This window comes from Aquarana catesbeiana, linkage group LG13, assembly GCF_042186555.1.
Source record: "Aquarana catesbeiana isolate 2022-GZ linkage group LG13, ASM4218655v1, whole genome shotgun sequence".
In the NCBI taxonomy this organism is placed as follows: domain Eukaryota; kingdom Metazoa; phylum Chordata; class Amphibia; order Anura; family Ranidae; genus Aquarana; species Aquarana catesbeiana.
This window is the reverse complement of record NC_133336.1, coordinates 181,050,689-181,122,777: the sequence shown is the minus strand read 5'-3', so window position 1 is coordinate 181,122,777 and position 72,089 is coordinate 181,050,689. Positions and strand designations below refer to the sequence as shown.

At 43.7% G+C, this 72,089-nt stretch overlaps 1 protein-coding gene across 1 annotated transcript; it reads right to left on the bottom strand.

Annotated features, from left to right (window-relative positions):
* Positions 1-20,090: 20,090 nt before the first annotated feature.
* ETV3 (ETS variant transcription factor 3) lies at positions 20,091-66,545 on the bottom strand. Its single transcript, XM_073609725.1, has 5 exons — positions 66,388-66,545; positions 42,013-42,076; positions 39,108-39,345; positions 25,533-25,648; positions 20,091-22,632 (listed from the first exon to the last, which is right to left on the bottom strand). The coding sequence occupies exons 2-5, from the start codon at positions 42,056-42,058 to the stop codon at positions 21,452-21,454; spliced, it is 1,581 nt and encodes a 526-aa protein (XP_073465826.1). The 5' UTR covers positions 42,059-42,076; positions 66,388-66,545; the 3' UTR covers positions 20,091-21,451.
* Between the last annotated feature and the right edge of the window lie 5,544 nt (positions 66,546-72,089).

Below are 72,089 nucleotides of genomic sequence, written 5' to 3'. Positions count from 1 at the left end.
ACAGTGCAGCCGGTGAGATCATCGGCACCTTTTTATGAATCATCTCCACAACAGCCAGGACACAGGTGGACTAGATGGGGAGGCGGGAGAGCCTCCTGATGGCACCAGGAACCTCTTAGGGCAGAGGATTGTCAGTGGCATGCCAGACAGCCAGGCACAGCGCAGGCAGTGGTGACTGATTTTACCCGAATTATGTCCGTAGCCTCTAACCATTTCCTCTACCATGTCCTCAGCCTCTAACCATCTCCTTTACCTTGTCCGCAGCCTCTAACCAGCTCCTGTATCATGTCTGCAGTCTTCTGGAGTGGAGGCAGGAGCGGAAATGCCACTGGGATGTGTGTGTGGACTGTGGAGAGGAGAATATAGGATGAAACCAGAGCTGCCAAGCTGGATCCCGGAAAGACTGACTGAGCCCTGCACAGTGACATCACCGCCAGGCTAGGTTGAGGGGGGGGGAGGGCATACAGTTGGGTAAGGAAGGGCACTGATATAAAGGTTCCCCCTTCTATCAGTAACCCCCCCTTACCTTAGTGCAGGGGTAGGCAACCTTAAAGAGGTGGATATATGAACAACATGGGAGAAGTCAAAGATCACCAGGCAGTGTCGCCTCCTCACACCTTATTTAAACCTCTAATTGCCGTACTACTGTGTCACAATTGCATAGCAATCATGGGTTTAAATCAGGGGGTGAGGAGGCAACATCGCCTCCTCATCACCTGTCAAACGCACTCAGATCACTTTTCAGGGGAGCGGCAGTGCCTGTTGCACTTGTGAATGAGCCCTTAGTTGCATTCAGCAGCGGCACCCTTAGTGCTCGTCCACATGTAAAGTTAGGCTCGGTTCACACTAGGGGCGGCACGACTTGCAGGTCGCCTCACCGAGGCGACCTGCACATGACTGCCACAGCGACTTGCAAAACGACTTCTGTATAGAAGTCTATGCAAGTCACCCCCAAAGTAGTACAGGAACCTTTTTCTAAGTCGGAGCGATGGATTAGAACAGTTCCATTGTACAGAACGGGAGGCGACTTGTCAGGCGACTAGGTCGCCTGACAAGTCGCCCCCGTGTGAACCGGGTCTCAGAGAGGCGGTAACACCCAATCAAGTCACGATTTTACTGCCCCTCAATCCCTACCCCCTTTAGCTGCTGAGACAGCAGTCAAAGGTGTACAGATGCCACAGCAGGAATTAAGCCCCATGTTGGTTTTGGTGCTACCACCTGCCAATTGCATGCTTCTGGGGAGTCCAGGGGATTAAAGCTGGTGGTGAGAAAACAACACTGCCTGCTTTAACCCCTTGTTTCCTGTACTGCACAAGGTTGCAGGGCAATTGCAGAGCGGCCTCATTCACTTGAATGGGTCATGCTTGGCAGGTGCTACATTCCCCAATCATGACAGGGTGTATAACTCTTGCTGCGGCTGTGACATGTGTACACTCCTGGGCACTGCAGCTGAAGGTGTGCGGTTGGGGCAGGGGTGAAAAAAACACATCTTAACTATGGGGTTTTACCACCTCCCAAACTGCAAATCTAAATGAACTCTAATGCCGTGTACACACGGTCGGACTTTTCAGCTACAAAAGTCCGACAGCCCGTCCGACAGACTTTCAACGGACTTTTGGCGGACTTTCAACAGACTTTCTAACGACCGTACTTGCCTACACACGATCACACCAAAGTCCGACGGATTCGTACGTGATGATGCACACCGGACTAAAATAAGGAAGTTGATAGCCAGTAGCCAATAGCTGCCCTAGCGTCGGTTTTTGTATGTCGGACTAGCATACAGACGAGCGGATTTCTGGGTCCGGCGGAGTTACGACGTAAAGATTTGAAGCATGTTCCAAATCTAAATTCCGTCAAATTTGTGACTGGAAAAGTCCGCTGAAGGTCCGGTGAAGCCCACACGCGATCGGATTGTCCTTCGGATTTGGTCCATCGGACAAGTCCGGTCGAAAAGTCCGACCGTGTGTACGCGGCATTACTGTTCTGAGCCTCCTATAAGGCTACTTTCACACTAATGTGCTGTGGTTTACCTGCGCTGTGCGTGCAGAGCAGTGCATCTGCAACTTTCCTGGGTTAGCTGTGGTTTGCCATAGACTTCTATTATATCCTGCAGGTGTGGTGCACTTTCTGAAAGCGCATCAAAACTCCTGCGTTCAGAAAATGCACCAAACCCGCAAGAAATCTGCAGATATACTGCACTGAACCCACAGTGTGGATAAACTGCAGCACTTCATTGTGAAAGCAGCCCTATACTATTATTCCCAGTGCATTGCTTCACACTGACCTGAAGATCTCTACTTTCTTGCTGCTGGTACAACTTTGGAGACCGCTAGCCGGGATATGAGGTGGAGTGTAGTTGGTATCACTCCGCATGGGATAGGAGCACTACAGAGGAGGCATCGACTTATGCGACTCCTGCTCACTACTACCAGCTCCAACTTTACAAGTAGTCCCTCTGCATTGTATTCGGTTTGATGCTCTGTGCTTGCTGGGTCAGCAAGGCTAGACTGCGTTCTACTGGTTGCTGACCCCCCCCCCGCCTGCCTGCCCGCCTGCCTGCCCGCCTGCCTGCCTTAGTGTATTCACTCTGCGGAAGGTGGTCTGTTGCAGACACTTTTTACTGGCACAGGTGGTGAGGAGAAGCCTTCAGCCTTCACATGGGGACACCTGTCCCAGTGAAAACAGTTTGACGTCTAAAAATATTGGTAATAGTTCCAGCCGCTCCAGGCCTAAATGGTCGCTCACATAGGGACGCCTGTTTAACTGAAAATTGCTGCAAGCTCCTTTAACGAATTGTTATTTGAACAATGCATTAGCATTAGGCTGGGTTCACACCAGTACGACGAACGCTCCGACATTGGGAGCTCATGTCGCATGACGTGTGAAAATCAATGTTTCCCTATGAGAGCAGTCTTAACTGGTCCGACACAAGTTGGTCTGACTTTGAAAATGGTTCCTGCACTACTTTAGTCCGACTTTGGTCCTACTTCAGCCCATTAAATATCACTGAAGTAGGGATCCTCATCCTAACCATCCGACTTGTGACATCCAACATGGTAATTACAGCAGCAGTAAAAGGAATTTATGTCACACTGGGATTGTTTTGATTGGTCAAAGGACAAGTTGTACTATCACAAAGTCGGTTCAAAATAGTATCCTGTTCATTCAAGTAGGATGGATGTAGGACCGATGTCCCAGAGCAAAGTAGGATGACAGTCGTATGACTGTCGTGTAGCATCAGTGTGAACCCGGCCTAACTGTCTCTTTGGTAACTGCTGGGTCAGTTCTTAATGATGTGTTTGTGCTCCAGCAGGGGATATTCACCCTCCACTTGCCTTGTTTACCATTCCACAAAATTCAGAACAGAAATTGAGGGGACTTCTATTCTATTGATCCTGGTGGCTACATGGGTTTTTCTCTCAACTGTGGTGGTGGCTAGTTGTCTATGGGACTGAAATTGAAGGGAATTCTTCCCATCAGGATGCAGGTAACAAAGCTGCTGGGTTATATTATCCTGACCTTAAAAGGGGTTGTAAATCCTTGTGGTTTTTCACCTTAATGCATCTTATGCATTAACGAGAAAAACCTCCTGTGCCGCAGCAGCCCCCCAGAGCCCTCCTTTTACTTACCTGAACATGGTCCTTCCAGCGATGGGGACGAGCACACCAGCTCCAGCCGGTGTCTCGGGTCCTGATTGGATAGATTGATAACAGCGCAGCCATTAGCTCCCGCTGCTGTCAATCAAATCCAATGTTTCGGGAGCCGGGGCCGAGGCCTGCAGTCTGTATCAATAGAAGCAGCAGCAGGACACGGGAGTGTGCCTGCACAGGCGTCCCGAGGGAGTGTGGCTTTCCAACAGGGCACTCGAGAAGAGGAGCCAGGAGTGCCGCTGAGGTACCCCAGAAGAGGATCGGGGCCACTCTGTGCAAAACCAACTGCACAGAGGACGTAAGTATGACTTGTTTTGTTTTTGTTTTTTTGTAAACACAAAGTCGGACCAAAGTAGTACAGGGACTTAGAAATCATGGGGTACGACCTGGGACTGCAAAGTCGCATAACTAGTGTGAAAGGGGCCTTAGCTATCCTTTAATGGAAATATAGAAATTTTTTAACTTTTCCTATAATGTAAACACATTGCTAAAAGCAGTAACTTTATATTTATAGATTAAATACTATCTGCACCATTTTACATACTTCTTGACGCATCAGTAAAAAATGTGGCTCTATCCGATTTCATTATTTTTGTCAGGAAAAAAAAAAATTGGTGCGGTTCATAAATTTGGGACAGCTCAGTAAACTTCACTTCGGGAGGCATAGTATTTTTGAGCTCTGTGCATGCATGGCTGTCTTAAAGCCATGAATTGTTCAAGGAATTGTGACAGATGCAGAAAATCCTGCTTTTGTCAGGTAGGCTGTTTGTTACCTGCCTGAAATAGAGCTAGATTTAGATGCAGAGAACAGAGCTGGCTCCTGCTCCCATGCAAGGGGCATGGTCCAGGCCTTCAGTAGTGTGATTGTTCGCCTGGAGGTTTTGCAATAGCTTTCTTTCGCCTCCTCGCCACCATATTTACGTGTAAGGGTATTTCCCTATGGGGTACGCAGAGTAGGATGCAAAATATACTTTAAGCATGTTCAGGAGTATGCAGCAAGGTGGGTGTAGAGCAGTGGTTCTCCTGTCCTCAGAACCCACTAAGGCTCGGTTCACACATGGGCGGCACGACTTGCAGGTCGCCTCAGCGAGGCGACCTGCAAACGACTGCCGGGGCGACTTGCGAGACGACTTCTGCATAGAAGTCTATGCAAGTCGCCCCAAGTCGCCCCCAAAGTAATACAGGAACCTTTTTCTAAGTCGGAGCGACTTGCGTCGCTCCAATTAGAACGGTTCCATAGCACAGAACGGGAGGCGACTTGTCAGGCGACTAGGTCGCCTGACAAGTCGCCCCAGTGTGAACCGAGCCTAACAGGCCAGGTTTGCAAGATAACTGAAATACATCACAGGTGATATCATTTGCTGCTCAGTGATTGCCGTATTCTAGTCTGCATCTGCCCAAGGTAATACTTAAAATCTGGCTTGTGAGTGGGTCCTGAGGACAGGCGTTGAGAACTACTAGTTTAGACCATCTTGTAGCAACTCCCGCTGGCAAAAGGGCAGGAGGAAAATACCAGAGTACCATATAAGGGCTCCAGGCAGAAATGGCCATAAAGTGAGACCTGTGATGTCACACATGCTAATCCAACTGAGATTAAGCTCTAAGTAGTGATTTTAAGCACCAAAGTTTACACTGTAGTGAATACTATTCAAATATCAGCCAGGTCTTTTACAGAAATCATAGTAGCAACTATATGTTCAGTCTGGCAATTGCTGGATTACAGGGGGGGGGGGGGGGGTGTGGTCCATTTTTTTTTAAGAAGGGCCTCCTTAACCGCTTGCCAAACGCCGCACACTGATTTACGTCAGCTGAATGGCACAGGCAGGCAAAAGGGCATATCTTCTACGTCCCTTTGAATTTTTTGCAGAGCGTGCGTGCAGGTCCCACAAAATGTTCACCGACAGCCCGCGATTGTGGCAAGGAGAGGCAGAACGGGGAGAAGCCTATGTAAACAAGGCATTTCCCTGTTCTGCCTTGTGACATGACAGGGATCTACTGTTCCCTGTCATCAGGAGCAGTGATCGCTATCATGTTGTAGTGAGCCCATCCCCCCCCACAGTTAGAACACATCCAGGGAACACTTAACCCCTTGATCGCCCCCTAGTGTTTAAACCCTTCCCTGCCAGTGTCATTTATACAGTAATCAGTGGCTATTTGTAGCTCTGATCGCTGTATAAATGGTCCCAAAATAGTGTCAAAAGTGTCCGATCTGTCCGTCGTAATGTCGCAGATCGCCGACATTACTAGAAGAAAAAAAAAAATGAATAATAAAAATGCCATAAATCTATCCCTCTATGTTGTAGATGCTACAACGTTTGCGCAAACCAATCAATATACACTTATTGCAATTTTTTTTTACCAAAAATATGTAGAATACTTATCAGCCTAAACTGTGGAAGAAATGTTTATTTTTTTATATATTTTTGGGGGATATTTTTTATAGCCAAAAGTAAAAAAAAATGTTTTCTTCAAAATTGTTGGTTTTTTGTTTATAGCGCAAAAAAATAAAAACCACAGATGTGATCAAATACCAAACGAAAACTATTTGTGGGGGAGGAAAAAAAAAAAAAAAAAAAAAAAAGTAAATTTTGTTTGGGTACAACATCGCACAACTGTGCAATTGTCAGCTAAAGCAACACAGAGCCGAATTGCAAAAAATGCTCTGGTCAGGAAGTGGGTAAATCCTTCCGGGGCTGAAGAGGTTAAAAAGGTAACGAACTAAGAACCATTTTGGGACCATGAAATGTGTTTTGAACGTTACCATTTCCTATATATAAAAACGTATCAAAATAGGCAGGATAGGGGAAAAACCTTTGGTGGAAAGTGTTGGCTTATGGCTTTCAAGAGGAACAGTCAACACATTAAGGGGATAATCCATTTTTCCCCACTACCTGAAATGGTAGGGCTAGTATCCGCTTTGACTGCAGGCAGTGCAAGTCCTGCAGCAGCCTTGGCCTTTATATATCATATTTATCAGAGGAGGAAATATGGGGGGGCATTTTTTCATAGCTCTGCCTTTAAAATGCTACTTTCACACAGAAGACAAAGATCTCCAGGACTGCAGAAAGAGTGTCCATAGGAATGTGTGATCATAGAGCCCCACATGTTCAAAACAGGGTCAGGGAGTAACATTTGGATCATTAAAGGCTAATGCACCCCTTGATAAGTCACCACAATATAAGTGCATTATCCACCTGAATAAAGGCGGGGCACAGAAAGCTACCATCCAAAGATGCGACTGCTGCAAAGAAGGGAGATCCTAGCAGAACTCATGACACCAGTCCAATGTGGAGTCACCAGGATCAAATTGCATTACTTCCTGCAACTGCTCCAGCAGACTGAGTCGGGTGCGGGGATAGACAGCTTAGGCTCTACCAAGATGGCTACCAGCATGAAGCTCCCCCATGATTGGCACTGCCATGTGACCGCAGACGTTTAGCGGCAGCCGCATTCACCTAGTCAGTGAGCATGACCAGCATCTGAGGCCAGAACTTAAAGAAGAAGTACGGCACAGCGAGTCACTTCCACCCCCTCCACAGCCCAGCGCTACAGCTCCTACTCAGGGAGCTGTGAGAACCGAGCAAACGGCGGTGTTTGATCGCTCCGTTCTCAGTGTTGTAGCCGGCAGGGGACAGATGCAGCATTCACCTAGGCAAGTATAATTCTTTAACCACATGCCGACCAGTGCATGATGATGTACATCGGCACGGCTGGGCAAATGGGCGTACAGGTACGTCCCCCTTTAATTGCATTGTGGGCGCGTGCGCGCAGGTCCCGCAAACTCGGTCTACAGGGGGGCCCGCGATTGTGTCACAGAGTGGAAGAATGGGGAGATGCCTCTGTAAGCAAGGCATTTCCCCATTCTGCCTAGTGACATGACAGATCACTGCTCCCTGTGATTGGGAGCAGTGATCACTGTCATGTCAGTGGTAGGTAGCCCCCCCCCCCCCCCCCCCCCAGGACACACTTAACGGCCCCCTAGTGTTTAACCCCTTCCCTGCCAGTGTCATTTACACAGTAATCAGGGCATTTTTATACCACTGATCGCTGTATAAGTGACAATGGTCCCAAAATGGTGTCAAAAGTGTCTGATGTGTCCACCATATTGCCGAAATCACGATAAAAATTGCAGATCACTGCCATTACGAAAAAAAAAAAAAAAAAAAAAAACAGGAGGTGATCAAATACCACCAAAAGAAAGCTCCATTTGTGGGGAAAAAGTCAATTTTGTTTTGGTGCAACGTCGCACGACCACGCAATTGTCAGTTAAAGCGACGCAGTGCCGTAGTGCAAAAAGTGCTCTGGTCAGAAAGGGGGTAAACCCTTCCGGGGATGAAGTGGTTAAAAAAAAAAAAAAAAAATTAAAAAAACCACCACCTAAATTCCCATATTTTGCTTTTAAATGATGTCCACTAGTCAACACAGCCACTTTATACTTCGGGGGAACTGGCAGGGAACCCCCATACTGCCCATGTCACCATCTGACGCAGGTGGGCGGAGGAGTGAAAACTTCTGGAGGGAAGGTGGCGCCCCAAGTAGGGGTGATTAAACCATGAGAAACACCAAACAGGTAGACAAGTAGAGTTAAGTGAAGCCCACCGCACACCCACCAATGAGAGGTGGGGGCGGGGGTGTCAATTCCAGACAAAGCCATCGCAGCCAACCCCGCATATAACTAGAGGTCTGCATGTGCTCGATGACTGAGCTGGGGCGATTACTAAGATCTATATTAAAAAAGATTTAAACAAAAAAGTTAACTCTACTAAAAGAAAAAAGCACTAAGAATCCCAACATTGAGCTAGGTGGTCTTTACTCCTAGACACTAGGCAAAAAATATTAGGCTGCCTGTGGCAGATGAGGGAAGTGGCTATCAGCAAGGTTTGCCTCTAGGTGGTGCTTTGTTTTTCTAGCCTAGTGTCCCCTTTCTGGAGGTGGTGCTATAACCCTTTGGTTAAGATTTCTTGCAAAGTTGTCCTTTAATGAATGATTGAGAAATCTATTTATTATTATACAGGATTTATATAGCGCCGACAGTTTACGCAGCGCTTTACAACATTAGGGCAGACAATACAAGTACAATACAATTCAATACAGGAGGAATCAGAGGGCCCTGCTCGTTAGAGCTTACAATCTAGGAGGGAGGGTCAAGTTATACAAAAGGGTAATAGCTGTGGGGGATGAGCTAATGGAGAAAACAGTGCAGTTATTAGATGGAGGCAGGATAGGCTTCTCTGAAGAGGAAAGTTTTCAGGGATCGCCTAAAAGTGGATAAATTTGGAGACAGTCTGACAGATTGGGGTAGGGAATTCCAGAGGATGGGCGAGGCTTGGGAGAAGTCCCGGAGGCGGATATGGGAGGAGGTGATGAGGGAGCTAGAGAGCAGGAGGTCTTGGGAGGAATGGAGATGGCGATTAGGTTGGTATTTTGAGACTAGGTTAGTGATGTAGCTGGGGGCAGAGTTGTGGATGGCTTTGTAACTTGTTAGTATTTTGAATTTAATTCGTTGGGCGAGTGGCAGCCAATGGAGGGGATTGGCAGAGAGGGGTAGCAGACACTGAGCGGTTTGTAAGGTGGATAAGTCTGGCAGCAGCATTCATGATGGACTGCAGGGGGGATAGTCTGTTTAAAGGTAAGCCAATGAGGAGTAAGTTGCAGTATTCAAGGCGAGAGATAACCAGGGAGTGAATCAGGAGCTTTGTGGTTTCATTGGTTAGAAAGGGACGTAGTTTAGAGATGTTGCGGAGGTTGAGGCGGCAAGCTTTGGAAAGTGATTGGATGTGGGGCTGAAAGGAGAGTTCAGAGTCCAGGATAACACCTAGCACCCTGACATGTGGGGACGGGTGGATGGTTGTGCCATTGCTCTTGACAGAGAAGTCAAGGGAAGTGGCACGTGGGGGAGGAAATATTACAAGCTCAGTTTTGGACAAGTTGAGTTTGAGGAAGTGGTGTGACATCCATACAGATATGTCGGTTAGTAAGTTAGTGATGCGTGAGGAGACTGATGGAGTGAGTTGAGGGGTGGAGAGATAGATTTGCGTGTCATCAGCATAGAAATGATATTGAAAGCCATGAGAGGCTATCAGCTGACCCAGGGAAAAGGTGTAGATTGAAAATAAAAGAGGTCCAAGAACAGAACCTTGGGGGACCCCGACAGAGAAGGGAAGAGGAGTGGAGGAAGTAGAATTGTAAGTGACACTGAAGGTGCGTTGGGATAGGTAGGATGAGAGCCACTGAAGAGCGCAGTCACGGAGACCGAGGGAGTAAAGTTTTTTGAGGAGGAGGGGGTGGTCAACCGTGTCAAAGGCAGCTGAAAGATCCAGAAGTAGGAGTACAGAATAGTGTCCATTGGTTTTTGCAGTTAGTAGGTCATTTGTGAGTTTTAAAAGAGCAGTTTCTGTGGAGTGTTGAGGGCGGAATCCAGATTGAAGGGGATCAAGAAGGTTGTTTTTAATGAGGTGGTCACTCAGTTGGTTGTAAACCAGGCGTTCAAGGAGTTTAGAGGAAAAGGGGAGCAAGGAGATAGGGTGTAGGTTAAGATTGGTAGGGTCCAAGGACGGCTTTTTGAGTATGGGGGTGACCAGTGCATGTTTTAGAGCGTCGGGGAAGATGCCAGAGGTGAGGGAGAGATTGAAGATGTGGGTTAGAGAGTGTAGGATGGGGTCAGAGGGTGACCGTAGCATTTGAGAGGGAATAGGGTCCAGGGGACAGGTGGTTAGGTGGGCGATAGAAAGGAGTTTAGCAACTTCATCTGTAGTAGCAGATAATATTTATTCCAGAGTATCATTTTGAGTTGAAAGAAATGTGCTTAAACCTACTGCAAATAAATCAGGAGTCATCCGTGTTACTGCATTAGTTTACTTTAAGGGCCAGTTCGGATGTGTTCCAGGTGCTTTTCTGTATGCGCGTTCCAGTACGTTTTTGATGCAGTCCAGTGCTTAACCCCCCCCCTCTTTTTTCTTAACCTTAAATAAGGACAAGTGTGTTGCAGTGTGTTTTTGGTGCATTCCAGTGCGTTTTTGATGCGTTTTACAGCGTTCCAGTACAGTAAACAATGCAGCATGTGCTACTTTTTTTTCTGGAACACCCTGGAACTGCTAGCACTGGTATGAACTATGCCATTTGCCATTAAAAACCATATAACCTACTTTCCATGCTTTTTGATGCAAGAAAAAAAAAAAAAAAAAAAAAAAACGCACTGGACTGCATGTGGTGTGAAGTGGACCTTAGGCATTTTATTCCTAAAGCCCTGACCTCAAAATATTGAATACCTTGAGGATGAAATGGACACTGATCGTGGGACAGATCTCAGCCCAATTCCCACAGGCTATATATTTATGGCCATGGTGCCAGGGTTGCCACCCCATATAGGTGTAATGTCAGGTAGCCACAGGTATTTTTGGCCATATCGTGTACCCTCTGGTACATTTCTTTTGAGATGCTGGTTTTGGATCTCCGACTTGCACAAGCCATTCCGACGTTAGACTTATACCTATGTATACAAGCCCACAGAACTGCCTGTGAAGGAAAAAAAAAAAAAAAAAAAAAAAAAAAAAAAAACAAACACACACAACACATTTTTAATTAAAAGGGAATTTTTTATTTACTTTTTAAATCATAAAATTTGAGGTAAAATACTTAACTTTCAAATTTTATACAAAATACAGAGCTATCACATACCCCTGGGAAAATATGTATATTATACATATATTTCTATATAACATTACATCATATATATAATATATATGCCAAAAAAAGTTGTGTTTTTTGAAGACTTTATAGAAATTGGAACGTCTAAAGGCACTGCACAGATCAGCTAGTATACAGTTATGTACACAAGACGCCCACCTCAATCTGGCGAGGGAGGCAGAAAAACAATATTAGTCATCTCCCCTGTAGCAACACTGAACACCCCGAAACATAAAATAAGGGGGAGGGGGAAAAAAAAAAAAAAAACATTTACCACTAAAATAGTTCTAGAAATAAAATTAAAACAAAGTTATACAATGCAATGCTGGAATTACAATAGCAACAATCAGCTAAGTGTTTGGAGGCAATACACAGATGTAGATGAATGATATATGTAATGCTGCCAGCCTGCCACAAGGGGGGCTCTACCTTGTCAAGCAGCTGCTCTAGGGGGGCTTCCATGTTAAATTAGTTTAACTTATTCCAGTTTTTCATAGAGATCCTTGTGTGGGCTAGACAGGAGTGAGACCAGGATTTCATCAAACAATGCTTAACGTAACACGCCATGAGAGAACCACTGTCAGGTTTTTATTGATGTCCCTGTTCAGAAGATACTCCAATTGTTCTGATCACCAATGTTACTGGGAATGAAACTGAAGGTAAATCCAAACTTTTGAGTTGCCATCAGAACTAGAGGAGAAATTTTCCAAAGGGGGATGCTTTTTTCCCTGTGACAACTTTTTAAGAGGGCATAGGCCTCACATTGGAAAGATAGAGTCTCACTTCCTGTACAGTCTACAGACCAGGAGAGTAAAGAACATAAAAAGCCCCTAACTCCCATCTAGAAATGAAAATAAAAGTTTTGGCTTTAAATAGAACAAAAACATAAAAGGCCTTTCAGTTGGCATTACATTGTTTTCCCATCAATTTACCTAAAAAATGTACTTGTTTGATTGATCAAGACCAGAAAGTGATTGAAACGGTAGGTGGCAGAATGAAGACATTTCCATTGTAAGTGGTGTTTTCTTAGATCTAGAGTGGATGACAAGTTTCCAAACGTGTCAAATCTATGGCCAGCTTTAAAAGTTACAATAGACCAAAAACTGTGCCACAACAACTGTCAGCAAAGAAGAATTATCCAACTGGCGGCCATGTGCTAAGGCCACTTCAGATAGCCTTTAGAACCTCATTTTCTAACCTAATTTTCATAATATTCATGGACACCAATTTTTATTTTAGGTTTCAAGAAATTAAAACAAGTTTTAAACAGTATTTGGTCAACAGCCGTCGTACATTATCCCCCCCCCCCAAAAAAGAAAAGTAAAAAAAAGATAAAAAAAAAAAAAAATTATAGAGCTTGCTCCCGATTACATCTAAAACTATGCTTCATTTTATTTTTTAAAAAACAAAAAAATCCCCAAAACAATGAGCATTACGAGGCTTGACCCACTGGATGCCACAAGAGATATCGTTCAATGTAAAATATATTAATCAAAATTATTTCATTAAATTTTTTTTTGCAAGAGACACAACAGTCCCTTGCAACTAAAATTTATCTGCAGAATAGAAAACAAAGCAAACATTTCATAGACTAACCCACCAAAAAAAAAAAAAAAAAAAAAAAAAAAAAGCAGTTAGGCCCAAAAGCTAACTAAGTCTGTTAAAGGAAAGAGGATTCATAAAAATATTAATACTTGTACACAATGCCTCCATTGAATTTAGCTGAGAGTACATTTAGTGTTAAATCATTCCATACATACAAATAAACAGGTCGTGTTACCATGCATTACATTACCATTCCTTAAAATATTTGGCACTTGTCTGGAGATGAAACAAATTCACCGTCCGCTTTAGTATAAGGGGTAGAGGGACATTTCCCCACCAGCATTTTAAACTGTTGCAATAGCAACTTTTTAACACTAGGAGGGGCTCTTTGTTCGGTACAAGGTTACTTTTGGGCATGGAGTTTTACCAGCACCTACTGTAATACAATCTGGCCCATTACTGGCTGGTCCAGTGTGTAAGGCCCTGAGATAAAAAAAAAAAAAAAAAAAAAAAAAAATTTCTTAAAAACAATACAACACAATAGGATGAAGTGCAAGTCCCACCTTCTGTAGACAGGCGGTTCCCCCACCTTCTGTACACAGAGGGTTGCTGCTTTTAAACCCCTCCTAAATTAAAAAAAAAAAAAAAAAAAAAAAGTAAATATATATAACTTAATGTTAATATCAAGTTGAACTAAAATTAAAAACACACATTATACAATAGCAAGCAACACCTGTCAAAAAAGCAGCATCTACCTATACCTGGCACTTGGGAAAAAGAGAATGGATATTGAGCGTTCTGTAAAATACTCCATCCACCACTAGGAGGTCAATGGTTTCGGCAAAAAAAAAAAAAAAAAAAAAAAAAAAAATTTTGGCTTAGGAGCAGCTTTCATGCAAAAAAGGGTCTACATTTTAACTGTTACCAAAAGAAAAAAATCAGTGAAAAAACAAAAACACACCCCAAAGTGACATCATTGAGGGTTTGTTTCAAAAGGTTAACACAGCAGTAATTTTAATACTTGAGCAGAAAAAAAAAAAAAAACAAAGTTTGTCCAAATAAACTTGCTGAGCCACACATAACAGGAGCAGTTTTGTTGGTACTTTTGCCACCAAGCATACCACAGGAAGGAAACAGTAGACATAATACAGGGTGACCATTTTAGAAGTCCATTGTTATTTTAAATTCTAGGAACTTGAGAAAGGAGATGTAAAATACCCCCCTGGGCCATTAGATAAAGCAGGTATTCCAGCAAGAAAAACACAGCATTCTAAAATAACCAATTACCTTCTTAAAAAAGAGCCTATACTATATCCAGGGTATGAGAACAGAAAGTACAAAAGATTTGAAGTATCAGTTTTAAAACTACTACAAGCCACTTTCACAAGATTAAAAAAAAAAAAAAAAAAATTATATATATGTCTGTCATATATATTTCCTAAATGGGCAGAATATTAACACCGATATCAATGATCCACTGAATCCATCCATGGAAACAATCCACGGAATGCATCCATGATCCAAGGCAGGGGTCTGCAAACTTTCTAAACAAAAGGGCCAGTTTACCATCCTTCAGACTTTAGGGGGGCACGGGCTGTGGCCATCAGGAGTAGAAAATGTCCCAGCATTAGTGAGTAAACAACACCTCATCTTTGACGTCAGCGAGAGGAATTGTGCCCCATGTGTCACTGGGAGGACATACCTAACCATACCTAAACCTTTTTTGTTTTCCTTTGGATCACCTGTGGGTAGAGGGTTCTGTATATGAAGGATGATTAAACTTGATGGGCCTGTGTCTCTTCTTCAACCTAACTAGGTTCTTGTAAAAATTATATATTGCTATGCAACAACTGCTCATAAGAGATTTTTAGTACAAATTAGGATTGCCAAAAGGTTATGCAAACATGGTCCATACACCACAAAATAGAACATGGATGAATGTGTCCATGAAGGAGCGGTGGGGAGCACCGCTGTATACGTAAGAGGAGAAGGTTCTTGCCTGATGTCAACGTATTTGGATCAAGTGGAAGGAATAGCCAATGACCAGACAAAGTACACAGTTCAGATTGCCAAGGCACCATTCACAGACTAGCATAACTAACTTGAACCATCTTGACTATCCATAGCAGCAGAAGCTTAACACACTTGGGCACTACCGTGCTTTCCAGACAGAAACCAAATAGATAAAAAAAAAAGGGTACACAGGGCTAGTACATATGTTTAAACTTCCTAGATGTGTTTTTCCTGAACGTTCAAAGCAAAAACCTCATCACTAACGAGGCTTCTTTTTTTCAGTTGTTTCAAGGTTTTTACTTGGTCACGACTTCTTCCAGGTTTCACATAAAACAGCACAAAAAAAGAAAAAAAAAAAAAAGAAAAAATTCACAGGGTTAACAGGTTGCAGGAACAGACTCAAAGCTGAACTTATGACTCATAAAGATCAAAGTCACATCCACAGGAAAACTCTTCAGTTTGCAAGAAACGAACACTCACTGTAAATGCAGAGTGCGCTGTAAGGCGTTTACAGCCTGGACAACGGGTTAGACCGCATTCTTGGATATGATAGTAGGAAACTGAAATCACACTGGGGAATTAAAGATGCTAAAGATACTGACAGCCCCAGAGGGAAGGTGTCCCATTCCTTTTTGTGTTCACTGATCTGTAAAACGACGAAGTGCTGAAAAACGTTTTAGATGAATTTCACACCCAGACTCCGCAAAGGTAATGGAGCTTTTATAGAAAATTTCAATATTTCCAGTTTTAGCAGGAGAACCCTAATGGAGCTGGGCCAGTAGCTACAAGTGTTTTCACTACAGCTCCCATCAGCTGGTGAAGCCCAGCGCTGCACAGCTTCTTTATAGAAGACCTGCTCCTACACTCTGAAACATGTCTTAAAGTGCAATAACCCCCCCCCAAATTGTCGCTTACCAATCATTGGATGTGAGGACTATTATTTTTGCTGGGCTCAGGAGAGAGCATGCACGAGTGCCCCCATACCAATCGGCTTGCTCTGGGGGAATTTGGCAGGTGGGGGAAGCCAGGAGAGCTGGCAGGGGACCGGAGAAGGAGGACCAGGGGGTTCTCTGTGCAAAACCATTACATAGAGCAGGTAAGTATAACCGGGTTTTTTTTTTTTTTTTTTTTTTTTTTTTTAAACTGAGCCTTTAAACTTCAAATAAATTTTTATCTCAGACCACTATGCACACAGCTAGGTGCTATATTTACTTTATGCCTTCTAACACTACAGAACTAGCAATCCAGCACACAACCCGAATCTAAAAAAAAAAAAAATAAAAAGGATTCAGATAAATGTATATGCTGTTAGTTTTTCAGTACGGTGGAAGGGCTTAGTAGCGGGGAAAGTGCTCAACTAATATATATATATATATATATATATATATATATATATATATATATATATATATATATATATATATATATATATATATATATATATATATATATATATATATATATATATATATATATATATATATATATATATAAAAAATTCATTCAAACTGGGAGGAATGGGAGGGATGTATTATTTATTAAGCCCCCTTTAGTCTAAAATGACAACTAATGGAAGATTAAAATATCCTGCATTAATGCATAGAGAGAATTGCTTTGCATGGAGGATTTTTTTTGTTTTCTAAACATTGTTATATACACGTTATTTCAGGTTTTAGAAGCTCCATATTTTAACTTGTGTACTTTAATGTACAGCTCTATTTGTCCTTTAAAATTATGGATTTGTTAGTGCAGCCTTTTAACTGGGTTCCTTCAGGTTTCTTCAAGTAAAATGCCTAAAAATTAGGTAAATTTTTATATACAAGCCAGCAGGAGTTATGTAAAACTCTTAGTTTAGTTCCTTTACATTTTTGGAATGGGATGGAGAGATTGTGTTGAATTTTAAAGGGTGCCGCAACTGAAAAAATGTTGAGAAACTCAGACCTGCACTTCATTCAGGGACTCCTGAAAAGCTTCCCTCTAGCAAGGTATACTCACTCTGGAGAAACTGCGCGATAGTTTGAGCTGGTAACACCTTCCCCTTGTAACAGTGTTTGGGCATGGCTGTTCCGTACCTGGAAGCAGAGAGGAAACACAGCTCAGGAAGAAAGGGTTGGTAAAGTGCATCAAAAGACACACTTAAGCAGTTCCGCCGCCGCTCCCCTGCTGACTTATTAGGACACTTACCTGTCCTGGAATCCAGCCGATGTTGCCATGGGCTCTCTGGTGCTGCTGCTGCCATTCGTAGTAAGGGAACCCGGCAGTGGAGCCCTTTGGCTTTCCCAGCCATTCCCTACTGCGCATGTGTGAAGCGCACTGGACTTTCTGAATGGCCCAGCGGCAGGGGAAGGAGGAGGGGGGCAGAACTTGAGTGATTGACGCGGCAAGATCTCTCAGAAGTGGGGATGGGTGCCCGTCAAGCGGTACCTGCTCCCCCCCCAAAAAGGTGCCAAATGTGGCACCAGGGGGAGAGGCCGATAAGCAGAGCTTCCACTTTTGGGTGGAACTCGGTGTTAAAGAGTGTCTATGTCCAAGGACAAGCAAGATCATTAACGGAACCTGAACGTACTTCCTATGAAATGGATACATTATTAATACAAGTCTTGCTACAAAAAGGACAGATCATGACTTGAAGCATCTCACTCACCACAAAACTGCTGAGATTAGTTCTTATGGAGAGATTTCACCCTAGGTGAGGGCAAGCGTCCTTTCCATAGAGAATAAACATGATCTCAATAAATATGGTGGGTAATATCAAAATCACACTTGGTTTCTCGGACACTCAATGATTAAAGCCTCATGTACACTGCTGCTGCTAAACGGACGTTCAGAGGCAGTTCAACAATTTTTTTTATTTAGAAACGCTTCTAAACACAAAATGCGGCAAAACGGACGTTGGGTTACTGTCTGTCAAGTTAAACTGTTCCATGTACATGAAGCTTTAGGGCCTTTTTACGCTGGAACGGTTTGCAGGCGCTATTGCGCTAATAATAGCGCCTGCAAACCGACCCGAAAGTGCCGCTGCTGTCTCTCCAGTGTGAAAGCCCTCGGGGCTTTCACACTGGAGCAGTGCGCTAGCAGGACGGGGAAAAAAGTCCTGCTAGCAGCATCTTAGGAGCGGTGAAGGAGCGGAGTGTATACTGCTCCTTCACCGCTCCTGCCCATTGAAATCAATGGGACTGCAAGACTATACCGCCGGCAAAGCACCTCTGCAGAGGCGCTTTGGGGTGGTTAACCCTTTCTCGCCCGCTAGCGGGGCGGTTTTACCCCCTGCTAGCGGCCTACGGTAAAGCGCCGCTTACGATAGCGACCACTTTAAAGCCGAGGCCGCCCCCGCGTGAAAGGGCCCTTAGGAGCAATTGGACATTTTTTTCAACTGCTCCTGAACTCTCCTCTATGTTATCTTATCAGTACATGTACACAGGGTTGCTTATAGTCGTTTCTAGGCAGCTGAGTTTAGAAACTTTTTGGAACACAAAAAGATGGGTTCAGAAGCTGAGCAGAGGTTTTTCAAGTGCCAATTGCGGCTAAAGGCGGCAACTGGCGCTTAGCCGCATTTCGTTTACAGGCGTTTTTCGCCATTTTGAAAAACGATTCTAAACGCAAACGTGACATGTAAACGCAGCAAAACGGACATTTTAAATGTGGGTTACTATCGGTCAAGTTAAATTGTTCAGGAGAGGTTGTAAAAAGTTCTCCCGTGTACACGAAGCCTAACAGCTAACACCTACCTCAAAGTCCATGACATTCTAACTGGATTTTAGTGCCTAGAAAAGCCATAGGGGGGGGGGGGGTTAAATGTCAGGGAGGTCAAACTGAAGAGATCACACCTTGATGAGTGAAGAAAGTATAAGGATTATCAGCATTTCCAGCTTTGTTTCCAGAATAACTGAGAAGATAGAAAACCTTAAGGGCCAGTTCATACCACATTTCATGTGTTCCAGATGTGTTTTTGCATGCACGTTTTAGTTTTTCTCCTTTTTCTTCATCTGAGGACATGTGCGTTTTTGATGCGTGTGCAGCACGATCTACTCGTTAAACACTGTGTATGCATTTTTTGATGCAGAATAAAAAACACACTGGGCTGCATCTGGTGTAATTCAGTCCCAATACAGGCGAAAAAAATTTCAATTGGCATTTTAAAGATTTTCAGAAACTTCAAAAGTAAGGTTTCTGCGTCAAAGTTTCCCCTACCTACTGACATTAGGAGTATCTCCCAGTACTGGGAGGGAAGCTTCAACAGATCTTAAAAAGTGAACACCACAGAAAATCTGTTACCGTCTAGTTTCCAACAAGGAAAAAAAAAAAAAAAACCCACACTTTCATACCAGCATGTCAGAGGTTGGCTCCAAAGTTTGAGCTCTGGTTTTTACTAGCTGAAGACTGACAGGGTGCATCCTCTCCTGCTGGGCACTGTGGACTTACTCATAGGCCACTACTTTACTACAGCTCTGCAGGAACCCAGTAGCAATGAATTAGTGGCAGAACAGCACACAGCGAGGGATGCGGCCATCTGACACAGCCAGAACTGTCAGAAGCACAAGAATCTTCAGCAGATGTAGCACTTCAAGTGAGCAAAGAATAAGTCAACTCCAGATGGACTGCCCAACTAGAACTTCAGGCAAGCCGGACAACATACATGTACATCGCTGACTGGCTTCGGGAAGCCCACTGCCGACCAGAGCTGTGATTGGACACAGAATGAGTACGGCAGCTGATTTTGGCTAGTCAGTTAAACGGATGTGTCCAATCACCAACACAGAAATGTGTGCTGTGAACTGCGATCTGCTAGTTTCTTCTCCCTGAAAAGCAGGAAGAAAAAACAGCACATTATACACATGGTTAGGCACACAGTTAACCCCTTAATTGCACCTAGATGTTGGCCCCTTCCCAGAAGGTGTCATTAGTACAGTGTACATTATCACTGATCATTGTATTAGTGTCACTAGCGACCTCAGTGTCAGTTAGTGACCCTCCCAGCCAGTGCCTGTGGCGCCAGATTGCCTGCCCCACTATCAGTCACACTATAAGTTGTTGATCACTGCCATTACAGAATAGCCTCTATAGATGAAACCATAAACATTCACACAAACCAATCTATATATATATATACACACTTATCGTTGTTTCTTTTTTAATTCTTACCAAAGACATGTAACAGAATATATTTTGACCTAAATTTATGAAGAAATTAGATTTTTTTGATTGGATGCTTTTTATTACACAAAGGTGAAAAAATACAATATTGTGTCTTTTTTCATTTATATAATAAAAAAAAAAACCTGGCAGTGAACAAATCCTACCAAAAGAAAGCTCTACTTTGTGTGTGGGGGGGGGGAAACAAAAAACAAAACAAAGGGATACAATTTAATTTATGTACAGCTTGCATGACTGAGCAATTACCAGTTAAAGCAGCGCCGAACAGCAAAAAAATGCCCTGGACACGAAGGGGTGGTGGTGTAAAACCTTTGGAGGTTTAATCACTTGGCAAAATAGGTCTACAATGGGATCCTTGATGAGGTATACAACTAGATATGTTACCTAATCACTGGCTTAGAAAATTGTAATATTTAAAGCTTTGGTTTTTGGCTGGGATTTATTATCAGGAATGTTCCAAGCATCAAAGAGGAAACACAAGCAGACTTCTGCTAAAAGGAGGCAGCAGACAAAGTGACTATGACCAGCAACTTAAGAGTCTTTGTTTAACATCCCTCAACTTCCTGAGTTTTCTCAAGTCTGCTTCCTGTAGGTCACCAAACCACAAGTTACACATCCTGAAGTTTTTGTCATGAATCACAACTCAAGAGCCTTTAAAACTATGACAGACACAAACATCAATAAAATGCTAGGCAAGCACAACACAACTTCACCCCCATTCCAATTGGCCCAGCTGAACAAGAGGTAGTACAATCATTTGAGAAGTTAGCAAAGTACTGCTGTTTTAAACTTTGTGAGGCATTAAAGAAAAAACATCACAGTGCTGACATCACAGGGGAACATAGACTGAATATATGTTAAATACCACCCTGTTCTGGAGCCCCTACAAGCTATGTTGTAGTGTCAGGTTTAGACCAAATGCACCGCCTCAAAAACCCGAAAAAAAAAAAAAAAAAAAAAGTACGTTAAAAACCAAGGGAGTGTTTGAAACCATACATCCTGTATTCAAAACTGAAAGAAAAATTATTATATATATGAGTGCAAAATAACTTCACTCTGAATTGGATACTCCTAAGTTATAATCATTGAAAAGAGTACTCACCACAACAAACCAAATGTAAAAGTATTTTTCCTTTTCCCATCTAGCAAACAGACATGGGTTGTTGAATTTTAAACCTACCCCCTCCCACCTTGAGTGAGAAATCTTTCCACTTAAAAACTCAAAAAATAATAAAAAAAAAAAAAAAAAAAAATATTATACATAAGCATCACCTGCAATGTCAGCGAAGTCCAGGAATTAATACAACCAAACCTTTAACCTCAACCTTTCTGCAGCAATGCTACATTGAGATTACAAAATAAAAAAATAGATATATTTATATAAAATACATGTTCCAGTACTAGGAGTCAGTGGCAGCGACCGCCTTTGTTTCAGTTGGAAGGTCAGTAACACGCAAGCCACTGATGATGCAGCTGACTTTTCGGCACTCTCGTTCCTCAACGCCCTCTGCTTGTCGCTCTCCGTTCCAAAGGCGTTTAAGGCGAAATTTGGGGGGCAAAGAGTCCTCCCTCTTTTCTACCACAACAGTATTAGTAGAAGTGTCCTTAGCTGCCTTGTCTCCAGCCTCAGCTGGTTGTTCTGTACCCTCCTTGGGGTAGTTAACTTGAGGTGAAACTGTGGGGAAATTTAGCCAGGAAGGGGTAGCAGGTTTGATAAAAGTATGCCTGTCCTTCTCAGCATCTGGTATTGAAGGTTTCTCTTCTTCATCGCTCTCAAAATCTTCTTTGTCTGAAAATTCAGCTTCCGCCTCAGAGATAGCCTCCTCCTCCTCCTCCGACACTGGCTCCACCTTCACGGGCGGTAAGGGAATTTGTGGAGGAAGAGGCCTCATAGCCTCTGGAGTTTGGGGTTGCTCCCTATTCTTCCGTCCCATTGGAGGAGGCTGCAGCTTGATAGGGAATGCTTGTTGCTCCTCAGGAGGATAAGGGCGCTGGGGTGGTGGCATCATGAAGCTGGGCATTCTTGGTATAGTCCGTGGACTAAGGTGGTAGTTAAATACAGAGCAAGCCTGAGCCTGCAGGTAGTGTTTCATCTCTTCAGGATTGAAGTTAAAGCAGCTGCCACTCTGAAACGCTGGGCTCAGTCCAGGGGAGGGACTGTAAGAAAAGACTGTTGGAGTCAAAGACAAGGCTGGGGAGATGGGCATATTAAGTAAGCCTCCACGTCCTGCAAGAGGAGAGATAGCAAAAGGACTGTGGGAATCTGCATACATTCCAGGCATTGGGAATACTGGAAGCATAAGTTCAGATTTATGCTTCTGAAGGCCGTGGGTGCCAGGGCCAATTGTGTTTCGCGAGGACATTAGGTCTGCGCTGCGGCGCCATTCTGAGTGTAAGTCTTCAGGTTCTGAAGGCATCTGTTTGCGTTCACCAATATCATTCAAGGATTCACGGCTGGACTGTGCTGTGGAGCTCCCAGAGAAACGACTGACGTGGGCATCTTCATTAGGGGAGTCCAGAGGAGAAAAGTGGAAGTGGGAGGAGGCTGAAGGAACTGGCGGAGCACTCTGAGGAACACCACCTGCAAAATAAGAAGGATCATCAGTCAAGGAGGAAAAAAAAAAAAAAAAAAAAAAAAAAAAAAATTATAATAACATTTTTAATATTAATGTATATTAATTGTCTGGCTCTCATGGCAACTCTGGCTTAAACACAGATTTAGAACAAGCATGCAGACCACACATGTTCTGATTGCATTCCAGCTTAACCAGCTGCATGCTTGTTCCAGGTGTGAAGCTCAAAGTATTATGGCCCGTACACACGATCCGAATATCGTACGACAGTTTTCGCTTAATAGTCGCAAGTAGAAATTGAATAGCTAAATAAAGTCACGAAAATTCTCGTACGACAGACAAAAAAAATAAAATCGGAAGTGATGTTATGTGTTGTAATGTCTTTGTATTGAAATTTTCGGAAAACAACTATACTGACCAACTGAAAATCGTATGATCGGATGAACGGTTGTAAAAGTAGTGTACACACGATCCGAAAATCGTACGATCCTTCCACAGACGTCCGTTTTCGAACGATATTTGGATCGTGTGTACGGGCCATTAATGGCTGATATTCGGGAATCTAGAATTTTAAAAATTAGAGCAACAGTAACAGCCTCCGTATTTCAAAAGTGACAGTACTCCTAAAAGTTATTTACAATTTTCAATACCCTTCCTAAAAAGAAAGCAATGCACACATGTCCCGATGGTGCACTGCTGAACTCCTTTAGGTTGAAGAATGAAACTTTCCCAAAAGGTCACTTCAGGTAGTGCAAATGATGGTGTCCCCCGTTGTGCTCTGTGGTTTCCTTTGCCAGCCCATATGGACACAATGAAGGGATACAGCAAGGACCACCACCATCATTAAACACTCTGGAAGCATCACATGAAACTCCTTTAACTTAAAGAAGTAACACCATGCTGGCAGTGAGACAGGCAAACATTAGGGGCTCATTTACACCTGGATCAGTCTGAAAAGCGAGTGGTGCAGGTGCCTAATTACATTTGAGGGAGCGATAGGTTTTAATTTTCCAGAAAATGGTGACAGTCACTTTAAACTATATCTGCTATACACAAAATACGTTTTACGTTAGTCACAAAACTTCTGCTACAGAATGATGTCCTAGATAATCTGGTATAAAGTGTTGAAGGTTGTTATATACCCCTTATTTGGATACAATTGAGGTTTTGATGTTCGTTATTTTACGTAGAACATTACCCTTAATTTTTTTTTTTTTCATATGTGATCACATACTCAGTTTTCAGCAGCATAAGGTGGGGGTGGAGACTATAGGGGGGTATTTCATCAGGCAGCAGAGTAAGAACAATTGATCTTCCTTGTAAAGAGCTGTACAGGGGAGCATGTCAGCACAGGTCCCAGCTGTTGGAGGACGAGTCTCTGAATATGCTAGAGCAGAGGTCCCCAAACTTTCAGTGCCAAATTGTCCTTCAGACTTTTGTGGGGCCGGACTGTGACCATTGGGCATAGAAAACGGCCTGCCTCAATGGGATTTAACAATGCCTCAGGCTTGACCGTCAGTGGGGGCAAGTAAATGACATAGTGCCTGTGGTTAGAAGGAGGATTAGTGTCCCATGATTGGTATTGTTGGGAGGAAAAGTGCTCCATTGCTGGTGTCAGTGGGAGGAATAGTGCCCCATCTTTGGGGGCCAAAAAAAAAAAAAAAGGACTAGTCCCCCATTGATGGTACCAGGGGAAGGAATGGCAGCTTTGGAGACAAGTGTGCTAGAGAATTGACACTCCAAAAAGCACCAGTCCCCCAACATAGAGCCCTTCCTCCTAGCACATTACAGCCCTCTCCTCTCCGAGTTTTCTCACACCATATCCAAGATAGCGGGCCAGTAGCAGCCTCTGGTTTTCTTGGAGGACTACACTGTAGTCCTCCAAGGCAGCTTTTACAGGTAGAGAATACACCTTAAATGCGCAGATAGGTTTATGGGAAGATGGTTGTTGTGAGTGGTCTGGTGATTTTTTTTTTTTTAAAGTTGTCTTAGGTGGCATTATCCTATATAGTGTGACTTATTTACTGGGTACAGCACAGAGCTACAATTCAGACAGTGCTGCGATACTGAACTCACAACCAGGGTGAAAGTCGGATCCTATAAATTTTAGGAACAGTCAATGAGGATTTCCTCTGTGCCACCTTCTCCAGTTGGTTTTCAAACATAACAGCATCACAGCCTCACCCGGACTCCTCAGATTTTATGGCACATTTTACTCCAAAAACTGCTTTATCACCCAAAAAAAAAAAAAAAAAAAAAAAAAAAAAAAAAAAAAGAAAGAAAGAAAGAAAGAAAGAAAGAAACCAAGAAAACAAACTTTACCCAGAATAAAACATCTCCTTCTGAGAACAAAATTCATATACTCAGAAATGAGGTAGGGAAATTCCTCCAGACCTAAACACTTTTACAGAAAAAGAGAAGTACATTGCTCAACTATGTAGATTATGTAGGACACAGACTCCTTCCTAGGTAAAATAATAAGGAAGGAGGTAATCTTGTAAAAGGGCAGCACGGCAATAACCAAGTCCTAAGTGTAGTGTGGAACCTCGGTAGATTTTCATAAAGTGTTGCTTACCAACAGCCTTCATTTTATTTCTCTACGTTAGTACTGCTACCCACATGAAAGTGCTTTTATGCATCACAATCTACGTATTTAACTCCCTTTCTACATCTTACTGCATTCCCACAGCTTTATCTGTGTACTTTCTAATAATCGGTTCATAGGATTCTCATTGTACTCCATCTGACAACACTCTGTATATATTCTATAAGCAGATAACATTTAATATGGATAACCATAGAGAAATCAAAAAATAAAAATATGAAACAGCAAGGAGATAAAATGGAGAAATTGCATTAAAAAAGTTCTTTGAAATGTCACATTGATAACAAAAATATGCAGGTTTACCATTTGGTCTGATGTTGATGAAAGGATAATTGGGCATGACCAGTTTGTTGAAGTTAAATTTATAGGTGAACCTCTTCCCCTTTGTTTTATGCAGGATCCTTTTATTGTAATAATATCTGAAAATGATGAACAACATGTAAGCAAACAGAAAAAAATAAATATAGATCAAACATTTCCAGAGTGGTGTAAAGTTATCCAGTGGTATGAGGAGAATGCCGTAAACACTGAACATGGCTGTTGACGCCAGCCGTGGCTGAAACCATCACAGGTGCCCAACTATGAAAGAGAAAAATATGATTTTTGGTATAATTTCCTCACCTTTACCAAAACGATCGCTGACCAACTGATATTGGTTAAGCGCCAAAATAAGCCCAAGTTAATTTACCTGGAACCTCTCTGTAATCTAGACAGGCTAAAAGAGTGGGCAGTGCTTATTACCAGACCTGGCCTAGCAAGGAGAGGATATAACCATCCCCTCACAGAAAATGGAGGTGTTCATGTATAGCACAACCAAGGCTCCTAAAACAACGTTGGAAAGCTTGTGCCCAGGAACAGACGGGCATACATTGTATCCTGCATTTTACATTAAAGAAAACTCCCACTTTTACTAAAAAGGTCAACAGAACATAAAAATGCACACATTGATACTTTATTATTAAAAATTTACCTTTAGGCCCCTTTCACACGAGGCGGACTCCGCTTCTGTTCGCCGGCTCAGCGGGAGATCAGTCCGTTGATCTCCGCCGAGCCGGCGGATGACAGGTCCCTCTCTGCTCACTGAGCGGGGAGGGGCTTGTCAGGCGCCGCTGCCGCCTATGGAGGGATCGGATGAAAACGGACAGCATGTCCGTTTTCATCAGATCTCACCCGATCCGATAGCGACGGACCAGGCCATCTGTCTGCGGACATGTCTCCGCTGACATCCGTCGCTCCATAGGCTAACATGGAGTGCCCGTTAAGGTCTGCCGTCAAAACTGACAAGCGGACCTGAACGATCGTCCGATCGTGTGAAAGGCCTTAGATTTCAAATCAGTAGTCACCATTTTCTAAAACTGCCACCAAAATAAAAATGGTTTTGCCATCTCATCAGGGGGGTGTTTGAGTACAGAACTCCTTCAGAAAGCCAACCTTCCACTTGTGTTAGCACACCTCCTCAACCATTGTAAATGACTTGTAGTCTTCAGAGAGCTATGAGGGTGCTAGTGAACGCCTATAGTCAATTGATATTTATACTCCCAGTTAACTGCATGCCTATACGAGGTATAGAGTCTACAGGAGCTGGACATTGCACCGTGATCTGCTGATTATGGGTGCAATGCTCTGCAGGCTTCATAGAAAATAAAAAAATGCATTTATTTATTTAAAAAGGAACTTATTCTTTAAAGCAAAACATGCGATGACTGCAATCAACGTTCAAGGGGTGACTGTTCTGACAGGGTCTATCACAGATTGCCAAGCTGCCAGTTTGTGTGGATTTGTACTTTACAGCGCCTTGAAAACTTTCCACATTTTGTCATGTTACAACCAAAAACGTAAACGCATTTAGTGGGAATTTATGTGAGACCAACACAAAGTGGAACAGAATTGTGAAGTAGAAGGAAAATGAGAAAAATATATATTTGTTCACAAATATGTGAAAAGGGTGGCGTGCATTTGTATTCAGCCCCTGAGTCAATAATTTGCAAAACAGCTTATACTCTGTCAGATTGAATGGAGAGTCTGAACAGCAATTTAAGTCTTGCATCAGATTCTCAATTGGATTTAAGTCTGGACTTTGACTGGGCCAATCTAAACCATTCCATTGTAGGTCTGGCTGTATGTTTAGGGTCGTTGTCCTGCTGGAAGGGGAACCTCCATCCCAGTCTCAAGTCTGTTGCAGACTAACAGGTTTTCTAAGATTGCCCTGTATTTGGCTTCATCCATCTTCCCATCAACTCTGACCAGCTTCCCTGTGCCTGCTGAAGAAAATCATCCCCACAACATGATGCTGCCACCACCATGTTTCACGGTGGGGATGGTGTTTTCAGGGTGATGTGCAGTGTTAAATTCCAGCCACACAGCGTTTTGCTCTTAGGCTAAAAAGGTTTTTGGTCTCACCTTCTTTCACATGTTAGCTGTGTACCCCACATGGCTCCTCGCAAACTGCAAAATGGGACTTCCTATGGCTTTCTTTCAACAATAGTTGCTTTCTTGCCACTCTTCCATAAAGGCCAGATTTGTGGAGTGCACGACTAATAGTTGTCCTGTGGACAGATTCTCCCTCCAGAGTTACCATGGGCCTCTTGGCTGCTTCTCAGATTACTGCTCTCCTTGCCCGGCCTGTCAGTTTAGGTGGACAGCCAGGTTTTGGTAGGTTTGCAGTTGTTCCATACGCTTTCCGTTGATTGAACAGTGCTCCGTGATATGTTCAAAGCTTGTCCCCCCCCACAGAATAGCTGCATTTATACTGAGATTAAATTGCACACAGGTGGACTCTATTTACTAATTAGGCGACTTCTGAAAACAATTGGTTCCACTAGATTTTCATTAGGGGTAACAGAGTAAAGGGGGCTGAATACTATAATATATATATATATATATATATATATATATATATATATATATATATATATATATATATATATATATATATATATATATATATATATATATATATATATATATATATATACACACATATACATACATATACACACACACACATACACACACATATATACTTCCACTTCACAATTATGTGTCACTTTGTGTTGGTTTATTACATAAAATCTCAACAAAATATTATTAACGTTTTTGGTTGCAACATGACAAAATGTGGAAAATTTCAAGGGGTATGAATACTTTAAGCGCTGTACATTGTAGGGAGAACAGTTCAATACACACACACTTTCTCAAGCAGTCAATATATTCAAATACAAGGCTAACAAGTCAGCGGGGAGGTGCTCTTGACTCCTAGCACACTGAACTCTGATGTAACTTAATGCATTATCTACACTGTAAAGACAAAGTCCACACGCCCATTGTACACAAGACAGATACCAAGGCTAGCCAGCTTGTACTGTAAGGAAGAGGGAGAGATAGAGGAAGTGTCTTGTCCTCGTGGCTGGGACACGGATGCTGCTATCAGCTGTAAACATTTGTGATGAGAGGCCAAAGGCTGCTTAGAAAGCACTCGTGCAGCTTCATACACACAGCTAAATCCGGTCTATTGCTTTTCACGCTATAGACACAGAAAACAGCCTGCAGGAAAAACAAAGTCTGTTACATAGTACATTTCCCATAATACTTCGATAGAGCAGTATGGGAGCTGTTAATACCAGCGTGATTTGAAAGACGCAAGTGTCAAGACTTCATCCTTATTCATGGTTCACTACTGACCAAACAAAGGGATGTGGAACAAGCATGCAGCCAGTAAATGTCAGGGTACCCAACCCACATGCTTGTGCTGGATTGGCAACCCCCTATGTAAGGGCACTTTCACATGGAGCGGTGTCTGCACCGATCAGTGGGGGATCCATGAGCAGATCACCTAATGAAATCGGAGCTGAAATGGGATGAATGTCAGTTTTTAACATTTGTACCCCTTAAGCGGGTTCAGCAGACATGTGATAGCTCTATGGGCAGTGTAATGTAAAAGGACCCAATGTAAAATGCTACCGCTGATCCCCCACATAGAGGTTTGCAAAAACTAGACTTTTTGTGTAGGACCTGGGTGGGAACTCAAAGGCATGCGGGTGTAAACAGAGAAGTCTCTTTACATCTGCCTGTCTACAGAGTTGCATGGAGCTTCTGATCAGGTTCAACTGACAGGCAGACGTGATCGCAAGCCCATGTGAAAGGGCCCAAAGTATGTATGACAGTAATAGGGCGTGCACCAAAAAAAAAAAAAAAAACACCCCTGCAGGTTTAAATCATAATCATGTCAGCCTATAGAATGAAACCCTCCAGCAGCACCCTGTCACCTGACAGGGATCCTATCTTCACATGCACAGGTTGCGAAGCAGATTTTACTACCACTTTAACGTATGATTGGGAAAAAGTACTCAGAGGTGAAATTAAAAGTTTTGGTTTATCCCAAACATCTGTACAGAACAAAATGTCACGATTCTGCAAGTTTTAATGCCAAAATATCAGTAACAGTACCGCATTCAAGAAGCCTTAAAAAGTGCATGTGAAAACCCTAAAGTTATTGGTTACATTATTCCACCCTTGACAGGAGATTCCTTTTAGTATTTTCTTTTATTACAGGCTTCCTTTTCCTTGGATTTGTACCGGTTGATCCTGACACTATGAGCATTTCCCCCATACCTCTGGGAGCATCAATTTTGCTGGTTCCTCCCTCTGACCTTGAATCGTTGCAGTCACATGAGGTCTGAGGTACCAGTAAGAACTGTAGGAGGACCCAAGAAATCAAATACTCACAGAAGTCTTGGTTCCCGGTGGGGGAGTTCTCTGCAAACTTGAGTGGCATGGGCAAGAAGAAAGGTTTTCAAGGTATGCGAATGAATGAAAGCATTTTACAATGTGACAGGGTTTCTAAGTGAGAGACTATTCAGGAGCAGCAGTAATACTGTAGGCCACATGCTTCTGCTGCTGTCTTCAGAGTACAAATGCACGCACACACACACAGTCCTTACATACAGTCAACCCACTGAAGGACAAATCCCATGACCACAGAGTGATAGCATGGGACATGTAGTTCAGTACAAGCTGGCCAGGTCACAATTTAAAGTGGTGCTCCAACAGCTATATTGTCATGGGCGACAACGCTCATTGTACTTTATGAAGGAGCAGTGTTGTTACCTTAGGGCAACAAGCATAACATTTACTAAAGGAAAACAAAAATGTTTAGGGCCTATATACAGTGTCTCACAAGAGTGAGTACACCCCTCACATTTTTGTAAAAATTTTATTCTATCTTTTCATGTGACAACACTGAAGAAATGACACTTTGCTACAATATAAAGTAGTGAGTGTACAGCTTGTATAACAGTGTAAATTTGCTGTCCCCTCAAAATAACTCAACACACAGCCATTAATATATAAACTGCTGGCAACAAAAGTGAGTACACCCCTAAGTGAAATGGTCCAAATTAGCCATTTTCCCTCCCCGGTGTCATGTGACTTGTTAGTGTTACAAGGTCTCCGGTGTGAATGGGGAGCAGGTGTGTTAAATTTGGTGTTATTGCTCTCACTCTCTCATACTGGTCACTGGAAGTTCAACATGGCACATTATGGCAAAGAACTCTGAGGATCTGAAAAAAAAGAATTGTTGCTCTACATAAAGATGGCCTAGGCTATAAGAAGATTGCCAGGACCCTGAAACTGAGCTGCAGCACGGTGGCCAAGACTATACAGCGGTTTAAAAGGACAGGTTGCACTCAGAACAGGCCTCGCCATGATCGACCAAAGAAGTTGAGTGCACGTGCTCAGCGTCATATCCAGAGGTTGTCTTTGGGAAATAGGTGTATGAGTGCTGCCAGCATTGCTGCAGAGGTAGAAGGCGTGGGGGGTCAGCCTGTCAGTGCTCAGACCTTACGCTGCACACTGCATCAAATTGGTCTGCATGGTTGTCATCCCAGAAGGAAGCCTCTTCTAAAGATGATGTAAAAGAAAGCCCGCAAACAGTTTGCTGAAGACAAGCAGACCAAGGACATTGATTACTGGAACCATGTCCTGTGGTCTGATAAGACCAAGATAAACTTATTTGGTTCAGATGGTGTCAAGCGTGTGTGATGGCAACCAGGTGAGGAGTACAAAGACAAGCGTGTCTTGCCTACAGTCAAGCATGGTGGTGGGAGTGTCATGGTCTGGGGCTGCATGAGTGCTGCCGGTACTGGGGAGCTACAGTTCATTGAGGGAACCATGAATGCCAACATGTACTGTGACATACTGAAGCAGAGCATGATCCCCTTCCTTCGGAGACTGGGCCGCAGGGCAGTATTCCAACATGATAACAACCCCAAACACACCTTCAAGATGACCACTGCCTTGCTAAAGAAGCTGAGGGTAAAAGTGATGGACTGACCAAGCAAGTCTCCAGAGCTAAACCCTATTGAGCATCTGTGGAGCATCCTCAAATGTAAGGTGGAGGAGCGCAAGGTCTCTAATAGCCACCAGCTCCGTGATGTCGTCATGGAGGAGTGGAAGAGGACTCCAGTGGCAACCTGTGAAGCTCTGGTGAACACCATGCCCAAGACAGTTAAGGCAGTGCTAGAAAATTGTGGCCACACAAAATAGACAGACACTTTGGTTATTTTCACTTAGGGGTGTACTCACTTTTGTTGCCAGCAGTTTAGACATTAGTGGCTGTGTGTTGAATTATTTTGAGGGGACAGCAAATTTACACTGTTATACAAGCTACACACTCACTATTTATATTGTAGCAAAGTGTCATTTCTTTAGTGTCACATGAAATGATAAAATAAATTTACAAAAATGTGAGGAGTGTACAGTACTCACTTTTGTGAGATACTATACATCACTGCAGCGTATTACTACACACTGCGTTAATGGCAACATTTTCATCTGTTTAACCCCCAGAAGCAAAAAAAAAAAAAAAAAAAAAAAAAAAAAAAAAGAAGCGTTAATGGACTCTAGGCTCAAAGGCTGTTACCAAGTACTTACAAGGCTTTGTACATTTTAGGTTTTACTCCCTTTAATCTGTTATAGTGCTTAAATATTATATGCAGATGTGTTTCATGTGTACGTTTGTTCCCCGCAGGGGACACATTAAATATTTTTCCCTTTGTCTAAAAAAGTAATTTGACCAGGAGTGTCCAAACTTATACTTACGACTGAATATAATATGATACCCAAGGCAGCCTGCAGCAAAATTCCTCTACTTTCTGGCTCCAACCAGTTTTAAAACGAATGGAAAAAAAACAAAAAAAACAACAAAAAAAAAAAAAAAACACACACACACACACACACCTTCCTACGTCTTTTCCAATACGGACATGATACATGCAAAGTCAGTGGGAGGAAATGTATCAGAATTGGAAGAAAAAAAAAAACAAACAAAAAATAAATGCATGTGCTTCTCTGCTTTGGAGTCACGACTGCTGTACAACATCCAAGTACAAGGATGTTTGCTGCCCATGCAAGGGATTGCACAGGTGGCTGTGGGGGAGGCATAGGGAGGAAGCATAGGTAACAAATAGGATTGGATGGGGAAAACACTTGTATTTAACCCTATTTTATCTGTAAAAAAAAAAAAAAAAAAAAAAAAAAAAATCAGTGATTAATTCCATTGACTACCTTTCTAAAATGCAGATCATAAGGCAGGCCACAGATTATGTGATTTTTTGATTCTCCCATCAACAAAGTCAAGCGCAGGCAGCTGTTCCTGCAGGGAGAACACAACGATTACTGCTAGAGGCCATAGCCGCTGGCAATAATTGAATGCTAAAAATCAGACACGCAGGCTGTACCCAGACAACCGATGGATCGACTTGGGTACAATCAGCCTGTCTAGATGGTTAGAATATCAGCTAGACCCTGCTGAACTGGCTGAGATTCAAGCAAACTATGGCCGGCTTAAACCCCAATGAGTTGCAGATAAAGTAAAAAAGGTACCCACGGACGGGTCGAAGCACCAAACGGCTTGACAGAAAGTGGATGTTTTCTGGTGGAAGTTTATCCACCAAACAGTAACAACATCCTATGAGATGAAGTCATTGTTCAGATAGTGAGGCAGCTGCTGGTACAGCGGTGATCTGGATACAATAGCCGGCAGTGGAGACTGTTCCATCCCTGATGTTTTGCATGAATGGCGAGATACACTGATTTTTTTCTTTCCCGGCACACAGCCTTTGGACTATCACAAAATCCTCTTGTGGTGTTCACTGTCAGATATCCATGTACTTATATAAATACTGCTTCCTATGCTTGGCCACTCCTCCGCATAAATGAACAAAGGTCAAAAACAGATCTACCCTGTATTAAACTGGAGCTTTTATCAAAAGAACACCATCACCCACATGGTTACTTTTACAAAGCTGGTCACCTGTGGGAAAAAAATACAAAAAATAAAAATCTAACACAACTTTCTGGCAGCCCAAGTATTGAAAAGCTGCTGCGTATCTGCTCCCTAGCTGTCTTAAGTAATCAACCATCAGATAAGTTGATAAATTGAAAACTTGGGTGTGCCCCCCTCAATAGCTGCTGTGGTTTTTCCCACCAGCTCATCTGTCCTACAGGTACATATGAGCCAGCAGGAGGAACAAAAGCAGCTGAAGGGGGGGGGTGTCAGAGATCAACAAACCAGGAAACAGCTAGGGAACAGAAGCTTTCCAATACATGGGCATAGAAATGCTTATTTTAAAAGGTGACCTATTCTGTAGTGGCTTTGTGATAGTTTTATAGAAGGGGTTAACCACTTAAGCCCTGGACCATTTGGCTGGCCAAAGACCAGAGCACTTTTTGCGATTCGGCACTGCATCGCTTTAACTGACAACTGCGGTCGTGCGCCGTGGCTCCCAAACAAAACGGACGTCCTTTTTTCCCCACAAATATAGCTTTCTTTTGGTGCTATAAAACCTCTGCGGTTTTTAATTTTTTGTGCTATTAAAAAAAAAAAAAAAAAAAAAAGCAACAATTTTGAAAACAAAGCAGTATTGTTTTACTTTTCGCTATAATAAATATCCCCAAAAAATATATAAAAAACATTTTTTTCCTCAGTTTAGGCCGATACATATTCCTCTTTTTTTTTTTTTTTTTTTAAAATATGAAGTGTTTGATTGGTTTGCGCAAAAGTTATAGCGTCTACAAAATAGGGGATAGTTTTATGGCAATTTTATTAAATTTTTTTTTTTTACTAATAATGGCGGCGATCAGCGTTTATCGTGACTGCGTGATTATGGTGGACACATCGGACACTTTTGGCGCTATTTTGGGACCATTCACATTTATACAGTGATCAGTGCGATTAAAAATGCAGATTACTGTGTAAATGTGACTGGCAGTGAAGGGGTTAGCCAGGAGGGGCGCTGCAGGGATTAAGTGTGTCCTAGGGATGTGTTCTAACTGTGGGGGGCGCTACATGTGACATCACTTATCACTGCTCCCGATTACATGGAGCTGTGATCAGTAACAGTGTCACTAGGCAGAACGGGGAAATGTTTGTTTACAGTAGCATTTCTCCGTTCTTCAGCTCCGTGAGACAATCGCGGGTATCCCTGCGGACATAGAGTCTGCGGGACCCGCGATCACACTCAAGGAGCTCGCGGCCGGCGGCGCGCACGCAACCACACGGTGACAAATTCAAAAGGGATGTACAGGTATGCCCATTTGCGCAGCCATGCCATTCTGCCGACGTATGTGTACATGCGGCAGTCGGCAAGCGGTTAAAAGCGCCCGTGTAGCGCCTCTGCAGAAGCAAAAAAATTTGAAGCTTTAGGCAGATTTTTAATTTTTATAGAGCAAGAAATGTTTTAAGGGATTATCCCACCAGGTAGGCAAGCAGAATTTTGGAGTGGTGCGGGAGCGATGTACACACCCGCTCCTAAACCGCCCCTTCCATTGAAGCCAAAGCACCTGCAAAGCACTTCAGCAACGGCGCTTTGAACCCCTTTTGACCGCTAGCGGGGGTTAAAGGTGCCCTATCAATGCCACGCCCCCCCCCCAAGTGTGAAAGTGGCCTTAGTGTACTGAAAAAAAATACATAAATAAAAGATTAGGAAAGGACAAAACTTTCCAGGAACACAGACTACTGAAAACCTGACAGGGGTTCTACCCCTCTCACACTAAAGTCTATTTTCTGCTCAACATAAAATTAAAGTGCATTGATTCAGAGCTCCATTATGGGACCTACAGCATTGGCAATGGTCATATGTCCCCCTACTACCCAGTCTGTAAATTCTTATCAGACCATAAAATCAATGCCTTTCATTTGGTCAATCAACTTGCACCAAAAAAGACCAAAACAGCGATTAAGATGGGCAAGTATTGCTGCTTCTATTATTAAAAGCATTAAATCCAGCATGAGGTTCTTCTCAGACCAAACCCTAAGACCTATTACTATTCAAATGAGAAGGTCACAATCCCAAATGTGAACATATACTGAACACACACTACAGCTCCCACATAAAAGTTACATTCAGCTGCTCCTCCATTTCAAAGCAAATCTCTTTGGAGATGTGAGATCTCATGAATAGAACATTGTGAACAGGGAATATACTTAAATCTGACACCTGTACAAGGAATTTAGCCTGGAGAAGACCCACCCAGTGTCATTATGTCTGATTAATTCAAGGTCCTGTGATCAGCTTTCTAAAAAAGCTGCTGTTTATTTTACATAACAGAATAGCCGGCTACAGGTGGTGCCATTTTCTGTCATGCAATCACAGGTTGCAGGAAAGAAAATTGCTTAAATCCCCCCAGCAGCACAGTCAGTGGGGGTGTTGTGGAGAGCTTTCGAGGCCAGGAGAACACCGTAAATATTGCTAACAGCTATAGCTGCTGGCAATCTCATGCAAAATGCGACATGCTAGTGGTACCCAAGTAGATCCATCGCTCGACCTGGGTACAATCAGTCTGCCCATAGATGGTTCGAATTGCAAATGATCCCTGCTGAACCAGTTGAGATTCAAAACCATCTATGGCCGTCAAAAGTAATATAATAATAAAAACAAAAAAAAAAAAACAAAAAAAAAAAAAACAAAACACACACACACACACACTATCTTTACAACCTCTTTAAGGCTATCCATAGACAAATTAATTTTCTTTTGGCCAACCTGCTCATTGAGCGAAAGAAATATACTCGGTTCCCCCACACACACACACTATACGGATGGGGGAATGCCTTTGTATTTTGATAGAGGGGCGATTTCCCCTTTGATCAAGAGATTTTGACAATAGGAAGCAAACCCCTTCCTTACCAACATGGCACCCTGCCCAAACAGTGTTGAAGGTATGCCAAGTCAGTAACGAAGATCTAATGCAGGGAGACCACAGACAATACAGATGGCTAGTCCATTGCTCTCCGCCTGCCATTTATTGGTCACAGCTTCCAGGGATCAGTTCCTCTTCAAAACTGGGCCTGCACTGGTGTACAGACAACACAACCACACTGTGGTTTGCCAGCTTGGGACCTTCCACTGAGGCAGCATCCACACTTCCCAAAAACTGTCATTTTTAATGAATTACTGTAAACTCCAATCTCCCATTTGTGTAATTTCACAATTCTAAACAATCAAAATGGAAAGAATAGTGCACAAGTCCATAGATTACTAACCCCTAGAAGGGTTAAAAGCGTCCGTGTATCGCGGCTGCTGAAGTGCTTTTCAGGTGCTTCAGCAGCACTGCCCATTCATTCCAATGGGCAGGGGCGGTGGAGGAGCGGTGTATACACTGCTTGCAAAAAGCCCCAAAGATGCAGCTTGCACTACTTTTTTTTTTTTTTTTTTAACATCCTGCAAGCGCACCGCCACGGGACTGCAGATGAGGCTTTTTATTTTAGCGCTAAAGCGCCTGAAAAACGCCCCAGTGTGAAAGAGGTCTAAGATTTAAAACAAAAAAAAAAAAAAAAAAAAAAAAACACCTTCTGCCTTTACAACCACTCTCAGGTTCGGTTCACACTGGTGCGATGCGGGGGAAACCTTGCGATTCATTCGCATAGTGGCTCACACTGATTTCTGCAAACCACTGGAGGTGTCAGTACAAATTTAATGACACCCCCAGATCGGTTCGCAGTGTGAACTGTGAAATGATGCAGAAATTGAATCGCAAATTGCAAATCCGATTCCAGTGTGGACCAAAAAAAAAAAAAAAAAAAGGTCCTGCACAATTTTATAGTGTGAATGCGATGCGATTTCAGCATGTGATCTGCACAGCAATGCGGTGTGAATCACATAACCAAACATTATAAAAGAACTAGTACATTCTGCCCATAGGAGGATGCAGTTTCTTCCCCTGTACTTCTAGCTAATCTCTGCTTGAGATAAACTGAAAGAAATGTAACCAGATAAGATTTCTATACACTTCTCACCCAATCTAAAGTTCAAAATGATACTGCAAGAGTAGAGAGGCAGATCAGGCAAGAAATATTCTTTTCTGCTTTTACTCCAACTGTATTGCGAAAAATAAAAATCTAGCAGCTACAGCATTGCTTGGAAAAAAAAAAAAAGACTCCAAGCAAAACCTGTATAACAAACACATGGCCTCACTTTATCCAAATTATTCTGCAGTCAGGACCAGAAGCAAGCGTCTATTCAGGAACCTCTGGATGAGATCAGGAAGCATGCTTACAATTGTGTAATATTAGACTGTTCTGGCCTGTATCATTGGTGTCCTGGTATGTAAATAACATCTTATTATAAGATTAGAATGTTATAAGGGAGCGTTACAACATGTAAGAAACACCATACAAAAAGCAATGTTCAAGTGTACTGCTTTAAAAAGCAGAATGCCAGACACACTGGGGATTAAAAACCTCTAGCAGGGTTTTATTGTTGTCCATGTCCGCCAATAATAAGCCTGTTCCCTTCCTTTTTCAGTGATCACACAGGAAGTGAAGGGATTCTTCCCAAATGGTAACAGAATAAAATCCAGACACTTCCCAATCCCAACCAAGTATACCACTTCAAATAAGCAACAAAACCCAAGTAAGGCATGTGCTAATGAAGAATAAGCGGGGCAGTCTCAGCCAATACTGTCTGCAGGCCCAAGAACTATTAATCATCAATGTAAAGCAGAGACCTAAAACCCAGGGACAACGTGACCTGGGTGCCAAAAGTCATTGTGGTGATCAGGTAGGTACCCACGTGTGCTTTGTGCTGAACATACAATATAATGCATTACCAAGCTTTTTGCTTGGACAGCTATAATTTAGACTCTTGCCCAGACATGTTAGTTCAGACACCCCACACATTGGTCATAAATGCTTGTAACAGCCAATAAAAGCCCTCAATGTAACCAATAAAAAAGTGTGTGACAGGTATGTAAAGTAACCCCATTGACAATTAACTTATAGGAAGCCACACAGAGGCAGATCCAAGGTCTTTACCACAGCAGCTTGTTGACATTTCCATAACAATAGCAACCCAATGTTTTAGGGTTCCTGGGGCACTGTATAGGTTATGTCAATCCATATGCAATCCAAAAGTTAAAACAGGTCTTTTTGGGATTGTTGAACAGCAATAGGAGAGCTAAAATAGCAGTTTCCCCTGGAGAAAATGCTGCTACAGGTGGTAAAGAGGTTGCAAACCTCAGACATGAAAGTGGTGTCCCACCCGTTTTAGTTTATTAAAAATCAGCAGCTAGTCCCCTAGACAAAAACAAGCTGTTGACCCATGCAGTGCGGGCACAGCCTGATTGCTTTTTGCTTTCTAGAGGATGAAAAAGCACTTTTACAATCCCCTGCTCCTCCTGCAGATGCCGCTTCCTATGCTCTAGACTGTACCTCAGCATCAGTGCTATGAGCCATGCATTAGGCCTGATGAGGCAGCCCCACTGCAAGGGAGAACATTGTTCCAGAGTTGAGTTTTAAGGAAGCTTAAAGGGGTTTCAAGGCTGAATAAAATGAAAAGAAACCCCACCCCCCCCCTCTCTCACATCTCTCACATCTCTCACCTGAGTGCCCGGCTCAGTTTGTCATAGTTCATCTGGGGTTTACATTTCCGCCGGCCCCACAGCCTGGCCACTTCATCAGGGTCTTTGATGACAAACTCGCCATACTCCCCCTGCTGCCAGGCGATGACATGGCGGAACTCTTCTTTTTGCAGCAGCTCCAAGATGAAGTGCCACAGCTGGATCTGACGGGAGCCTGGGCTCGACTCTGCCTTGTATGCCCAGTCAGGGAAGTGATAACCTGAAGATTTTCAAAGAAATCAAATAAATGATAAAAAGAAAAAAAAAAGAAAAAAAAAAGAAAAAATGCACAGGACAAAATGACTGCAAAAGAAATGATCAGACAGAAACATGGGGAACTAAAGAAAAAAAAAAACAAACACATTTAAGCAGAACACACACAAGGAAAAAATAGAGAAGAGCAGAGATAGATTAGAATTGCCAGCATTAGACGAAAGCACCAACTTACACATAAGTAGAACATGGAGACACTGCCTGCAGACAATGCCCCCCCCCCCAGCAACAGAAGACTGAAGAGTGTTAAGTACATACAACTGAATTATACACTGAGGGGTAAGTATGACATTATGGGTGCGTTGTTAAAACACAGAATCTGGATGAACAAGGCAACAATTTACATGAACAAAATATATATATATATATATATATAATAAAGTAAACAGCTCTATATGACAAACACGCTTCACAGGGCCAGTGATTTCATCATAGGTACTGATCTGACTGAGATTCATAAATATGGACATGGACAACAGTAACTTGAGTGTCTGAAGAATGCACTGTGCAGAGCAGCTATATTTACCCTTTTCATTTTCCCACAATGCATTGAGAGAACAAAAGAATGAACCCAGAGTGCTTGCTATGGATCCAAAAATGGCTTTCCCTGTTGCGGTTAAAAAATAAATAAATAAAAAAATTCTAAACCTGCTGACACTCGAAGGAGGCACCCAGTTCTTACAAAATGTGCAAAATCAACTTGCTGCAAGATGGATGGGGCTTAGACCCCCAAGCATATTGTAAAGTTTCCAGCTACCCCACTTTCCATACAGAGAAGGCAAGTGGAATGGCAAAGCCCTCCTCAGCCCCTGTCACTTTGGAGGTTAGAAGTCTGAAGTCATCCTGCACAATAGTGACTTCAACTGGATAGGTTAAAAATTCTAGGCCAGGGGTAGGGAACCTCAGCACTGCACCTGAAAACTAGAAATCACATCATGCCTCTGGGAGTCAAGCCTATGGCTGTCAGAGTCTTGCAATGCCTCTCGGGATTTGTAGTGTCACCACAGCTGGAGTGCCAAAGTTACTTATTCCTGTAGGTAAGCCTAGGCTAGAAGAACAGGGCTTCTGTAGTCTGGTTCAGAGTCTGAAGTATTTCTGCATTCTATTCTTTATACCTATCCAACGTGCCACACCTATGACCACCAACCACCAAACTGCCACCAGAGAAGCTTTAAAACATCCTGGAAAATACATACCAGCCAATGGATGGACCCAAACAAGCTCAGCTAAGGTAACGTAGGTGCCAACACACACACACTTCCCTAATCTAACGTGGAAAAGGCCTGATGTGCAAAGGCACCTTTCAAGATTCTCTAAAGAGCAGACAACCCCCCCTTTAAAGTCCAACCAGTATCATGTGACAGAACAGAATGACTGGATACCTCATTTGTGTAGCTCTGGTAATGACTAATGAAATCACATTTGTGGTCTAAAAGACACAAATGAAAGTGCTATCACCAACACCAGGCAGCACCATCAAAGACATTGAAACAGAGCAAGGAGACAAAAATGTGAAAAATACTGGAAGAGAAGATTAAAACGAAAGCAAAAGATACAACGTGCAGAAATATCCAGCAAGAAAGCACACAAAAACCAAAAAAGCGGTGGAGAAGCACGGGAACACACAGTTGCTGTTAAAGTGGATTCTGCATTATGATTACATTCTAAAAAAAGTAACAATACCTGCAAAAAAAAAAAAAAATCCCTACTAGGCACCAATGCTAAACTAAACACTTCTGAGGTGCTTTCAGAGTCCTGGGTCACTAGTAATCTTGTGAAAATAGAATTTGTAAGGTTAGTTTTCTTCAGCTTACTACACCTGCTGCTAGAGTAAAGGGCTACATTCACACCAGCGATTAGGGCTGGTGCAAATTGTAGTGGTAGGAACCAGATTCCTGCTGCAGTTCTCTGGCCACCGGCCCCATACACTACGATAGGTCGTCGGTGGCTGCAGGTATTTGCGGCTATCCACACAGCCAGCGATTACCTGTAGTGCACTGAATCAATCACAGGTATGCAGCAAAAGACAGACAGAGAAATGTCTGGATTTTTATTTATCTCTATACCTGGCCAATCAGAGAGCACTAAAACCAAAACATCAGCATGACACAGGAAACTAGCATTTTTTTTTTTTTTTTAAGAGAACTAATCAATAACACCATTCATCATCTTTTCTTATGACAGGTATACATTACCCTCAACCTAAATTGACAGTGAAAGCATCTTGTTCTGGGTCTGTGACTCAAAGTATTAAAGCCACAGATGGCCAGGACAAGTCATTCTAAGAAATGTCAGTCTACATATTTCTCAGTATGGTTGTATGTAAACACCAGAGCTGCATTAATAGTAAGAAAATTGGGGTTAAAACATACAAAACAACTTTAAAAATTCTGACATTTTTTTTTTTTTCCCTGCAAAAGACACCTGCAGCCCCGGCCGTCTCTTCAATGGAAATAATTGCAAGTTATTTTACAGAGATCACGATGTCCGTAGGGGTTCTACATACAGTAAACCACAAACTGCGGGTCATTGTAACTAGTAAAATTACCAGTATATAAACGAAACATTTACACCTTGGCCTACTCTTTACTACAGGAAAATAAATGTAACTTACCACCCCCTCCTTTAGATTTTTCCACCATACTGCAACCAGTTTTCATCGTTCCTCTTCCTGCTGACTGTAAACACAAAAAAAAAGGAAAACCTTATAAAAAAAACAAAAAAAAAAAAAAAAAAACAAACAAACTGACAAAACAAAAACAAATAGCTACATAAGCACATGACATGAGCAAACAACTTCACAACTATTTTCACATATACACACACACAGTATACAGCCACTTCTCTAGCACAAGGGTAGGCAACCATTTTAGCACAGTGTGGTGAAAAAGGCTTTCAAAGAAATTGAGCACGCCGATTTTATAACAAAACAAAACAAAAAAAAAGTCAACTTTACACTCTCAATCATGAAAAGGACTTTTATGAAGTAAATGCTGTAAACTACTTTAGTAGTGAGAAAGCCTCAATTCAGCCCAGATTCCTGCAACTCCACACGTCAGATCACTGCCCCCCCCCCCCCTGCTCATCTGCCCCACCACTGTACCCCCCCCCTCCCTGCACATCTCTTCCACCACTGTACCCCCCCCCCCCGCACATCTCTTCCACCACTGTACCCCCCCCCTGCACATCTCTTCCACCACTGTACCCCCCCCCCTGCACATCTCTTCCACCACTGTACCCCCCCCCCTGCACATCTCTTCCACCACTGTACCCCCCCCTGCACATCTCTTCCACCACTGTACCCCCCCCTGCACATCTCTTCCACCACTGTACCCCCCCCCTGCACATCTCTTCCACCACTGTACCCCCCCCCTGCACATCTCTTCCACCACTGTACCTCCCCCCCTGCACATCTCTTCCACCACTGTACCCCCCCCTGCACATCTCTTCCACCACTGTACCCCCCCCTGCACATCTCTTCCACCACTGTACCCCCCCCTGCACATCTCTTCCACCACTGTACCCCCCCCTGCACATCTCTTCCACCACTGTACCCCCCCCTGCACATCTCTTCCACCACTGTACCCCCCCCTGCACATCTCTTCCACCACTGTACCCCCCCCTGCACATCTCTTCCACCACTGTACCCCCCCCTGCACATCTCTTCCACCACTGTACCCCCCCCTGCACATCTCTTCCACCACTGTACCCCCCCCTGCACATCTCTTCCACCACTGTACCCCCCCCTGCACATCTCTTCCACCACTGCACCCCCCCCCTGCACATCTCTTCCACCACTGTACCCCCCCCCTGCACATCTCTTCCACCACTGTACCCCCCCCCTGCACATCTCTTCCACCACTGTACCCCCCCCTGCACATCTCTTCCACCACTGTACCCCCCCCCTGCACATCTCTTCCACCACTGTACCCCCCCCTGCACATCTCTTCCACCACTGTACCCCCCCCTGCACATCTTCCACCACTGTACCCCCCCCCTGCACATCTCTTCCACCACTGCACCCCCCCCCTGCACATCTCTTCCACCACTGTACCCCCCCCTGCACATCTGCCCACCTCTGAATCCCTCCTGCTCATTTTCCCCATCGCTGTACCCTCTTCTCATCTATAAATGCCTGATATGCAGAGTGGTGAAAGGAAGCAGAGATGAGACATATCTACCTGTCCTGGCACACTCATCCTGCTGATCCAACTCTCGCATCCCGCCCATGTGCTTTGGAGGCGATGTAGGCGCTTGTATGTGACGCATGTGATGTATGTGATGTCACATACAAGCATCTGGAATGGATGCGCAATGATGAGCTCAGGTCAGGGGTATTTTCTGAAAGCAATGGGCCTGTGTGCAGAATCATAACTTGGGTCCCCGGCAGCTAAGAAAAAGTGTGGCGCTCTGCGCCACAGGGAAAATTGTGTGCGATTTCCATTGCGCTGAATACTGGCTGTGGCTTACAGGGACACAGAGTGCCGGGGTTCAGTAGTAAGTGATGCAAAAGGTTCAGGAATAATTTCAACAAAGTTCCCAGAAGCTCAACAGTAATTCCACAAACTGTCACCTGATTGTGGTTCTCAATCACAGTGAAATCCCCTCTGAGATTGGTAGTGGCAACCAAGCGAGTCATCTTCCTCCAGATGGTGGCGGGGCTAGCAGGACTGTGATTGGCTTTAGCAGTGGCCAATGACAGTCCTCCTGGAAAAAGGGACCGCCCCCCGCAGAACTGCACCCAATCTCTTCCCCATCACAAAAGCTGGTGTGCGCAGCTACAGCAAAGTTAGAAAAACAATGTTTCCCATCTTTTACAATGTGTGGGGGCACAGGGCCTCCCCCCTCAGTGTAGGTGCGGCGGGGGGGAACTCTAAAATTGGAATGTATTAGTGTCTCACTGACACTTCCCTGCTGATGGGGAGGGAGTCGAGTGCCAGCAAAAGAGGCTTTGTGTGACGGGGGTTACCTACCCCTGATCTAGCATATCAAAAAGGTAAATGTGTTGGGCAAAGAAGCACAGCTCCCATGGAAGAAAGGTGGGCACAGGCAATATATTTTGGTGGTCTGGTGTAGGTCAGCTAAAATAAAATTTTAGAAGCCACTCAGCATCAGAGAAAAGAAAGAAAAAAAAAATGCTAAAGCCTGCCTTGCACAAGTTGAATTTTGGCCGATTTCTGCTGAATCAACACAAATCTGAGCCATGGGTTGCCTAATAAGCACCACCTGACAAACTTCTATTAGAGGCCACATTCACCAGGGGCAATTAGCTGTGTGCCCCATGCAGTGTAGTCTTTTACAGGCAGGGGGATGTACAGCTGTTGCATGAATCCCAATGCCAGCAGTCCCATAGACATCTATTGGGACATATGGCTGCAAGACCCTAGACGTCGTGTCCCAGTGGGGTTATAAAACTTGTGTAAAATCTGTGGCTGCCATGGACTGCTGCACATCAGCTTCTAACTTCAGCTTGTTCAATTTAAGCAAAAAAAAAAAAAAATATATAATTGAAAGATGATTTTTCACGCTCCAGTTTTAGTAAATCAACCCCAATGTGACATGCATGCGGCTACACAGCCCCAACTGCACCCAGCATGCGTTCAGGGTCCTGCAACAGCACAGAGGTCACACTGGGACATAGCAGCTGTATCCGTGCAGCCGCCATCTATGGAACTGTCAGTACGAGGATGCATGTAACACCTGTGACAGTAATGCTGTGTGAATAGGGCCTAAAAAGGGAAGAAGCAGAGTGGAAAATTGCCGGCTGAAAGATGACAGTAGCCAATCAGATGCAGTTATTATCTGGGTATTCATTCAGCCATGTCAACTACAACCTTAAATGCTGGTTCACACTTCTGCGATGTCAGACATCGCATGCAATTTGCGCCTCACTGCTGTGCAGATCACATGCGATATCTGTGCAATGCAAATTCAGCCATACAGATCGTATGGTTGAATTTGCATCGCATTCAGACCAAAATTGTGCAGGACCCTTTTTTGTCCGCACCAGAATTGGAGCGCATGGGTGTTCGCACCCATGCACTCCGATTCCTGTCCGAATTCAGTGTTAGCACTGCAATATGCGAACCAATCTAGGGGGGTGTCAAATTTTTATTGACACTCGCAAAGGTTCACATAGGGCAGCGTGCCTGTGAGTTCTATGTGATGTGGGAACCAGCACATCAATCGCACTGGTTCCCTGGAAGCACGCTGGGGTGAACCGGTACTAAAAGTGGAACTTTGCATTTGGCACTTTTTTTGGAGCAGGTAACCTGGTTTTGACAGTTACCTGCCTCCCATTACCGGTCAGATGCACTGCACCGATCTGAGCAGAAGTTCACCCCCCCCCCCCCTCCTGCAGCCTTCTGGGACAAGGCACAGCATGGCTTGCAGGTGTTAAGCTGCAAGGCTTCATTAACGGGGCGCTATCTGCCCCAAAAAGCATTGGCTCTTCTATCCAGTTAATGTTTGTAATAAAAACTTCTTAAAATTTTAATTTTATGGCGTTTCAATATCCAGATTCAAATACAGAATATACAATGACCAACAGTGAGACTTCCTTCATCCGTGCTGTTTTTGGTTACTTTTAGACCCTCCTAATCAAGTCTGGACAGTATGACCGGTTGGTAACGCAATAAAATGAGCTTCATCACTTCATCATCCATTTTAAATCAAACTTCAGTGCTTCTGCTCACCCAGAATCATATTCCCATAGCATCAAAGCCAGACTTTGTTTAGGGAATTTTATATCTTACACCCATGTCTTCATACACTGCCACTTTAAACTGGAACACAAGGAAAAACCATCGAAGTCTAGAAACAATTGAGTCTGCCACAAACAAAACACAAGTTCTGCATTCGAGCCCCCACTACACAGGTGAGAAAATCAACCCGAGAGATCTGTGGGTGACCCTTTTGTCTCACAAACAAAAGGAAATGGCTTACGCGTTTCCTTCCTTGTGGTTGTAGCTGCAAAAAGCATTGTGTCGTCCACCCTCACATTCCCTCCCCCCCTTTCAGCTTGTGGTGACAAACAGGTTACCAATCAAGCCATGACCTCACAGCAGCACTAGAAAATGTTTTATTATCTCACAGAAGGACCCATCATCAAGAGTTTAATGCCAAGATTCAAGTCTCACCAAGAACATCTACAGGAAATGCACATTTTCGATGTGTCTGCATGGGTCCATAGAGCATGCATCTCCAGCTGTCTGCTTGAATCCTTGCATTTTTCATTAGTGTCAGTTTTCTCAAAACTCAGGGTGCGCCATAATGCAGATCTGAAGGCTCTGGCCCACCAATCCCATTACAATGTCCTACTGGCCAGAGCACTAGAAGGCAAAATAGAAAGACAGGAGTCAGGAGGAGTGCCAGAACTCCTGTACAACCGATGAATGGCTTCTTAATAGGAGCACCCAAGGAGGAACTTGGGAAGCTCAGGAGATATTTAATGGTGATGGCCGTCAAGTCAAATCTGCTTTAAGGTGACCGTTAGGCTATGAAACTACATGCTGCCAGGATAAAAGACTTCATATCTGCCCTGCATCCCCAAGCTTCAATGTATTTACAAAGATTATGATGGCTGAAGATTCTTCAGACTCTGACACTTCTAGGAGGGTCATATACCCGGAGCTCCATGGTGCTTGGTGGTTCCCTATGCCGACCCCCACATTACACTTCTGAGCTTTGTATTGACATAGGGGAGGAAGGAAAGAACCTTAGCACGTTGAGGGGGCCCTGACATTAGACATTGTTGGACACTGAAGAGTTTTCAGTAAGCAGCATCTTGTAAACACAAAAGATTGACAGAGGGTCAGGAAAGTTAAAGTGGTTGTAAACCCTTACCCAGTGAAGAGACTAGCCTCAGGTGATAGATGAAAAAGCCCCCTACTTAAGTTGTACCTGTTTATCTGCAGTCTCCCCTTTCTCTGTTCAAAGTGCTGAATTTACAAGCTTGCCCAAGTATAGAAAAAAGGGGGCAGGGGCTGAAGTTACTCTGCAGAGCTCAGTGAGGTGAGCTCCGAGAGCTGATTGGCAGAAAGACACCCCCCCTCTACACAGCACACAGGAACAGGGCTGAGAAAACATTAATGCCGATAGAAGAATGAAGCAGCAGGCACTCTTAATTGAGTCAAGAACACACTATAGAGAGATATATACTTTGTTCATGTTTCATGTCTAGAGGTTTACAACCACACGTCGACCGCCCACCGGGCAGTGGCAGAATGGCTCCCCTGTGAAAATCGTTGTATGGCAGACACTTTAAGGGGCATAGGAAGCGTGCGTGCCCACCGCATCACTGAGGAGCAGATGCACATGCCCGGCGGCCACGATTGCTCCTGACAGAGCAGGAACAGGGATGTGCGTGTATAAACACATACACACATCCAAATTCTGTCGGGGAGAGGAAACATATAGGTAGTATATAGGAACACCGATCGGTCTCCTCCCCCAGTCAGTCCCATCCCTCCACAGTTTAACCTCTTGATCTCCCCCTAGTTTTAACCCCTTCCCTGCCAGTGACATTTATACAGTAATCAGTGGTTATCTATAGCACTGATCGCTGTATAAAATGGGAAAGAAAAAAAAAAACAAAAAAAAAAAAAAACATAAAAATAAAATAAAAACCCACCACGCAGATTACCACCATTAACAGTAAATAAACATGCCATAAATCAATAACCTATTTTGTAGGCACTATAATCAATCAATATACGCTTAGTGCGATTTATTTTTACCAAAAATATGTAGAAGAATTCATATTAGCCTAAACTGAGGACATTTTTTTTTCTTAAATTGGGATATTATAGTAAAAAAAATAAAAAAATTGAGTGTCTTTTTTTGTTTCTAGCGCAAAAAAAAAAAAAAAAAATAATGAGATGATCAAATACCACCAAAAGAAAGCTCTATTTGTGGAGAATATTTTTTTTTGTTTGGGTACGACAACGCACAACCGCGAAATTGTCAGTTTAAGCGATGCCGTGCCGTATCACAAAAAATGGCCCAGTCAGGAAGGGGGTAAATTCTTGCGGGGCTGAAGTGGTTAAAGGACTTCGACATACAGCATTTCTTTCTTTAAGACATGACATCACATGGTTGCTTTTAAGGGGAAAAAAGCCTTCTAAACATAGATCAAGCTGAGACACCAGGCAGAACGAACAGAACACCATCAGATCATACTAAAAGTACATGGCACATCAGGCATATTTCCTTCAGGCAAGTAATCCGATGACCGGTTCTCTTTAATGGTTTCAATGTGCTGTATACATTACAAATGTTTTGTCCCTTTCATTAGGGTTGCACTGATATCACTTTTTTAAGACTGATACTTTAATGTCATGTGACAGTGGCACTAATATGCAGCACTGATGATGCATAGTCAGTTTTTTTCAATAGAAAATCAGTAGTTTTCAATAAAGCAGCTGAAATCCACGGGGGAAGCGGGGTGGAGAGGAGGAGAAGGAGAAGTGGTTGTCAGCTGCTTTATTGAAAATAAAAAAAGGGAAGGAAGGAAGGAAAGAAGGAAGGAAAGAAGGAAGGAAGGAAGGAAGGAAGGAAGGAAGGAAGGAAGGAAGGAAGGAAGGAAGGAAGGAAGGAAGGAAGGAAGGAAGGAAGGAAGGAAGGAAGGAAGGAAGGAAGGACCCATACAGAGACCCTGAGAAGTCTGCACTGTCATTACCCAATGACGATACATCAGCAGTTTACTGAAAAACAAAAGTCACTGCCTGTCCAGCTGCAGAGTTTTGAACACAACGCTTTAAAAAAAAAAAAAAAAAAAGGACAATGCTTGTTTAATAGTTAGATATTATAAAAGATTATTCAGATGGTTTTGCATGATGCACTGGAGGAACTGTCCCAGTAAATAAAGATTTTTTTTTTTTCACATTTTTCTGGCTGTTAAGGTACTCCATGACTTGGAGTAAGACCCCTTTCACACTGGGGCCACAGCTGCATTCGCAGGTAAAGCGCCGTTCCTTTTAGCGGCGCTTTTCACCCCAAAAAAAAAGGGGGTTAAAAACTCTAGTTTTGCGATGCTATCAAAGCGCTTTTAAGGCACTGCCCATTCATTCCAATGGACAGGGGCATTTTGGGAGCGCTGTATACACTTAAATATCAATATATTTTAAATTAGTCAAGGAAATTCTGCTTGTTTTTGTATACAGCGCTCCCAACCCTCCCCAAAGACTTTTCCTGTCCAGCAGGCACATCGTCCGAGAGTGAAAAAGGCGAACTGGAATAAATGAGAGGCGGTTTTCAGGTGCTTAGAGGCCATTACTAGCGCTAAAGCGCCTGAACACCGTCACACAGTGTGAAAGGGGTGTAAGGATCCATTACACAATTCACATTATAATAGCATGGTGTGTGCTTTGAGGCCTGGTTCACATTTATGCATTTTTTTTTTTGGCATGTTTTTAGTTTTGCAGAAACACACTGCAGTCCATTTAACATAGATGTAGTTCACATTTGTGCATTTTATGAACAGGGCCAGGGACTTTTTTCCTGTTTTTTGGTTCCATAGACTGCAGTGGATGAAAGGCATGTATTGAAAAATGCACAATGCACATGGCACAAGTGTGAATCAGGCCTAAGCGTGCACTGAAAAGCACCCTGCGGTATAAAGCACCACTACGTTTTGAAACATCAGGAAGAATTTTTTATATGGCGTTGAGAACCTACTAAAAATTAATGCACCACGCGATTCGACTTCCCTGGTCGTCATTGAGCTCATTACAGAATGGGTGATCTGCTCACATGCCAGCCGCTGGATACCTGACATTTTTTCTAGGTTTGGTGAGCAGCCTGTATCACTTTCAAGCAGGGTGGCTAAAAAAGCAATGATTTTTATTTATTTAAAAAAGGAGAAGGATTTGATTTAAAATCTGATTTTTTAGATTATCAAATTTATTTGATAAAAATACTTTTGGAGTAAAATTCTAATCGAAAGATAGTTTTCCATTTGAGATACATTAATTTAGTTTATTCAGTATGAAATGGAGCTTAGTTATATAGCATGAGGCTGTATATTCTGCAATATTTCCATTTATGGTAAACTCATTCAATGAATCCAAGCTCTGCAAGCTGAGATAACATGCACTGCATTGATGCATTCACACAATTTCACAGTAACCATGAGATAAACAAGGCTCAGAAATATTCTTTATCCCATTGTTTTGCGAATCTATGTACACTACAAACTGTATGATTGAATCGGTTGGGGTATCGCCGTTTTACTAACCTGACTGCTTATTATTCTAAATTGGAAACCTTCATTTTGTTTGCAAATATTAAAGCGGGATTCCGGCCAGCGAACATTTTTTTTTTTAAAGTCAGCAGCTACAAACACTGTAGCTGCTGACTTTAAATAAGTACACTTACCTGTCCTGGGTGCCCGTGATGTCGGCCGCCCGAGGCCGACCCGTCCCTCGGCACCGCCATCCTAATTAAGGGAAACAGGTAGTGGAGCCTTGCGGCTTCATTGCCAGTTTCCTACTGCGCGAGGCTCTGAATGGCCCCGTGGTTTTCTGGGAACACACACAGTTCCCAGAAGGCAACGGGGCCGCTCAACGAGGAGCAGGACACGCCGTGGAAGAGGCAGTTTACAAAGACTGCCTAGCAACAAGGGTTTAGGCAAGTTTAAAATTTTTCATGCAATTTTTTTTAGGATTTTTCATGCAATTTTTTTTTTTTTTTTTTTTTTTTTTTTTTTTAAGGGTGGCCCTCCACTTTAAAGATTTTAACTATAAGCAAGTATGAGTCCTTACATTTAAAGAGCACCTGTCATTTCAGATCCATTATGGCAGTGCCCATTAGCGGGCATCCACTTATTTCTGCCGCCACTCACCTTGTGTCACTGCCGCATCACCAGCCGTCCCATTAAAGTAAATGGGACTTTCTGTAAGTCAACAGCAGTTCAGAGAAGCTGCTGTGGGACAGAGATGACATTTGCTCTTTAAAAATTAAATCAAATCCACCCTGCTTTCAAGATATGCTGCCTGAGAAGTGATTCCTTGTGCCCCACATGCCACCTCTCTCTCTGGCATCTCTAGCCAAGAAGAGGTGTCCAATGGAGACAGAAGTCACACTAACATAAAACCTTTATATGACACAGTGGTCAACTGGACGCTTCTCTTGAAAAAGGACGGCCTCTTAGTAATATTTACTTACTATGTAATTCTAGCCCAACACCTATAAAGCATCCCAACATTTCTGGATCAAAAATGTGCATTAAAGAGGAGTTCCACCTGAGGTCCAGTCAAAAAAAAAAAAAAAAAAAAAATTAAAAGTCAACAGCTACAAATACTGCAGCTGCTGACTTTTAATTGGACACTTACCTGTCCCAGGGTCCAGCGATGCGGGGGCTCGAAGCCCCACTCATCTCCCCCTCCGTTCAGCGGCGCCGGCATTGCAACTGGGGGCGCCGGGCTGTGGCTTCACAGTCTGGCACCCACTGCGCATGCGCGAGCGGCGCGCCGTGATTGGCCGCTCAGTCACCTGGGACCTGTAATGGGTCCCAGATGATTGACAGGAGGGAGGGAGCAGAGCGGAGCCCTTCCTGTGCCAAGGGGGAAGTGATGTCACCAGCCCAGGCACTGGAAGAGGCAGACTACGAGGGACCCCCCAGCAACAGGCATTTAGAGGAGAGTAAAAAAAAAAAAAAAAAAAAATTTTTTTTGTAGGATTTTTCATGTAGTTTTTTTTTTGGGTGGAACCCCACTTTAAGCTGAAAGGTCAACATACTGCAGAAGTGAACAAATCTCCCCTTATGACCTGAACATAATCATGTAAAAACTGACCAAAGGCAAATGTTACAGACCCATCAAGTTCACGGCTTCACCAATGGAGAGCTCTGGACTGTAAGGAATGTTGTCCAAAGTGAAAACAGCACAGAATCCACTCTGTATGGTCCGGCTTTAGAAGATTTAAACCCTTTGTGTTTTTTTCTTTTTTAAAACAAACATGTCATACTTAGCCCCTCTGTGCAGTTGGTTTTGCACAGAGTGGCCCCATTTCTCCTTTTCTAGGGTCCCCCAGCAGTGCTAGTAGCTCCTCCTCTTCTCGAGTGCCCCGGAGAAGCGCTCTTCTTCGGTACACCCGTGCGGGTGCGTTCCCATGTCCTGCTACTGCGTCTATTGACACAGCCAGAGCTGGTGTGCTCGTCCCCGGAGCGAGAAAGAACGGGTTCATGTAAGTAAAACGGGGGGGGGGGGGGGGGGTCTGGAGCTTGACAGAAGGTTTTTCACCTTAATGGATAGGATGCATTAAGGTGTAAAAACACAAGGATTTACAACCCCTTCAATAAATGTACCAAAATAAAAAAAAAAAAAAAAAAAAAAAAAAAACACACCACACAAAAAACAACCCCCACACTGTTTATATTTTTTGCACTGAAGCCTGCAGCGCACGTAAAGCGGAGCTCCACCCGAAAAATCGGCTGGGGTGCCGACATCACGGGATCCTTGGACAGGCAAGTGTCCCAATATTAAAATTCAGCAGCTACAGTATTAGTAGCCGACTTCATTTTTTGGTGGCAGGGCAGGAGCTCCACTTTAAGCTGATCATAGACAGTTCAAATCAGCAGGGACTGGCCGAGATTCGTTCCGTTTATGGGCATCGATCAACTTGGTTACAACCAGCATGTCCGATTTTCAGGAAGCGATTATTGCCAGCAGCTCTAGCAATAATCATGGTGTTCTCCTGGAAGGAGCACCCCCCTCCTGCTGCCGGTAGAATGTAATAACTCTGCAGGAGGCATCTCCATTCATGTGACGACTGTATATTGATTAGGAAAAAGGTACTTTGATTTTTTTTTTTTTTTTTTATTAAAATAATTACAGTGCCATCATTCACATACAAAAATAAAAATAGGAGAATGTAAATTTGTAAAACAGTGTGCGTTTTATATAACTTTAATCAGATTAAATATTAGTTTAAAAATCTGGTGCGGCTCGGCTGTTTGGCCAGAGTACTGAACTGCTCGAACTAATTCAGCTACACATATGGCTTTTACTCAATCTGATGTGAATCCAAGAGGAAACTGCTATTCAGACAGTCCACAGAGGTGAAAAGAACGCTGTGAATTTTTGCAACCACAAAAAAACAAAAAAAAACAAAAATACAGAAGAACAACTCTTAAAAAGGGGTTATAAAGCTTTTTTTTTTTAAAAAAACAAAAATCAAACATGTCAAACTTAACTCCTCTGTGCAAGGGTTTTTCACTGAGTGGCCCTGAATCTCCTCTTCTGGGGTCCCTCAGCAGCGCTCCTGGCTCCTCCATGAAGAGTCGCATTCCATGGGGGGGGGGGGGGGCACTCGTGCAGGCACACTCCCGAGTCCGGCTGCATCCATTGACAGACAGCAGGACTCCGCCTACCGGCTCACTGGGTTTGATTGACAGCAGAAGGAACCAATGGCTCCTGCTGCTATCAAGCTATCCAATGAGGAACCAAGACAGCAGCTGGAGCGGCTGTGCTCATCCCCATTGCTGGAACGGATTCAGTTAAGTAAAAAGGGGGGCTTGCACTACAGAAGGTTTTTTTACCTTAATGCACAGAATACATGAAGGTGAAAAACCGTGAAGGTTTATAACCCCTTTAAACCATAAATAAAATAAGCTCATCTAAATGATTAGAGGTTTTTTTTTTTTTTTTTTTTATAGTTATTATACCCAGGGGACAAAGTGCTTGTAGCATGGTTTCCTATTTTTCTAGGTGGTCCAGAGCCTGAGCTAGCATGGTCAACACCGCACCCCCTTCACCCATAGGTGTCCAGCCATGCTGCTCACAAGAAGGGGTATTAAAGCCCTATGCCAACCAGCCTGTAAAGGAAAGAAGTCTATACTTACCTAATCCAAGGGTGCTCTGGTCCGGTCACATGATCTGCACCCAATGCTGGCTTCAGGGCAGAGGAGGGACAGCAGACAGTAGATGTCCCATAGTAAGTCTAGGGTGACTTCACCACCAAGGCTCTGCAGCTTCTGTCCGTGCGCTCTCTCCTATCCCGGTTCTCCACTGTTGGGTCGGTCCTGACCACTGTAGACCGAGAATGTCCCACAAAAGCTGCAGTTTTGGAGTTGTTTGGACCCAGTTGTCTACTCATTACAATTTGGCCCTTGTCAGAAATTGCTCAAATCCTTATACTTGCCCATTTGTTCTGCTTTCAACATCTACTTCAGGTGCAACATGCTTACTTGCTCCCTAATATATCCCACCCACTTTTAGATGTCATTGTAACAAAGACAATCAATGTTATTTACTTTGCCTGTCAGTGGTCATAATGTTATGGCTGATATGTGTAGGTTCTCCCACAATTTAGGCTTACAAGGATGGAGCTCACAGCCGAAAAACATAAAACGTGTTTCTGCCAAAACTGTTCTGCATATCGTTTTAGTGCAAATTATTTTTTCTTCACATAAATCACTGGACAGGCAGGTAATCTTTTATACCAGCTGAGAATTTTTAGCTCCATGCACACTAGGAGTTGGGGGGGGGGGGGGGAGAGCTTAATATGGGCATTTTTTTTCCCCACATTACGTCCTGTGTGCCAGTGTTTAACTGGTCAAGGAGAGGGTCGGCAAGCCGGCCACTGCATCCTTAACCAATGATTTATCAGCTGTCAGTGGGGTTCCCCGCTGACAGCTGAATGTTAACAAAAGAATTGCCAGGAAGGCCCTTTGGGTCTGTATGGATTTTAAGGGGAACCCTATGCTAAAAGTGAAAGAAAAAAAAAAAAAAAAAAAAAAAAAAAAAAAAAAGAAAAACAAAGAAGGCAAAATTCGTACCAGACCCTTAACCGAGCATGCAATATCCAAGCATGCGCACTGAAGAAAGGGCATGTCCGTGCCGTTTCTAAAGGGCCCTTGTTGTGAGCAGCGGCTCCCGCACACATGTTACGTGACTCCAGCCAGTCAGAGCCACAGTCCTTGGCCCCAGAAGGAAGAAGGGTGAAGATGGATGCGGCCACCAACGGGGACATTGCGGCTTCGTTTTCAGGTAAGGGCAACATAATGGGCAAGTATGCGATGCAAACTAGCCCATTATGCTTTTACTTAGCAGGGTAAAAAAGAGGAAGTAAAACCCATCAGGGTATACTTCCTCTTTAGGAAAAAGCCCTTCCCGACAAGCGGACGCAGTTATACTGCGGCAGGTTGGCTCGCCTACGCGAGCCGTCATAGCTGTACATTGGCTCGTTAAGTCGCTGTAGCGCATGTCCCTGCCCAGTGGGCGCAATGACAGCTGGGCACCCACGATCGCTCGTGAGAACCAGGATCTGTGTGTGTAAACACACAAACCCCAGTTCTGTCAGGGGAGAGGAGCGCGAGAGATTGTGTGTTCCTACCAAGTAGGAACAACAATCTCTCTCCTCTTCTAGTCAGCCACATTCCTCCTCCCCCCCCCCCCCCCCCAGTTAGAACACACATAGGGAACACATTTAACCTCTTGATCGCCCCTAGTGTTAACTCCTTCCCCATCAGTGACATTTATACAGCAATCAGTGCCCGATTGCTGTATAAAATGTAAATGGTCCCCCCCCCCCCAAAAAAAAAAAAAAAAAAAGTGTCAAAAAAAAAAAAAATGCCATAAATATATCCCCTATTATGTGGACGCTATAACTTTTGTGCAAACTAATCAATATACGCCTATTGCGATTTTTTTTACCTATAATGTGTAGAATACATAATCGGCCTAACCTGATGAAGAATTTTTTTTTTTTTTTAATTTATTTTGGATATTTATTATAGCAAAAAGTACAAAATAGTTTTCTTTCAAAATTGTCACTCTTTTTACAGCGCAAAGAATAAAAACCGCAGAGGTCATCAAAATACCACCAAAAGAAAGCTCTACTTGTGGGGACAACATCGCACAATTGTCAGTTAAAGCGACGCAGTGCCGTATCGCACAAAATGGCCTGGTCGGGAAGGGGCAAATCCTTCTGGGGCCGAAGTGGTTAAAGTGGATGTACCCAGTGAAGTGAACAGCCTCAGATGATACACAAGGATGAAAAATATTATATATATATATATATATATATATATATATATTTATTTATTTTACACACACACCTGTGTTTTTAGCTTTATATACGGTTTAGAAAGTGCACATCATGTTAGATTTCTCTTCCTGTTTCAGCAGAGGGAGGGGAGTCTTGCCATACACAGACAGCTGATTGGAGGAAAGGCAAACACCTCCACATAAGACTTGCAGAGCTGTGCATTGCCAATTTATAGCACCCGCCCTGACACAAATTTCAGGCTGGTTTTATCACGTTTTATCACGTGTCAGAAGTTACCATGCTGATAACAGAAGAACGGAGCAGGAGACAGCCACAGGGCTTAGGAGAGAGAGATAAAACACTGCAGATATATGTGCCCAGCTCAAATTTCATGAATCGGGTTTACATCCACTTAACCTCCCTGGCGGTATTCCCGAGTGTGGCTCGGGGTTAAAATTCAGTACCATTAGCGGTAACCCCGAGCCACACTCGGGATCGCATTGCAGGATCCTGGGGCGGCTTTACTTACCTTGTCCCCGGGATCCTGCGATGTCCCCCGCAGTGTCCGAGGGCTCCGTCCTCCTCCGAAGCCTCTCCGTGCCAGGCTCCGTTCCCTGCGAGCGGCGCGACGCACGGGGCGGAGCCTGGCGGCAAATTCAAAAAAAGTAAAAAATCATAACACATACAGTACTGTAATCTTACAGATTACAGTACTGTATGAAATGATTTCACATCCCTTTTGTCCCCAGTGCTCTGGCCCATGCCCTGCATGCAGTTTTACATGATATACACTGTTCTTTCTGCCTGGAAACTGGAGATTGTCCATAGCAACCAAAAAGTGTCCCTTTACGTCAAAAGTGGCTTTAGACCAGCTAGAAAACAGCGATAGTAAATTAGAACACTTGCAGAATTGAGCGATAGTGAATTGTGGGGAAATTTATTTTATTACTATTTTTTTAAATTTTTTTTAATTATTTATTTTTATTTATTATATTATAATTTATGTTTTTGTGTTTCAAACTTTATCATACCCGGGATATCTACTAGACTCTGGTTTGGACAGATTTAAGTGTGTTATTGTTAAGATTTACAGACCTACAATATAAAACGCCAAATTTCCATGCAAAATAATGGTACCGCTTTCAGCACCTAAAATCCGAAAGAATCATACCGCCAGGGAGGTTAAAGGATGCAGACGGGCCTCAGACTCACAAAAAAAAAAAAAAAAAAAAAAAAAAAAAAAAAGGGAAGAAAAGAAAAGAGAAGGCTACTGGAAACCAGTGTTTAGTAGCAGTTAGAATTTAGGAGCTTCTAGAAGCAGCCAGCTTTTTTTCCCAAAAATGCAAAAAAAAAAATAAAAATTTTTTCTGCTCCCAGAAACTGAAGCTTAAAAATGACAACTAAAATAGTGTTAATGGCACATAGGATAACACGATTTGCCCGACACGCTCAAAAGCTGCTGCTAGGAGCGTTTAAGCTAGTGTGCATGGAGCCTTTAGCTACAGATGATTACAGTTGCCGAGGTTTGTTATTTGAAGCTATGTAGCCACAAACAGGAAATAACTGAACTTTTAAGACAATGACAAAAATGATCAAATGTGAAGAACAGAAAATGGTTTAGTGCCAGCATCCCTCAATCACAGCTTACATCCTCTTCTTGCAATTGTGCCTTCTATTGTAATGCCGCACAAATTCCAGAAGCCAGGTGGTCAAAGCACAAGGAGGAAAAAAAAAAATGACACTCAAGTGGGCACTCTACCAGAACACAATGTTTTGGCTAGAGACAGGTACACACTCCGCTTTTTATTGATGTGTTCCTGCTGAGAGAGATAAACAGAAGGAATAACCCCAGGGGCATCCCTCCCCAACTACCTGCAAACATTTTTCTGTTGCAGCTGAACTGCCACAGGGGAGGTCAAAGCCATCCCCATCTACCGCTCAAAAAACAAAACAAAAAAAAAAAAAAGGTTTTGGCAGAAGTTCTCATTTAAAGAGACTCTAAAAGGAAAAAAGGGTTTGTTACCATAATGCAATCTGGTAAATAATTCCCAGGTCTGTGCCCCCCCAAACTTACCTGCCACCTCTCAATCCAGGTCTGTCCTCGCTGGTAGCTCCTCACTTCCAGCATTCACAGGTTATATTAAGAGCAGCAGGAGTCATTGGCTCCTGATTCTGTCAATCAAATCCTGTGAGGGGGAAATCAGGAAGTGTAGATGAGCCAGGCAAAAAAAGGCACAGAGCAGGTAAGAACATTTGTTATTTTAAATTAAAGAGGAAGTAAACTTCCTCTGCTAACATTTACCTATAAGGAAGCCAATGATGAGGCTTACCTATAGGTAGTGCAAATATCTAAACGTGTACCGTTTAGGAAATATTTACTTTACATGCAGCCAGTGACATCACAGGCACATGCGCTCTGAAGGAACAGCCATGGGTTTCCCGCTCTTTGCGAGCCCTGTGTTGTGAATCGTGGCTCCTGCACACAGACCCTGCAAACCCAGAAGCAAGACGGGTTAAAATGGAAGCGGCCGCAGCATTGACCTCGCTGGAACAGCTTCATTTTAAGGCAAGTTTCACATAACGTGCTAGTATGAGATGCATACTAGCACATTATGACTTTACCTGGCAGAAAAAAAAACAACCCCCCCCCCCCCCCCAATAAAAAAACCCACCCTGAAGGTTTTCAATCACTTGCCAACCAGCTGCCGCAGTTATACTGCGGCAGGTCGGCTCTATTGCACAAATCGTCGTACCGGTACGGCGCTTCGTGTAATAGATACAGTGGGCACGTGCGCCCGCGATATCCGCCGGCCACCCGCAAACACGCCACAGAGATCCAGAACGGGGATGCCAGTGTAAACAAGGTGGATCCCCGTTCTGTAAGGGGAGTAGAGAGATCAGCTGTTCCTAGTGATCAGCGATCTCTCTCTGCTCCCTGTTAGTCCACTTCCCTCACAGTTAGAAACACCTCCCTAGGGAACACAATTTGATCATTTAGTGTTGACCCCTTCCCTGCCAGTGTCATTTATACAGTAATCAGTGCATTTTATAGCACTGATGACTGTATAAATGTCACTGGTCCAAAAAGTGTCTGATCTGTCCGCAGTACCGCTAAAATAATCGCTGATTACCACCATTACCGCTAGAGAGGAAAACAAAAACAAAAAACATTTTTTACCGCAAAATATGTATTATACATGTTGGCCTAAACTGATGAAATTTGTTTATATTTTTTTGGGGGATATTATAGCAAAAAATAGTTTTCTTCAAAATGGTTGTTTTTTGTTTATAGCACAAAAAAATACAAACCACAGGGGTGATCAAATACCACCAAAAGAAAGGTGTGTGTGTGTGTGTGTGTGTGTGTGTGTGTGTGTGTGTGTGTGTGTGTGTGTGTGTGTGTGTGTGTGTGTGTGTGTGTGTGTGTGTGTGTGTGTGTGTAGGGAGGAAGGAGAGGGAGAGAGAGACCAATAGAGGAAATGCCACAAACTATCCACACAGTGAACCTATAGTGAAAAACAAAGTGACCCCTGGAAGTGAACAGCAAAAAGTGAGCAGCGTCGTACTGCTTTACTTGCTATCTAAACACATCTGCTAACTGCAGAATGCAGCTGGCTGTACATGAGCTGTTTGGCCTAGTGATCGATTTCATGCCAGATTGTTGTAGATACTTGCATGATTTTGCCTACCAACGTTGGGTGCGCCGCAGGCAGTAACCTCTCACCGATGAAAATAGCAAATAAGTTGGGGAATAAACCCATTCTGCCCAATCGAGTATGCATGTGCATCCATGTCCCAAGCATAAAAATGTAACATATTGCAGCTTATCAGTCCTTATGAGTAGTTGCTGCATTAGCTTTCTTTTATTAAACTCTCCCCCCTTTTCACCTGGTGATACTGCCTGTGAAATACTCCTTGTCCTAGAAGGACAACACAGTACATCCATCTTTGGAGCATCAGCATTGTCACCCGAAGCTGATCTCCTGATTTGGACTACAAACACCTCCCTATCCTCTAAACAAAGAGATAGGTTCTGTAGTTTTCATATAGCTGGAACAATGTAACTGATAAGAGTACAGCACAGGCAGGATCAACTTTTTTTTGTAAGTATGGGTTTTGTTCCTCCATCATACTCACCTAGGTGGATGCAGCACAGTTTTGATGCTGCCTCAACACTGAGAACCGATCGATCATCGAGAGCTGCTGACTGCCAATCAGCAGCTCTTCACTCTGCTCCTTTTCACTGGAGCGCTAAGCTGTGGAGGCGGCGGGGAGCAGCCGTCTCAGGCAGTCTCTGAGAGGCTAGGATAGGTGTCAGTCCAGGCACCTGGCGGATCCAGACTGCCATTGTGGGGATGACGCGGTGCCCGGACTGATTTCAGTGATGTCAACACAGAGCAGACTTCAGTCCTCTCTGCTGAAAACAGGTCACAGGAGTACAAAATTAACTGCACTCCTGTGACCCATAGGAGAAGCCCAGCCAAACGAGCTTTGGCTGGACTTTTTACCTGTCCAGTAGATATATTGTAACAAAACACTTAAAAGTATCATTAACAGACCAATTCGGGAGCAAATAAGAATTGTCAGGGTTAAAGGGGTTGCAAAGGTAATTTTATTTTTTTTTAAAACTAACTAACATGTCATACTTACCTTCACTGTGCAGCTCGTTCTGCACAGAGTGGCCCCGAACCTGCTCTTCTGGGGTCCCTCGGCGGCTGTTTCAGCTCCTCCCCGCAAGAAATAACCACCTTAATGCGAGCTCCCTCACATGGTGGTTAGTTGTTGCGGGCGCGCTCCCGTGATACAGCCAGCGGCTATAGCCGCTGGCTGTATCACTCGGCCCCACCCCCCGGCGCGCCGTGTCATGGGATGTGATTGACAGCAGCGCGAGCCAATGGCTGCGCTGCTTTCAATCCATCCACTGCAGCCAATCAGCGACCAGGCTGAGCTGCAATAGAGATGACGAGAACGAGCAGCGGAGATTCGAGGTGTCAGGTAAGTAAAACGGGCGGGGGCTGGGGGCGGCGGTATTGTCAAAAGTTTTTTCACCTTAATGCATATAATGCATTAAGGTGAAAAAATGTTTACCTTTACAACCCCTTTAACATACACAAAAAAAAAAAAAAAAAAAAAAAAAAAGGCTTATGCAACACAATATTATGTAAATTTTATAAATTAAACGATAACTAAGTATTAAAGTCATTTTTGGCATTATTGTCAACATATGAACCACTCAAGCAAGTGATCAATGCAAATTTAACACACCGAAGGCAATGATAAAAAGGTGAAAAGCAAGGACAGAACAGATACAAGAACCACATTAAGGTCCGTTTAGATCCTAGAACTTTTCAGAGCGATTATGAAAGTCTTAGCTGCAAAGACTTGTAATGTCAAACAGCTGTGAATGTAACATCTCCTTATCAGAGGCATGCAACAAGGAAGAGACGAACCATAAAATCATGTAATCAGTCAGGCAAAACATGAAACTCACTGGAGGAAATTGGCAACTGAAACAAAACAAAAACACGTACCCTCTGCATACAGTGCTGCGTCTCCTTCACCAAGACTGTAAACCTTAGAGAAAGCAGCAACATTCCTTTATATTAGACACACAACAAACCTACTGTCTGTAGCCTTTAAAAATGTTAATGAAACAAGTACCTTTCCTATGCCACAGACAATGCGTCTGACCAGCTCAGTCCCCTATTTTCAGTAAATAAGGAGTATATAGACTCCTTACATTTCCCAAATCAATAGATTGGGAAACAAAAACACAACAGGTGGTTACAATTGCATACAAGTAAAAACCACACCATACAAAACTGCACACACACTAAAGTGATATTAAACTCTTCTTACCGAGTACATTCTCTATATTTTGCCTCAGTAACCAACTGCAGATTCATAACATTTTGATGTTGGGTTCCCTTAGAAGTTGCTTGAGTTTCCTTGAAATGTGGCTAAATGAAATCTGATTTGGTGGTGCAGGCATGGTTCCAGGGCCAATGATCTTTTTTAGCCGCCTGTAAGGCTCGGGTCATGCCACTTGCTTGTGACTTTTGTGATTTAACATTGCAGTCTATGGCACTCAAGTCAAGGCAAAAGTGCAGGAAATTATCACTGCAACGTGACCCCTTTTTTGTTAGCCTCAGCGACTGTCACCGGTCCTATAAGCCACAGCAGTGTGAACCAGGGATAAAGATTGCAATCTAACTGCCACTGTACACTCCTGTCCTCAGGACCCACTAACAGGCCAGGTTTGCAAGATAACTGAAGTACATCACAGGAGATATCATTTGCTGCTCAGTGATTGCAGTATTCTAGTCTGCATCTCCCCAAAGTAATACCTAAAATCTGGCCTGTTAGTGGGTCCTGAGGACAGGAATTAAGAACCACTACTCTAGGGTTAAAAAGGTTTAGAAATGCTGATGCAGGTTTGAAGATCCACCAACAATCGCAATGCCAGTTCCCCAGCGGATGCAAAAAAAATAAAAAAGGTCACAGACCCAAACTGAAGATTAATGCAGGAAACATACTGGATTTCCATATAGTAATATGATGGAACAAGAGGAAAAAATTATGAAAAAACTAATCAATAACAAAACATTCTAAAGTATGAACTTCCCAACATACAATGCACAACAAATCCCACCACGCATTACTGACATACTGGCGCTTGTGTATATGTCACCATTCAGTGGTATTTCATCAGCCATGGCGGGTACATGAACAGACATACCAATAAATATCAGGTATGTCATTTACCACAAAGTGCCAGAGTATTATCTGAGATGATTCAGTAGTGTGTCCCGAGCTTCCAGCTCTATGAGCATCGCCTGTTGTTCCATCTGTTGTAGAGTTGGCATAATGGAACTTTTAGTTCGGAATACATTTATAAATAGAGCTGCAGCACACTCATAAACAGACATTACAATTCCCATCAGCATCCTAGTCCAAAAACATGTCAGCAAAATCCTGTTCGCTCAGGCACACCATAATACAAGATCAACATCAAAAGATGCCCAGAGCTCAAATCCCCCACTAAACACATCACAGGACCACGGGACATTCCAGGTCTTCTGAAAAATCAAAGCATATTCTACTTTCATACATAGAATGGGTATAAGCATCCTCTCCATGCACACACCTTGCAGTGACTTGTAGCCCTCATAGGTGTGCAGAATAGACACCGCACAGGTAGAAGCCCCCCTTATTCTATACCAGGGGAAGACATTCTGAAATTCAGAAGCCAACCAATAACATTTTCATTACTGTGTTTGGCACCAAGCTCTGCTGGGCAGTTCGTGTGCAATACTTTGTACGTTTTAATGCAAAACACATCAATAAAAAGAAATTAAAAGGCATTTTTGAGGTTCACAAACTGTCAATGGAGCTTAAAAAAAAATCCTGGCATTTTTTAAGGCCTGTCTGCTGAAGTCTGTCCAGCCCCGATCAATGTTATACTAAATACATTCCAGCTTTCTCCTCACTCTGCATCACAGGGTCTTCAATACAGCAGGGGATATAGAAGGGAGTATCACAGAGGGCACCCTGCTCCATTTCTATCACACACAGGGAACACCCCCCCCCCCTCCTCCTCCGTTGGTTAAATAAAGATGATGAATGTTATGGGCTGCCTAACTCCTCGATGTGTATGGTGACAATACAGTAGGGCCCACATAACCTCTAGTATTGAACTGCAGCTGTTGTGCTCACTTAGGGCCCATTCAGATAAGTTATCATTCCAGTCCTCCTTACAGAGCCCCCAGCACGTGCATCCACCTCAGAGATGTGTGTAAGCAGCCCATAGAACTGAATGCACATGCAGCGGCGGTACAGACACCCGATCCTTTGACATGCAGGCAAGAGGCGGGGAACGGATCTGGCCCTCTGCATTCGGATCTAAGCATGGTAATCTTTGTGCATCCACTTCTATTGGCTGCCTGCAGTTCTGAGGTGGCCACACACATCCGCACAGAGGACAGGCTTGATCGCCCATCTGAGGGAGACATTACGTCTAACCTGTTAGCACTATACAACTATTACATAATAATAATAATAATACTTCTGAAACCTATAAACAAGCAGCCCATACCACCCCAATGAGTTAAATACAGCTCCCTGCTGTGTCCGACTCCCATCTGACAGTTCTGTCTCTGTCTCTAGGTATCATTTACACTGACATCACCCCTCTGAAGAACAAATCATGACAGATCACTTTTCAGAGGGTAGCTGACACAGCTAGGAAGTGATACTTGATATCAGCTCCTCACCATGTGTATTAACCATGTAAAGACCACATCAGTGATTGCATGCAGTTGCAGCACGGCCTCATTTACTTAACCACTTGCCAACCAGCCCCTGCAGTTATACTGCAGCAGGTTGGTTCAGCTGTGCAAATCGCCGTAGGTGTATGTCGGGCTCGTACACGGCGATCTGTGGGCACGCACTTCCATTGGCCCAGCGGGGGAGACAATCAGCGGGTCCAACGGACTCCATGTCCGCCGGCCACCTGCAACAGTGACAGAATGGGGATCTGCCTGTGTAAACAAGACAAAGCTCCTTTCTGACAGGGGAGATCACACAGATCATGTCTGCAGTGCAGGAAGACAGATCTGTGTTTTGTCCCAGGGAGCCCTTACACCATACAGTTATAACACACCCAGGGAACATAGTTAACCCTTTGATCACCCCTGTTGTTAACCCCTACCCTGCCAGTGGCATTAGTACAATAACAGTGCATGTTTTTAGCACTGATCACTGTAATAACGTCCCTGGTTCCCAAAAGAGTCAGTTAAGTGTCTGATCTGTCCACCGCAATGTCGCAGTCCCACTAAAAATCACTGATCAGCCCCATTACTAGTGTAAAAAAAAAAAAAATTATATATTTTACACACACATTTTAATATTCCATAAACCTATCCCCTATTTTATTTATTTATTTTAGGTACTTATATAGCGCCGTCAATTTACGCAGCGCTTTACATATACATTGTACATTCACATCAGTCCCTACCCTCAAGGAGCTTACAATCTAAGGTCCCTAACTCACATTCATACATACTAGGGACAATTTAGACAGGATCTAATTAACCTACCATTTTTGTAGACGTGGTAACTTTTGCGCAAACCAATCAATATACACTTATTGGGAGGGGGTCAATATTGCAGGGACGTGTACAACGCACTGCGGCTGCCTTTGCAGCTTTTCACAAATGCGCCACGTCTTTGGCGTGGGGTAATCTTCGCATTTTTTTTTTTTTGGGCACGCTACCATTGAATAGTATTAGAATGAACATTTTCATGAAAGCGCATCCAAGACCAGCATGCCGCATCTTTGGTGCGCTTTCATTAGACGCTCAGTCAAAACCGTTTTATTATTATTATTCTTCTTCAGGATTTATATAGTGCCAACAGTTTGCTCAGCGCTCAAAATGAAGGCAGACAGTACAGTTTGGTACAAGGAGGGCCAATGGCAGCGCGTCTAAAAACAAGTGTGAAGATCGCACAAAAACGCACCGCAACAAAAACAGCGAGCATAGATGAACCCGGCCTACGAGGGGCGCTACAGTCATAGCTCAGCTGTCTACGTTACCCTCACCGGACCGCCAAGTGTAAAGCAGGCTGTACCCAGCATGTCCCCCCCCCCCCGACCGTCACACCGCAAAACAGTCTCCTCCAATAGCAATTAAGTTCTTGACTCCAGAGTCCAGCTGTTTACACAGGTGAGAGTCACAGGCCCCTTGTGGGCGGAGACTCTACATTTGGGGAAGAGAGGAGCAAGTCTTCAAGGGGCCCAGAGCGGTCTGGATCAACAGGGTCAAGCTTTATACACCGCAATGAGGGCAGGCTGCCTCCACCGAGCCCTGGTATGGGCCACAGATCCCCAGTGCTGGGCTGCTCCGGCCGGAGGGGTGCTGAGGCCCGCAGAAGGGTGAGGCCTGTCCGCTCCAGCCTGTGGAAGGAATGTACATCGCACGGTGTACACACAGGGACCTACCAGTGGCAGCCGCTCCGCTCCGCTCCGCTCACAGCTTCTCCGCTTCTTCTCCTCCTTCCTCGGCCGCCTCCAGTCTCCTCATACGAGTGAGCAGGAAGTACCAGCCGCCTTATTAATCCCACTTCCGGTTGACGCTTCCGCCCCTCCCTCCGCGGGCGGACGTAGCATTGAAAACGCAAAATCACCCGCAGGCCCCGCCCACTACGCGCTGCGTCCCAAAACACACGCTGTGGACGTCAGGACGTTCAAACGCGCCCCCTCCCGTCCGAAGCTCCACCTTCTTCTCCCACAAAACCAGCTTTGCGTCACGCGAACCTTCCCGCCCCCGCCTCGCTTCTTACATCCCACCTTGGCTTTCGTTATAGGTCACGTCACCGAGAAATTTCCCGTTCATAGGGGCTTTAGCGGGTGTTCCCGCCCATTTTGGGTGACGTCTAACTGCGTGAAGCAAACACGGGGGGCGTGGCAGAACGGCACGTGAGGGCACTAGAGGCGGGATGTCTGCCAGTGAGTGCCGCGCTAGCGCCATTTTGAGCAATGGCAAGAACCCAATATAGTCTGCGAGGTGATGGGGGAGCCCCAGTCACCCCCAGAAGGAGGGTATCTTCTCTTCAATGAATATGAAGTAAAACAGTGGTCTAAGAAGTTAAAAAAATAAAATAATTTACCAGAGCACAATAAAACTTTCAGTTGAAGTCGGATGGGCACATTTTAGGGGAATAAAACAAAAAGGTCAAGGTGTGCAAAGCCTTAAAACAGCTTAAGAAACATGTCCCCTGCATGTAGCTGCAGAGTGGGACCCCTGGCTCTAAGTGTGGAAGCAGTAGTCTCTCTGAAGAGGTCCAGCAGCATGTTGGACCACTGCTTTCACATAGAGAGCAAGGATTTCGTCCACAGGCAGTTTCTGTGGCCACAGCACTCCACAGAAACTGCCCTCCTAAAACTCACAAACGACTTACTAACAGCCAAAACCAACGATCATTATTCCGTACTTTTACTCTTGGACCTTTCCGCTGCCTTTGAAACAGTTGACCACCCCCTCCTCCATATAAAAAGACATTTGCTTGGTCTCCATGGCTGCACTCTCCGTTGGTTCGAATCTTACCTATCTCACCGCACCTTCAGTGTCACTTACAACTCCACTATCTCCTCTACAACCCCTCTTACCCTTGGGGTCCCCCAAGGTTCTGCCCTTGGACCTCTACTATTCTCAATCTACATGTCCTCCCTGAGTAAGCAGATAGCCTCCAGTGGCTTCCACTACCATTTAAATGCTGATGACACTCAAATCTATCTCTCTGCCCCTCAGCTCACCCCATCAGTCTCCTCACACATCACTGATTTACTAACAGACCTATCAGCCTGGATGTCACACCACTTCCTCAAACTGAGTCTAAAACCAAGATCTTAATATTTCCTCCGCCACGTGCCCCTGACTTCTCTGTCAAGATCAATAGCACAACTATCAGTCCGTCCCCACATGCCAGGGTGCTAGGGGTAACCTTAGACTCTGAAATATCCTTTCAGGCCCACATACAATCCCTGTCCAAATCATGCCACCTTAGCCTCTGCAACAATTTATTTTGACTAATGACACCACCAAGCTTCTAATTCACTCCCTGGTTATCTCTCGCCTCGACTACTGCAACTCCCTCCTCATTGGATTACCTTTTCATAGACTATCCCCCCTTCAGTCCATAATGAATGCCGCTGCAAGACTCATCCACCTTACCAACCATTCAGTGTCCTCCACCCCTCTCTGCCAATCCCTCCACTGGCTTCAACTCACCCAACGAATAAAATAAATAAATAAAAAGTACTAACAATAACTAGAGAATGCATGTCCTGGAGAAAATGAGTGGGAATGCTGAATAGCCGAATTGCTAAAGCTAACTGGATGAATAGCTTAAATCCGTAAGAAAAAGTTGAAGAAGTGAGAATGGTTGGAAAAGTAGGAATGGTTTTAAAATAAACATGAATTTCATTAAAAAAGTTTAAAGGTTTTTTGAAAAGCTTTTTGATCAATAACCACTTGCTTACAGGGCACTTAAACCCCCCTTCTATCCAGACCAATTTTCAGCTTTCAGCGCTGACGCACTTTGAATGATAATTGCGCGGTTATACAACACTGTACCCAAATGAAATGTTATATCATTTTTTCACCACAAATAGAGCTTTCTTTTGGTGGTATTTGATCACCTCTGCAGTTTTTACTTTTTGTTAAAAAAATGTAAAAACCTGAATTAAAAAAAAAAAAAAAAAATTTTTTTATATTTTGTTATTAAAAATTTAAAACTGGTCATTTTTCTCCTTCATTGATGTACGCTGATGAGGCGGCAGTGATGGGCACTGATAAGCGGCAGTGATGGGCACTGATGGGTGGCAGTGATGGGCACTGATGGGTGGCAGTGATGGGCAGCACTGCCATGTGGCACTGATTGGCACTACAGGTGGGCATTGATAGGTGGCACTTGTGGGCATTGATAGGTGGCACTTGTTGGCATTGATAGGTGGCACTTGTTGGCATTGATAGGTGGCACTTGTGGGCACTGTAAGGTGGCACTGTGGGCACTGTTAGGTATATGGCACTATTATGGTGGCACTGATGAGGCAGATGTGCTTCTTCCACTTGGGGGCAATTGTCCCTCACATCCGAGCCGGTGATCGGCTTTTTTTTCTACTCACGCTGTCAGCGTGAGTAGAAAAAAAAAAGATTACCAATCTTTTGTTTACATCATATGATCAGCTGTCATTGGCTGACAGCTGATCACATGGTAAGGGGCCGGGACCAGCCCCTTACTCGGATCGGTGATCAGCCGAGTCTCAGTGACTCGGTGATCACAGCGCAGGGAGCATGCACAGGGGAGGCCGTCATATGACGGCCTCCCGGGAATTCAGGTCCGCGCTGTGGCCGTCATTCGGCCATAGCACGGATGTGTAGTGGTTAATCCCCACACCTAATGAGTGAGAGACAGTGTGAGAGAACCCTTCAAACAAGCCTTACTAAATCCACAACAGTACATGGAAACAGCGACTTCACCATTAGAGACACACAGCCTTTGTGAATGTATCGGTATAAAATTATGTTGATAGACTTAAAAATGTGGGCATGTCAGCGATTTAAAAAAGAAGTTGGCCGTGAGTTTCGCTGGGAAATGTGAAGAATTTTATACAGGACAGTCAATGGAAGAAAGTGTAGAACTCTTGTCATTTGGAAACTCAACCAGCCAAAAGTAAAAGGCGTATCACAAAACTGAGCACATTGTCTGAAACTAAACAAAAATACCAACGTTTTGATGTATAAATTGTGTATGACAAGTAGATCTTGTGGGCATGAGAGCAATTTATAGAGAAGGACCTAAGATCATTTTTTTAAGACTCTGTGCTCTAGCTATGACATCATCCACTCTAAGCAGCCCAATACACACGCTGTTTAATCAATAAAATTTCCTGAAATGATCACTAAATTTAAACAGCTTTTTCACAAAAACTGTAAAAGATATCAAACTGAAAAGATATAGCCAGATAGCTGAATATTTTGTGAACATTTTAAAGTTTGTTTGGAGTCTGTAGGTGAAAGTATGAAGGAGCTGAAACTTTTGGGAGCGGAAGAAGATTTTAAGGATTTGAAGCATGCTCTCATTCACTTCAATGTTAAAAAAAGTGTTAAAAAGCTTAATATTTTAAAAAGTATAAATAGTAGGAAAAAAGTTGAAGAAGTCCCATCATTAGCTGAAAGAGCTGAACATTTTAAAAGTTGAATGGTTTTAATAACTGAAAGTATGCAGAAGTTACGCAGAGCCAAAAAACGTACGGAATAATAAAAAACGAATAACAATAGCAGTCCCACTAATTAACAAAGCCATCCATAACTCTGCCCCCAGCTACATCACTAACCTAGTCCCAAAATACCAACCAAGCCCTTCTCTTCAGTCCTCCCAAGACCTCCTGCTCTCTAACTCCCTTGTCCTCCTATGCGCGCCTCCAGGATTTCTCCAGAGCTTTTCCCATCCTTTGGAACTCCCTACCCCAATCTGTCCGACTGTCCCCTAATCTCTCCATCTTAAGATGATCTCTGAAAACCTTTCTCTTTAAAGAAGCCTATTCTGCTTGTAATTAATACATTGTTTTACTTCCTCCATCAGCTCATCCCCCACACCTATTACCTTTTGTATCAATTGACCCTCCCTTTTAGATTGGAAGCTATAAAGAGCAGGGCCCTCTGATTCCTCTTGTACCAAATTGTAATGTAACTGTAATCTGCCTTCATTTTGTTCAAGCGTTTGTTAACCCCAAATGGAATAAAAATGGATCCTGCTTCTTTAAAGCATGTTATATGACACAGTGCTTGTCCTGTGTCATTTGCCCCCCTGTAACACCTAAAAAACCTGGCTGATTCTGCCAGTTTCTCCTCACCCCTCTGTAAACTGACCACGGTGTATAATGGCTGCTGAGAACAGACACCGTGGTCAGTTTACGTGCCTCTGTCATTAGCAGCCTGCTATCTGCTCTCCTCTCTGCTCTTGTATTCTCCCCCCGCTCCCCTCTCTGTTTGTGTGTGAGCTGCACCTCCTGCTGCTCCCATAACACTAACCTGTATACACCATCAGCACTGCCTCCTATTGCATTGTCCCCCTCTGTGAATGATTTATATATATAAATGCTGTAAATACCTCATTTAAGAGCTGAGATTGCGATCACATGATCAGCCGGCTCTCCCCTCCTCCCCTCCAGACTGACATCAGTAGAGGAATCTCAGCCCCGCCCACTGCATCTCTCAGAGGAGGAAAGGAGAAAGCTGGCCAGTCATGTGATCACAATCTCGGCAGTGAAATTAGGTATTTGCAGCATTTATTTTTATAAATCATACACAGCGGGGGATACTACAATAGGAGGCAGTGCTGATGGTGTATACAGGTTAGAATGGCTTAACAACCACGCAAACTGTTGGTGCTATATAAATCCTGTATAATTATAAAAAATAAAAAAAGGGGGGGGGCCCACCCCACCCTGTGGGTGCTGACAGGAGACTGGATTTTCTAGCTTCTTTAGATGGAAAAGGAATGACAGGACAGTGAACACTTTGTGTTTTTATACACCTGGATTGTATTTAACTGGTTTACCACAGAACATACCTGGCCTTGAATGTCCCATCCCTGCCCCTCTTCCTTGCTGCCATTTTTAATACAAATGGTGCATGCCCAGGTACTTGGGAGATTGCAGAGACTGGCTGCGCATAGGTGTGCACCGCGGGTTTCCACTCATGCGCACAAGTGCTGCCAGCTTCTGGTAGATGAGCACTATAGCACCCTGTGGCATTGTGCGCATGCGCAGAAATCAGTCTCACGCAGATGAACTGCAAGCGATTGCATAGCAATCCCAGGAGGCAGCGAGGCCCAGCCTGGGCCAGAAACCAAGAACCAAAACAAACACAAGGGTAAACATTTAACCTCTTCAGCCCCGGAAGGTTAACCCCCCTTCATGACCAGGCCATTTTTTGCGATACGGCACTGCGTTACTTTAACTGACAATTGCGCGGTCGTGCCACATTGTACCCAAATAAAATTAATGTCCTTTTTTCCCCACAAATAGAGCTTTCTTTTGGTGGTATTTGATCAACTTTAGGCCAATATGTAATCTGCTACATATTTTTGGTATTTTCTTTTTTTTTTACTAGTAATGGCAGCGATCAGCGACTTTTA

Bases quoted from the DNA above. Each gene is read 5' to 3' on its own strand.
- ETV3 (XM_073609725.1), bottom strand. From the start codon at position 42,058: ATGAAAACTGGTTGCAGTATGGTGGAAAAATCTAAAGGAGGGGGTG. The intron at 39,346-42,012 runs GTAAGTTACATT...GAAAATCTTCAG, and splicing joins AAAATCTAAAGGAGGGGGTG to GTTATCACTTCCCTGACTGG. The intron at 22,633-25,532 runs GTAAACCTGCAT...CTTATTTTGCAG, and splicing joins CATCAACATCAGACCAAATG to GTGGTGTTCCTCAGAGTGCT.